The sequence below is a fragment of the Danio rerio genome, chromosome 7 (assembly GCF_049306965.1).
Source record: "Danio rerio strain Tuebingen ecotype United States chromosome 7, GRCz12tu, whole genome shotgun sequence".
NCBI classification, from domain to species: domain Eukaryota; kingdom Metazoa; phylum Chordata; class Actinopteri; order Cypriniformes; family Danionidae; genus Danio; species Danio rerio.
Genome location: NC_133182.1, coordinates 6,094,172 through 6,164,914, shown reverse-complemented (window position 1 = coordinate 6,164,914; position 70,743 = coordinate 6,094,172). Strand labels below are relative to the sequence as shown.

Below are 70,743 nucleotides of genomic sequence, written 5' to 3'. Positions count from 1 at the left end.
ACCGAGGGATCATCAGGATGAAAAGAGAGGTATAGCTGGGTATCATCAGCATAGCATTGGTAGGAGAATCCATGTTTCTGGATGACTGGTCCTAGAGATGACGTGTAGATGGAGAAGAGAAGTGGCCCAAGAACAGAGCCTTGAGGTACCCCAGTGTTTAAATTTTTTTTTCTTTTTGCCATCGCCACCCGAATGTTTGAATTTACGTGCGTGAGGTTACCATCGAAAATGTAAGAAATATAACTTACCCTTTATTGTTGTCGCTATTCAAGTGAAACCACAGCACAACGTATGCGCATTGGTTGAAACGTCCTTTTATTGTAAACTGAGTTCTTATTAATTTTGCTGTAGAAAATACAATATAAAGAAAACTGTAATTGTACTTGCAAACTCATAATTAAAAATGTTGAATTACTAATTGAAAAGAGACAGCAGGAGAACCACATATTTTTGATCAAAGAGCCTCATGTAGCTTCCAAGCCATAGGTTCCTTACCCCTGGTCTACATGGGTCTCAAACTCAATTTTTAGAGGGCCACAGCTCTGCACACTTTTGCTCCAACCTTAATCAAACACAGCTGATTCAAATAATCAATGTGTTTGAGACTCTTTTGAACAACTTTTGGATTAGCTGTGGTTGATTAGGGTTGGAGCAAAACTGTGAAGAGCTGTGGCCCTCCAGGAATTGAGTTCGAGAAGCATGGTCTAAATGTTTTTCACGACACAAGAATAATAGCATCTTTGGACAGAAGACATTATAGCAAGGCATCTTGTTTTTGTTAGGGTTATACTGCCACAACTATAATAAACTTCTGATGATTGCTTTGTTATTTACAGATTTTGCATTATGTAGGTTAATATGCTACTCACTGGTGCAGTATTTTAAAGTACTGAAACATCTTTAAAATACTTAAAAATACTTTAAAACATGCATTTGCTTCAAGGCAATTGATAAATAATGTAGAATTTTAATTTCATTTATACTGTGGATATTTCTTATTGCTTGAAATTAAGCTGTTCAGTATGGATGTTTTTTTATTGTTATTATTGTCTTATATATTATTTAGAATTTTTTATATTTTATTTATTTTATTGAGTGATGAACTCTGGTGTGACATGATTTTTTTTTTTCTTTTGGATTAATAAAGTTCAAACAAAGAAACAAACAAAGAAACAAAATATAAAATATACAATATAAAAAGGTCTTATTTTAAAAAATAAATAGATAAATATATATATATATATATATATATATATATATATATATATATATATATATATATATATATATATATAAACATTAACAATTCTTGCTGCATATCTTGTTTTATATTTTCACAGGTCCTATTGTGCATAGTAAAACAACTTCAGTGAAAGAACTGAGGATAAATGACTCCATAAATCTAAAACAAAATACAGGGCGTCTCCTGTTTGAATTCCATGACAAAGGCTTGACCCTCTTTATATCAAAAAGGTCTTTCTAGTCTGCTGTAAAATATTTTATTGCACTTTTTTTAGTCTTTGTTTAAACGGAGAAAGCACAAGTTTTGTGTCGAGGCGATTGTCTGAGGAGCGGCGATTGAGTCTACACGGTTCTCATGTGACAGTTAAGTTCACAGCGCCGCCCAGCAGAGCTTCATTTTTCACTGCTAGTTGTAGGTGAAGGTTACTCCTCTGAGAAATGGCTGAAACTGCTCCAGCTCCCGCTGCCACGCCGGCAAAAGCTCCCAAGAAGAAAGCGGCGTCCAAGCCCAAGAAAACGGGCCCAAATGTCCGCGACCTCATCGTCAAGACTGTGACTGCGTCCAAGGAGAGAAACGGCGTGTCTCTCGCAGCCCTGAAGAAGGCTCTCTCCGCCGGTGGATATGATGTGGAGAAGAACAACTCCCGCGTCAAAACCGCAGTCAAGGCATTGGTGACCAACGGCACTCTAGCCCAGACCAAAGGCACAGGCGCCTCCGGCTCATTCAAGCTCAATAAGAAACAAGCTGAGCCCAAGAAAGCAGCCAAGAAAACCGCCACGAAAGCCAAGAAGCCCGCCGCTAAGAAATCTCCCAAGAAGGCGAAGAAGCCGGCGGCCACATCTGTGAAGAAGGCAACAAAGAGCCCCAAGAAAGCTAAGAAGCCGGCGGCTGCCAAGAAGGCCACCAAGAGCCCCAAGAAGGCAAAGAAACCAGCAGCTGCAAAGAAAGCAGCCAAGAGCCCCAAGAAGGTGAAAGCAGTCAAGCCCAAAACGGCCAAACCCAAGGCGGCAAAGCCCAAAAAAGCGGCTCCCAAGAAGAAGTAATCTACTATTTCTGCTCGATTCTTCCATAAACTAAACGGCTCTTTTAAGAGCCACTCACATAACAGTGAAGAGCATTATTTTCAAACACTTTTAAACTACTAATCTTGAAACGGTAACTAAATATGCCACCAGAAAAATAGACCAGGGCAGGAAACGCAAACAGTTCATTTTGAAAGCAATCCCTTTCGTTCCCAAGTGAGGAAAACTTTTAAGTTTTTTTTCATCCAATTTATCTGTACTCACAATTGAATGCCTAAAATACTATACTGATGGATGCATAAATTCAGAACTAATGTAGGACGTTTTGCTTAAAGTTTACTTTAGGCATAAGTTCCCACTTGAAGCATTCGCTTCGATCTGAAAATCACATCGCTGTTAGCTTATTTTCAAAAGCTACATTAAAACATGATAAAGAAGTTATCTAAAAAACAAATAAATGTGCAAGTTTCGCCATTGTATGCAACAATAACTTATCCTGAATAAGTTTTTTTGAGCGGGAAAAGCAACTGTCTGTCAGTCGTCTGCTGGGAAAAAAAAAAAAAGTAATGCTCTGCCATTGGTCAGAATGTTCACGTCACACTGCGACATAAATGCAACAGCCAATCAAACGCCTCAACAACAACTGCCCTCCTATTAAAAAGCTGAGTATGCAGCCTGCGTACATCAGTCTACTAGAGCTCCGTCTAGCATCACATCTATAATGGCAAGAACCAAGCAGACCGCCCGTAAATCTACCGGAGGAAAGGCTCCGAGGAAGCAGCTCGCCACTAAAGCTGCTCGTAAGAGCGCTCCCGCTACCGGCGGCGTCAAGAAGCCTCACCGCTACAGGCCCGGAACCGTGGCTCTGAGAGAAATCCGCCGTTATCAGAAGTCCACCGAACTACTGATCCGCAAACTGCCCTTCCAGCGTCTGGTGAGAGAAATCGCTCAAGATTTCAAGACTGATCTGCGTTTTCAGAGCTCCGCTGTCATGGCCCTGCAGGAGGCTAGCGAGGCTTATCTGGTGGGTCTGTTTGAGGACACAAACCTGTGCGCCATTCACGCCAAGAGGGTCACCATCATGCCCAAAGACATCCAGCTGGCCCGCCGCATCCGCGGAGAGCGCGCTTAAAGCTACTGCTGACGCATTAAAACCCAAAGGCTCTTTTAAGAGCCACCTCAATGTGTCTAGAAAAGATGATTTTTCTTTGCGTTTAATCTCAATGGTACTGTGTACTAAAAATATGTAAAGGCAGTGGCTAAGTTGACTTTATTAATGCCAATAGGAGCTAGATTTGTAAGCAGCTCGACTTTATTTTGTTTAACAGGGACAATGCCCATTAATCAACAGTAAAACACTAAATAAGTCCGAGTTAGCCACAAGGGCTAATTTTCATCTGTTGCCCCTGCCAGATTTTAAAAGGCAACCTAAAATAAAAAATTAACATACAAAAACAGTAAAGTTACATATGACAAAAGGATAAAAAGCATGAAATAAAAATATCTTAAAATGTTAGACAAAAGAATTACACATGATTACTTGGGTAACGCTTTCTTTTACAACCCGCAAAGTACCGCGTAAGTACAGTGAAATTAAAGTGTACTTTTCTGTACGTACTAAGTAAGTATAATGAACGTATGTGTAGGTATAAGGGAACAAACCGTAATGCTTGGGTAAAAAGGGGGTAACAACCAGATGTTCATCACGAAAATTACCGCGTAAGTACAGTGAAATAACGGTGTACTTTTCTGTACCAATAGTGTTAAGTATAAATAACGTTTACGTAGGTATAAGGGAACAAACTGTAATGCTTGGGTAATAAGGGGGTAACAACCAGATATTCAGCATGAAAAGTACCGCGTAAGTACAGTGAAATAACGGTGTACTTTTCTTTAAATTGCAAAAGAACAAACCATTATGTTTGCGTAATAGGGGAGTAACAATAAGATATTCATCACGCAAAGAAGTATATTAAGTTTACGATGTACTTTTCTTCAAGTATTGTATACATATAAAGAATTATGCAAGGATGGTGACAACCTATTGCTATCTGCAAATGTACTGTATATGCACCTGCGTGAGTACATTAGTACTCTTATTCAGTGCTTGGGTTTTATATGGGGTGTTTAATGAATAAAAGGTTTACAACCTGTGAAATTATGAACCCTTATTGTATACTGTATGTTTTTTAAATCTGCAATTCAATATAAAATATATTTCCATACACTACTTACCTTATGTTTACTCGTCGATCTCACCAAAGCCATCAATGTCTCCATAACTCACTATCAACAAATAACTTTGCATGATATAGGCCTACCGTCAGGGTTCAATGCAGATGAAAACAGCCTCGCATCTTTACTGCTGTTGCACAGGGGGATAACTGTTGCATTTCAGTAAATGTATAGCTGATGCTTTATAAAAAAAATTAGTAATTTGGTCTTCAATCAATAAATACTGCTGCTGTAGTTTACTCTGTTCTTAGTGTTTAAGTATACACTAGTGTGTTAAAGTTCAGCTTCTTCCCTCTTTGTTCCCTGTAGTTAAAGGGTGAATACAATATTTGTTCCCCCCTTGTTCCATGTACTTACAGGATAAATACCACATTTGAGGGTTGTAAATTAAAGTGAAGCATTGTTCCTCCATTGTTACCCCCTTGTTCCCTGTACTTACAGGGTAAATACCACATTTGAGGGTTGTAAATTAAAGTGAAGCATTGTTCCTCCATTGTTACCCCCTTGTTCCCTGTACTTACAGGGTAAATACCACATTTGAGGGTTGTAAATTAAAGTGAAGCATTGTTCCTCCATTGTTACCCCCTTGTTCCCTGTACTTACAGGGTAAATACCACATTTGAGGGTTGTAAATTAAAGTGAAGCTTTGTTCCTCTCTTGTTACCTGTAGTTAAAGAGTAAATACAACATTTGTTCCCCCCTTGTTCCCTTTAGTTTACAATGTAAAATTTTGAAGGCAGTAAAATAAATATACAAACACACAATATATTTCTTCTTTACTTTGTAACCTTTATTTTAATAAATAAGCATTTTAAAACACTTCATCTTAATCAAACATTGTCTCGTCTATCATTGCCTATACTCATTCATTTTCTCTTCGGCTTTGTCCTTTTGTTAATCTGGGGTCACCACAGTGGAATGAACCACCAACTTATCCAGCATATGTTTTACGCAGTGGATGCCCTTCCAGCTGCAACCAATCTCTGGGAAACATCCATACACACCCATTCACTACGGACAATTTAGTCTACCCAATTCACCTGTACCGCATGTCTTTGGACTGTGAGGGAAACCGGAGCACCCGGAGGAAACCCACGCGAACGCAGGGAGAACTCCACGCAGAAACGCCAATTGACCCAGCCGAGGCTCGAACCAGCAACCTTCTTGATGTGAGGAAACAGCACTACCTACTGTGCAACTGTGTTGCCACCCAGCTGCAACCCATCACTGGGAAACATCCACACTCATACACTACGGACAATTTTAGCTTACCCAATGTCACCGCATATTTTTTGACTTGTGGGAGCACCCGGAGGAAACCCACACTAACATGGGGAGAACATTCAAACTCTACACAGAAATGCCAACTGACCCAGCCGAGGCTCGAACCAGTGACCTTCTTGCTGTGAGGCGATTGTGCTACCCACTGCGCCTGCCTATACTCAAACAGCAAAATAACACATTATTTCCTTCCCCCTATTTTTCTGGCATCTCTTGCTTGGCTTCCTCTTCTGCTCTTCTCAGCTTCCACTGAGGACTCTGATGGTGAGTGGCTGATGAAATCCCATGGGTCTTGCTGCTCTGCATTTATATAAAATTTATGAACAGACATTAAGGCTTTTAGTAAGCTATAGACATGTTTGTTTATTTTGCTGTTTAATGTGTGTGTAGTGGTTGTCCAACAATTTCACACTCTAAACATTTACAGATACCATACAGACACTATACATTACTATCAAACAAAAGTACTATCATCAGATCATATGGGAGATTGTGATCACACAGAAACGCCAACTGAGCCAAGGTTCGAACCAGCGATGGATTAAAACAGAAATTAATACATTGAAATTGTAGTTAGACGTAAACAAATTGTCAATAAATATAAGTAAAACAATTGTTACGCAATTACATTTGGGAAATTAAAAAGTAGTCACAATATTAATTTACACACTGATAATGAAGTTACAGAAAAAGTATATATAAAGATTCTTGGTATTATGTTTGATCTTAAAAATAGTTGGAAACCGCAAATGAATAATGTGATATCAAAATTAGTAAAAACTGTAGCAATAGTGAATAAACCAAGATTGATCTTGGACAGTATATCAATGTATTATATAACACACTTATGTTGCCATTGAAGGCTTCGGATTTCTGCTTTCCAGTCCATCTCATCATAGACCAACGTTTATCCTTTTCATCATCCTGTTTCTTAGTATTTAACTGTGAATTGATTTTAATTAATGAATAAGTTAACACATTGCTTAATATAAGAATGTTCAGTGCATTTGCCAGTCTCTTTATACCTATTTTCAGGAGCCAGCAAACTAGGTCAGAGGTCATGGAGATCTTGAGTGGAACTGAGGACTGGAAACAACTGTTTCTATTGTTATTTCTAGGAGTTAATACTGTCTAAAATGTCTAAAGTGATTTTGCTATAGTTTTACGGTTAAATCTTTTAAAGTGATTCTACTTTTTATTCAAGATAGACTTTGTGTAGTAAGAATATAACTGCCTGAATGTAGATTATACCAGTTTTTAACCAGTTTTGATAAAGACGGCTGACGGTACACTCAGCCTTGGATAAAAAACAGATTATACTCTATGTGTGTGTGTTCTATTTGATTGTTGATCCGTTTCACAGGTCTGGAGTCAGCTCTAATCAGTCTAAGGGATGTCTGACGTTTATGCTTAAGATATTGTTCAGAATTGTACGCACGAACCTCACGTGGAAATGTTCCTAGTCTATCTGTGTTTTAACCAATCAGGTTAGAACACCTTTATGTATGACGCAGTTAATGACGTTATGTGAGAGTATAATTGTTATTGATTGGTGATTGTAAGCAGAGCGGCCTAGGAACTCATTGCGAGTGTTGAAGCTAGCTTCTGCGGATAAAACTGCAAACTATCTTCAGTAAACTTGATTTATTTATTTAAATCTCTGACTCCGGCTCTTCTTCATCTACCAGACTGGTCATTCTTTGGGTTAAACTGTAAACTATCCCTACACCATATATGAGTTATTGTGTTGGAAATTGGGGGAATTCATATAATTCTAATTTACGATCCTCATGTACAATGCAGAAAAAAGTAATTAGACTGATATGAAGGATTCGGATTTCTGCTTTCCTATCCGCCTCATCATGGACCAGCGTTTATACTTTATCATCCTGTTTCTCAGCATTTAACTGTGAATTGATTTTAACTAATGAATAAGTTAATATAAGTTAACACCGCTTATTACAAGAATGTTCAGCGTCCTTGTTTCTTTTTTGCCTGTCTATTTTAACTTTGCTTTCAGGAAACACACAAAAAACAGGTCATAGGTCATGGAGATCGCTCTCTCTCTCTCTCTGAACAGGACTACTGATGCAGAGGAGAAGAAAAACACCTGTTCTAGTTGTCCTGATATTGTCTACAGTAATTTAGCTGTTCGATTGATCTGTTTTGATTGTAATTCTTATTAAGTAATTCCTTTTGTATGTAGATAGACACTGTGTAGTGAGGATTTTGTCTTGAACCAGTTTGATAACACAGCTGAACGTACAAGAAACATCCTTGAGTTTTTTTTAACACAGATGGTCTCTTGCGTCTATTGTGTTCCTGGTTTAGCTTTTCACAGGTCGGAGATCAGCTCCTAATAACTTAGGGTTGACCTAACCCCCAGGAACCATGTCGCCATCCATATCTGGAGTTTCTTTCTTGACGCACACATTAAGGCTATCCATATCTGGAGCTAGATACTTCATTGACACACACATTTAGATTTGTCTATTTTTGTTGTAACCAATGAGACCGTTTTTTTCCTGGATCCCACCTTTTCTGGACTTGTGTAAAGAGTATAATTGCTGTATTGATGTACTGTAAGGCAGAGCGGCCTGGGAACTCGTGTTGAAGCTGGCTTCTGCTGATTAAACTGCAAACTATCTTCAGTAAACTTGACTTATTTATTTAAATCTCTGACTCCGGCTCTTTTTCATCTACCTGACTGGTCATTCTTTGGGTTAAACTGTATACCATCCCTACAGATAGAAAACATGGGGTATTTGGAGCATACAAATCCTTTATTTTTTTAATTGAAGATACTCAAGTTCAGTGATTTGGTTAAATTTAAAACAGCACAATTTATGTTTAAAGCTATAGGAATAAATTACCTCTGAAATGTATACAAAAGTTTTTTTTGAAGAAAGACAAGGGGGACATAATCTGAGAGAAGAACAACATTTAAAATCAAATCAAGTTCAAGTATAATGATTTGTTCATTCAGTGAAGAGAAATAAATAATAATAATAATAATAAAAAAAACATGGCAGGGTGGGGGGTGGGGGGTTAGTAAAACAAAAAAAAGGGTAAGAGAAAAATGTACTTACAACCAACTGAATGCAGTCACTAAACAACAGTCAAACGTTGAGATACACTGTCAATGCTGAAAGAAAATAAACAAATTAAAACGAAGGAGAGTGCTTCTATTAAATGGATAGCAATTTGATAAGTAAATTTAAGTTGTAAAACATTGCTACTTTTTGTTTCCCCAGGGCATCAAACCTTTTCCAGTATCAGAAAATACATGTCCACAACCCACAGGGATGTAGTTGGAGGTTTATTTTATTTCCAGTGGAGTAGAGCTGTGGCGCCTACCTGTGAGGTAAATCAAGTCATTTAGTACTAAATTGGGACCAAATTTTCGGTACCCCAATAACGGCTACATCAGGGGGCGTATTCATTTTGAACAGCCTACATTACAGACATTATTACGTATTTAGACTTGAGCAGAGCACTTAACAAAAAGAAACAAGCATTATTTCAACTTTAGTCAGTAAACGTGACCTCACCTAACTGCTTTTCCTGTAGATTCTTCGAAAGACAAGTAACATTGTGAAGCACCGCCCACGCAGGTTTCAACTAGGTCCTATACATGATTGTAAAGGTCGCTTGTGTGCACTTGAGGCGGTAATTAAGCGTGTTGATTCTAAAATCATGTCTGGAGTAGGCAAAAGACAACGTTGCCGAATGGTATTGCGCGACAACCTCCATGGAATTACCAAAACCGCCATTCGTCGTCTCGCTCGTCGTGGTGGAGTCAAGCGTATCTCTGGTTTAATCTACGGGGAGACCCGCGATGTGCTCAAGGTGTTCCTTACGAACGTCATCCGTGACGCCGTTACCTACACCGAGCACGCCAAGAGGAAGACCGTGACCGCCATTGATGTAGTTTACGCGCTGAAACGACAGGGACGCACTCTGTACGGGTTCGGCGGTTAAACATCTACGACCAGTTTCATAACCCAAAGGCTCTTTTAAGAGCCACCCATGATATCATATAAAACGAGCTTTTACTGTTTATATCTTTGTAGAGTTTAAGTATTAATCAAATTAACAATTCCTTACGAATTTATTTGGCGCCGCGATAATTCTGCTGAGTCATGGCCGTTAGGCCAGAGCTATAAATAGCCGTTATGAACGACTGATCAGCGTGTTAGCCTATATGAATGGACATTTCTTAGACTGTTGTTGCTAATTTGACTGTCATGTTGCCAACAGACATTACTGTTAATATATTTGAGTTTAGTATGCACATTTGATGATGAATGTTATTGTTGCAGCTCGTTTCAGTCAATGTTAATGACAATTCATAGTCAATAATAGTTTGCAATTATTTCTTCATTTGTTTTTCCTTTGTAGACCATTACATCTGATTCATTACTCACTACCATTACCAATAATCGAGCAATCTGATGCATATGTTGGAGAAAATAAATGTTTCAAACGTCAACACTTCTCCTGCCCTCCTGATTCTCTGACCGGAATCCGGTCCATATTTGGCCACCTCAACCAGTGGAAAAATTTACATGTAGTAAGGTTTACTACATTATTATGACCCTTCGAGCCGGATTAAGAGCAATATAAACCCAGTATGGACCAAACAGGAAGTAACACTGAGAAAATGGACAGACCTCGCCGCAGGACAAATCTGCCACCTCACCTGGATGATTATGAAGTTGGTTACCAACCTATACAGGACCCTCCTCCAAAAGCTTCCACACCCTGTCCCAGTCATTCTAGAACCAGCTCAAGGAAAACATCCGGCAGTGGTATCAGCTCTCATTCCAGGAAGAGTAGACATTCTGTTACCTCCACTGGTGTTTATTTCCCACCAGAACTTTCTAGTGTCTAGACAGCTGTCTTGGAGGAGAAGATTAAGCAGAGACAGTTTGATAGTCTACTGCAGCAGATGCAGGAGGACTCACTAGCTGACGTGGAATATCAGCGCCTGCAGACACCAGCAAAGGAAGCACAGCGTATTATGGAGGAGGCTTTTGCAGCTAAGGAAGCTTTGTTTAAGCATCTAGAGAGACAGCAAAAGCTACAACAGGCAGAGACTGAGCTGGAAGTAGCCAAACTTGTATCTTCAATGCTCACTAAAGACTCTGGTTCAAACACTCCCAGGTCTTCAGGCTCACCAGACAGCCCATCGCCGCCACCTCAACCTGATCAGACTAATGCATCCAGGAGCACTCCTGTTCCCAGCTTCCACCTCAGATACCAACAGTCACATCATGTGATGACATCTCACAGCTGTCACTTAAGGCTGATTTATACTTTGTGTCAAACGCCGGCGTATGCTACGGTGCTGACGCATAGTCCTTCGCCGTGGCTGACGTGCACCTCTCAAAAAAATGTAACTACACGTCACAACGACGCGTAGCGCAAGCTCTGTGGTTGGTCGGCTTGGTAGCGCTGACGAGTCTGGGCGGGACCGAGAGCCGCGTGAATGGTGCAAGCCTGATGGAGCGATTGTTTACAAGTGTAGAGTCCCGCAAAGGAGCTCCTGATGGAAAGTTTTGTTTTGTGTTTACCTCATAGTTAAAGTTGTTGCATGTCCGCCAGTTCCTGCCTCAAAATGAGCGAGTTTGAGCCACTTTTACATCCCGGAAGTGTTCAAGATAAGCAAAACAGCAGCGAAGAAACTCGACACAGAAGAAAATTTACACCTCACTGCCCAGTAGCGTTTCGGAAGTGTTAATGCAGACCAACAGAGACAGCGCGCAGAAGTATAAATGCACAGCTACGCGCGTTGCATGCGCCGTGGGTCAAGCCGGTCACTTGACGCAAAAGTATAAACCAGACTTTACACCACTGGCACTAACATTACCTACCGCCACAGTGAGTGTTTCCTCTCCTTCAACATTCCTGTATTACAAGCAGTTTCATCACCAGTCTTTAGAGTATCTGCGACTGCTTCCAAAACTGTGCCATTAAGCACAGTGACATCAGTTCCACATGTGACTCATCAGCCTTTCTCTGTAGCGACAGTTATGTCCACTGTTGCCCAGTCTACGAGTAGGAGAGGGATATCTGTACCACAGCAGCCTAACTCTGCCCCACTGACAATGAATAGGAATCCATATGTGATGCAGCAGTCATTCATCCCTCCAGTTAGCACACATGCATATCAGCAGCAAACTCCAATCACCAGCCAGCAGGCCTCAGCTATGCCAACCACTGCCAGATCTGCTCAGCCACATTCATTCATGCCTCTACCCCTCACATACCCTGGTACAGAGCTGTTTGCCTCAGCTTATGGCATCCCACAACCAAAGCTACCAGCAGAGAGTGGTAATGAAGGTGACTTTGCCTTGTTAAAACTGGCCCTGGATAATTTGCCAAGTAATCACAACTATCTTAGTGAGGAGTATAAATATAATGTACTGTTAAGTCATTTGAAGCTACCCAGCTCACAGCAGCTAGCGAAAGCTTATAAGTATCATTCACATCCATACTCAGCTGCACTACAAGCACTTCAGGACAAGTACGGACAGCCATGACAACTCGTACAATCAGAGCTGGGTGCCATCATGAATAGCCCACCACTTAAGCAGGTCGCACATTAGAAGCGCCGCAACACGGCGCGCACATGACATTTTAAAGTATCAAACACCAGACTTGCACATTCGAATGATATTTAACATGAAACTAATCAGAAGGCGCTCTGTGGCGCGGCTGAAAAATGAACTGCGTCCTGAGCCGTGGACGGGCGCCGCCGACAGCTGCCGACTTGCGGCGCCAGTGTGTGTATCCTGATAGAAACCTATGTTTAGAATTCTAAAATGCATGGCGCTGCGCTGCGCCGAGCAGCGCTTCTGGTGTGCGACCTGCTTTAGACTGGGTGATGCTAATGCCTTTGACATTCGCCTTAAGGCAACGCAGTGGCGCAGTGGGTAGCACGTTCGCCTCACAGCAAGAAGGTCACTGGGTCGCTGGTTCGATCCTCGGCTCATTTGGCGTTTCTGTGTGGAGTTTGCATGTTCTCCCTGCATTCGCGTGGGTTTCCTCCGGGTGCTCCGGTTTCCCCCACAGTCCAAAGACATGCGGTACAGGCGAATTAGGTAGGCTAAATTGTCCGTAGTGTAGGAGTGTGTGTGTGTGTGTGTGTGTGTATGTGGATGTTTCCCAGAGATGGGTTGTGGCTGGAAGGGAATCCGCTGTGTAAAAACTTGCTAGATAAGTTGGCGGTTCATTCAACTGTGGCGTCCCCAGATTAATAAAGGGACTAAGCCGACAAGAAAATTAGTGAATGAATGAATTTTCGCCTTATCAGTCCAATTATTAGTAGGCATGTTAAGGACCCTTGAAGGTCAAAATGGGTACGAGTTTATGTGCGGCTCTCATGTGGATCGATGTAGGGTCCAGCCAGTTGGTCCAATGACTGTATCCACTGGTGGATGAAGGTTCACTGCATGTTTGGTCTTTCCAGTGCACAATGTTGATCTATATTAAACTTAACTCATATCTGACTCCAATTTTAGTATGAGGTGGTTTATTAGAATATTAATATGTTTATCCTCGTTTTATCTGACTCCAATTATAAAACATTGAGTAGGTTATTTTGTTTGCTTTCACATTAGTTTAGATTATGATTGAATATTCTTTTCGGTTCATCATTTTATGTTATTCTTGTTCATTGGGATTCCTTTAACATCCTGAATCTTGTACCAGCCGAGTATACAATTTCTTAAATACAAGCATGTCAGTCTTGGTCACTAAACAGTGGCGATTGACCGCTATCCTAAACCGGCAGAACCCTACTTACCTAGATTAAGATATTTTTTATGCAGTCCCCATAGATCTGCTACCTCCTAAATCAAACAGAGCTATTTAGTCATATAATGATCATTACTATAGAATTAAGCAGACCAATCGTACTTAAACTATTAGTAACTTTGAATAATCACTATACAATCTAAATAGTATGTTAAGTTTATCGGGAGAAGGACTATCCCCTTAGATATCTTTTTATAGTCTAAGTATACATGAATTAATGCCAATGTGTTAGTCGGAGCTCTAGAGACATCGTATAGCGTGCTGCAATGCTCCGTCTACAGTGTTCTAGTCCGCTACTAACCTGTACAGGGGCTTGTGGTGCTATGAAATTACCACAATCTACTAGAGATAATAACACGAACTCTGTTTGAATAATTCCAAACATAACAATTCATTTATCAGGTAAATGAGCCAATTCATTCAGTCAATTCATAAACGATCAACAAAGACATCAAGTTATCAAAGACAAATCCAAGATTAAGTGATGCATACCTGACTTTAAAATATACATAATGTGGAGCGTAAGCTCCACATTACGGGCTGATCTGGGTAAGCAGAATCGCCCTGAGCCTTTCTCAAACCTTACCTTATATAATCCAAGAATTCCCTCAAGGAAAGGGGTGTGTGCATAACAAAAGGCATTCACACTTAGTGCTGCCTGTGGAAAAGTCACACCCTTCACAGTGGTTCAAAAGATGCCTGAAGTTATACATTTATTGTTTTGATTATGTCTATTTCTGAGAGAATGAGACCATTGTACCAATCGCACTGAGACATTTGAAATGATATCAAACATGAAAGATAAAGTCACTTTGGTTATTCTAGAGCATTCAAACATTGAAATGACCATATGTGTGAGTTGGGGTGGTTGAAGCCGAGCTTCAGCAGACTCAGATGCAAATGCAGCAGGAACTGGTTTTTCCCGCATTCCCACCTGCTGGGTTGTGGAGTCAATTGGCCCTGTTTTCAGCTCATGTTTTGAATTGTCAAAGACATCAAAAATATTTGTAATATTTCAATTCTTACAATCGACTACTCAGCAAGTTACCACCTGCCTATCGTGACAGCTTCGTTGAGAACTGTCTAAGCCGGGGTATCCTCCAGACAGGCACAGACAGAACCTATAAACGCCCCGATCTGGCCACCTGGTTAGAGATTAAGTCCCAGGAGAAGCGAATTTCCAGCCGAGCTGCAGCTTTGTTCCCGAGTGACCTAGGTAAACCCACAACATATTCCCGTCCAAAGGAGCGATTCACACCTGTCCTGTTGACCAGCAAGAAAAACATAAAAAGTCCTGATACTGCAGCACAGAGATCTAGCCCAAAGTCAAAGCCCAGGCCATATTGTCCTCATTGTGGTAGCCAAGACTGTTATCTGAATGCATGGGAAGAGTTTAAGAAACTAACTACAGCTCAAGTTACCACTTGAACTAGAGAATGAAAGTGCTGCTGGAGGTGTGGTCAAACTCATGAAGTGGCGGTCTGCAAACTTAAGCGCCCATGCAGTGTCTGCAAAGGAGTTACATCTTACCGTTCTACATAATTCAGTTCAAGACACTTCTAGAGCTGTTCTCATGGTAAGTTACCAGAATTAATCTGGATCGACAAAACTGTTCCCCCTAAGGTCATGCTGAAAGTGATTAAAGTCCTGCAACACAGTGATCAAAAAACTATGGAAACCCATGCTGTTCTCGATGATGTATCAGAGAGAACATTAGTGCTCCAGCCAGTTGTGCAACAGCTTAAATCCTCTGGTTCCCCTGAACTGCTCTCGCTGCAGACCATTTACCAGTTTCACGCTGAACTTACAGGATCATCTGTATCATTTGAGGTGTCATCTGTATCCAATCCTACAAAGAAGTTTGCGATACACAACACATTCACTGTCACAGGTCTGTTTCTAGCTGAACGCCATTACCCAATGGCTGCTCTGCAAAGGGCTTATAGACACCTAAAAGATCTGCCACTGCCTCCCATGGATAAAGTGAGACCACTGCTCCTCATTGGGTCCGACATGCCGCCTCTCCTGACACCAGTTCAGCCTGGATGCAAGGGCCCACCAGGGGGACCCATTTCTGTTCGTACACAACTAGGATGGTCTCTCCAAGGCCCCATGAGCCCGATGCAGCCCTCAATATGAAGACACTGCTGACTTCCTCTTATGTCAGTTCCCACCTATGATAACCTGTTTCAACATGTGGGGAGACTGGCAGGTGGACACACTCCCATACAACACCAAGATGGTTACCAGGTCCAAACAGGACAAGGAGGCTTACACTTTGCTGCAGAATGCAACCGTCAAGAGTGACTGTGGATGGTGTACAACGATATGCTACACCATTACCGAGACGGACCCCTTGAACCTTACTCCACGCAGATAAAACAGCAATTCTCCCACGTTTACGCCATACTGAGCGTACCCTTGAAAGGAATCCTGAAAGGGCCAAAGTCTACTGCAGTGAGATTACTAAATTGGAGTCAGCTTGTTATGTAGCAAAAATAACAGCAGAGGAAGCAAACCATAGTGCAGAGTCCTGGTTCATTCCGCACCACATGGTGCACCATAATAGTAAAGACAGAATTATCTTCAACTGCTCCTTCCAGCACCATGGACAGTCTTTGAATGATCAGCTACTGCCGGGGCCAACGTTGGGACCATCCTTACTAGGCGTCCTCCTGAGATTCTGCCAGCACACAGTTGCTATCAGTTGGCACATCAAAGGTATGTTCCACCAGGTCCGTTTGTTGCCAGGAGACAAATCTGTGCTACGTTTCCTCTGATGAGGAATGTGCAGAGACGCAAAACCTGAAATATATGAATGGCAGGTGCTCCATTTGGCACATTGTGCAGTCCCTGTTGTGCCATTCATGCCCTCCAACACCACGTCCAAGAGCACAAAGAAGATAAAACTGTATTGGTTGATATTGTGGAACATTCGTTTTATGTTGACAACTGCCTTCATAGTGTACCAATGGTGAGTGAGGTTAAGGTGATAGTAGATGGGTTACACCAGCTCCTTTCTGAAGGTGGCTTTGAAATTAGACAGTGGGCATGCAATATACCATCCGTAACCGAACACCTACCTTCAGAGGCCAGGTTTGCAAGTAGAGAGCGCTGGTTAGCACAAAGCAGTACTGATCTTCAGGAGCCCACTCTTAGGTTACGGTGGGACTGCATCAATGACACCTTGGGATACAACTTGCACTCTGTAGAGGCTGTTGAACCTACCCTGAGGAACAAATATAAAACATTGGCGAGTCCGTACAACCCTTTAGGGTTCATTACACCATTCACTACTAGAGCCAAGGTTATCATCCAGGACCTCTGGAAGCACAACCTTGGTTGGGACGACCCCGTAGAGCCATCACATTTGAGAAATACTTGGCTTACCTGGGTAGAAGAACTCCCTACACTTACCAAGATGCAATTCCCTCGGGCATATACCCCAGCCTCTGCTGACAACCCATCGGCTATACGAGAGCTTCATGTCTTCAGTGATGCGTTGGAGAGAGCCTATGGTTCAGTGGCCTATCTACGCACCACCGATGAGCAAGGACAAGTCCATATTACCTCTGTCTCGGCCAGGTCTAGAGTCACGCCTCGCAAATGCCTATCTGTGCCATTTTTGGAGTTATGTGCTGCCCTTACTGGGGCCCAACTGGGGAGAATAATCCAAGCTGAGTTGACCGTACCAATCTACAAGGTCACTTTCTGGTCTGATTCTACAACAGTGTTGTATTGGTAAACATCTGAATCGTGCCACTACAAAATTACAGCCATATCATTGGAGTCATTGGATTTTAGATGGTGGAACGTCTGAAGCAGTTAACTTTTCCTAGTTGTGTGTAAAATTTACATAAGACTAATCCAGAGTAATTTTTTAGCTGGAATAGCATTTGTAGAGTGATGCTGTCTTTGTTTACAAAAACAACTGTAATTAAATTGTGAATAAATATGGTGCTTGTTAGCGATTAGTAAATTGCATTAGTTATTTGGTTTGTTTTTCCAAGTATAATTCGTAGTGGGAACAAAAACTGTAATCGTCCGTTATCTATGAGAAAGTGATGCATGAGCGGGACCTACAGTTTCAAAGCATATAATTGGTATATTTGTTTGCAGGCGTTTCTACTTTATGACCAATAAAATCAGCATCAAACATTTATTGCACCAATCAAAAAATGTTGGTTATTCCTTATAAAATTTGCATAAGAGATTAATTAATAGCCAGTATTTTTAATCAGTCTGTCATAAAGCGAACATGATTAAACAACTGAAGACAGCACCTGAGAAGGGTTTCAAAAAGGAGCTGACAAAAACTGCCAGCAAAGGAGGAAAGAAGCGCAAGTGGACCTGTAGCAGCCCTTCAGCTTTCAATAAATAGACAGTTATTGACGGGTGCATTTAAAATGGTTTACTTGGATGCAATTAAGTTTATCACATAAATCATCACTGTCTCAGTTCTTTGTTGTATACACCAAAGCATCAAAAGACCAAAGGCACCAAAAACACCGTAAAACTAGAGAAAACAAACAACATAGAAAAATAAACAAACATTTACAAAACATCTAACATTTTGCAAATAAATCAAACAATAAACAAAACACACCTCGCTCTGCTTGCTGAAGGGACACTAAAAGCTCAAGGCATTCTTCCGAGCTGTACATGTTAGCTCGTAGACAAACGTGAATTGCTCTTACTCTGCTTTGTCTCACTTAAATCCTATCAGTCAAGAGCGCCCTCCTATGGTGAATCCAATTATGGCAAGCAAGGCGAGTGCATTAAATTATGGGCAGTTACAGGACCAGGAAGAAGAGTTATGCTATCTACGTGTACAAAGTGTTGAAGCAGGTTCACCCTGACACTGGAATCTCCTCTAAGGCGTCTCGTCTCGCTCACTATAACAAGCGCTCCACCATCACATCGAGAGAGATCCAGACCGCCGTGCGTCTGCTGCTGCCCGGGGAGCTGGCCAAACACGCCGTGTCTGAGGGCACAAAAAGTACACCAAGTACACCAGCTCCAAGTAAACCACTGTCATCTTCTGCAAACCAAATGCTCTTCCAAGAGCCACCCATACTGTCTTTAAATGAGCTTATACTTGTATTTTTAACCTAAACGCAGTGTTATTTGTTTACTCGATAAAACGCTCATCGAAGCATAAAAGAAAATCTGGTTTGAGTGCTAGAACAGTAAACGTTGAAATGAACATACGGATATTTCGAGTATTTCTAACATAATTTGGAAAGTATGTAATGTAAATGTTTTCTGTGTTTTGCTGTATGTATTGTGAGAGATCTGCAATAGGCTCTGCTTTGTCTAACAAATTTAATTATTGGCCGTTTTGAATTAAAATGAGTTTATGCAGTGTGAATTCCTATGAAGCAGTTTTTTTTAAATAAGACATTCTTCGCACATAGTAGAAAGTAGCATTTTGCTTATAATGGTCTTCACTTTTAGAGTCAAAGTCACTTTTTTTCTCTGATTGATTTTGTACCAAAGGAAATAATGTTTATTCGTTATTAAAACTGCTTTCAAATGTGTTATATAGTGTTACATGGCAGCACCTATTGGTTATTTATGTTTGTATTATGTGTCTCATTGTGGTTTTCTTTTTATTACTCCAGTTCACTTCCTTGTTTTTGCCAACTGCTGTTCCTGATTGGCTGGTTCACATCTACTTGATGCAACCAATCCTGACACTGCTTTATGCTGATTGGTTCCTCTGTGACAACTCGGTTCCAGTTTCAGCCAATCAGATTACTTCAGCTCACTATATATGTTTTTGTCTGCCAACAGATTGGCATTCATTTGTGAGCGCGACTAGTAAATGTTTTCTATACCTGCTTGTTCGCTTGATTGAACCTGTGTTTATATCCCCATTTTGTTCAGTTTTGTTGTAATATAATGTCCGACTTATCTATTATTTACACTGTGTTGTCATTTTGGTATAGTTACTGTTCTTACCTGTGTAATCATTCATTCCCTTTCCTCATGTTTCCTTAAAGAGGTTTGGTAGAAAGACTGGTAGGTAAATAGGTCACGTGACATACATTTCAACACATAGGAGTTCAACTGTCTAGAGCAGTAGTTCTCAAAATTTTTACATCAAAGACCACCTCAGAAAAAGTTTATCTCTCCAAGTACCACCAAAATGAGCAGCATTGAAATACAGTAGCGTAGTAGGCCCAGTAAAGCAACTACAACGAAAAGAAAAAAATGTGGCAGATTACCTCAGAAATATAGGCTATATATCACATATGGCGCATTATATAAATAATTTTTGATACATTTTAAAATATATATAGCTTGTGCATGACATATTTCATTCCTTCGCTTACCACTAAAAGGAAGCCCACGTACCACAGTTTGCGAACCACTGGTCTAGAGATACACTATAGGAAGGGGGTCAGCGCCAACCCGTGCATTTTTGGTTAAGTGGATAGTGTAGTTTAGGTAAGACGTCTTGGGCGTTGAAGATTTTTTTTTTTTTTACATTGTTGTTTATTATACTAGATTAGCGGGGATTTGATATTAGTAAGACTGTTTGTTTTTGATTGTTTCTTTGCTTTCTAATTTATGTTTTGTTTTGGTTGTGAATTGTAAATAGCTCACTCACTGCTTCACTTATCACCACTTGTAAAAAAATCACATTATTTGCACAGCAATTCTTGTATGTGGTCATTACTTTGAGTAACATTTACTTTGAGAGTTTGTTTGAACCAAATCCTTGATCAATTGTGCAACCCCACTTCCCTAGACTGCCCAGGGGTTGTAACATACATGCTAGTTTAACAGTCTTGTGAAAAACCTTCAGTAGCTTGAAATGGATTCGCATGAAGTTCTCTAAAACATTACAGAAAGTTGAAATATATCAGTTCATTAGCTGAAGCTTTCTTACACTCTTCTTGCATTAGATGATGGTTAACAAATGATAACACAGACATGAAGCAAATCAATAATATATTTATTACACACTTATGTTCATTTCAACAAAAATAAAAACCTTTGATTAGTAATTACTCAAGTAAACAATAGAAAAAGAAACGGGTGTCCAAAAAAAAAAAAAAATCAGAAATATACAAAGATAAATAAAATAATTCACTACTGGATAAAAACAGACATAACATAACACTTGGGCTGACCCCGAATAGTTAAAGATTTAATGCATTGTTAGGAAGAGCCTGATTTGACTGCCAATCTCTGGCATATTCACAGAAGAAAATTATGAAACGAGGATCATGCCATCTAGATTACATAAGTGCTCCTCAATGTCTGATTTCGTTGAACTTTTATCCTATTTCCTTAATATATAGCCTGTTGGCATAATGCTCTAAATAAAACAATGACCTGGAAATAAAGCTTTTATTAAGAATTTTTCATGCATGTGAATAAACCTGTAAGAGATTTGTTTTACTTTCTGTGATGTATGATCGACGGGAGTATTTAAAGGCAACAGGGTTTTAGATCATTTACAATATATAGATAATAGATTTGATAAATTAATTCTGAATTATTACAAGTGTCATTATTGCTTTTGTAAAATATGATGGAAGATGCGGTTAAGTCAACAGCTCATGTCATATCTCACAACAACTCGCACTGAAAATGGGTGTTTTAACCAGCCGGATCTCACAAGAAATCGTAAGTATTTTACGTTTTGGCAGTTTAGTGGCTAATTCGTATGGGCTCAGTCATCTGAAAATGTATGAATTTAAAAAGGAGGCGTGGCACCTAACCCCACCCCTAAACCCAACCGTCATTAGGGGATGAGCAAATCGTACAAAATTGTACGAATTCAAACGAATTAGCCACTAAATCAAAAAGTTACGAATTGCTGTGAGATTGTGTTGGTTTTAACCAATAAGATTCTCAGAAGACTTTTCTTTCTTTTACTTACACAGTACAATAGTTCTATTATCAATATTAATGTAATCGAAAATAAACAGCTTGAGAGGTAAGCTATGCAAATAGTAACGCTTCAATCTGCTTATCTGTTGAATAAAGCACTTAATGCAGCAGTTTAACAAAAGCTATGTTGGATAGCTTTTATATTTTGGCTACATTTTAGTTTCATAACTTTCTGTCAACAATAATCTGGTGTTCATATATTAGATGGGGATCAAAGTGCACATAGTTTTCAGTCACATTAAGTGAAGTCTATTTATTTCGAGAGGATCACATGCTTATGATGGAACACAGCTGGTCATGCGTTAGCCAATTCATGATTCACCAATCAGACGATTCCTAAGCCACTATAAATACCCTAAGTTTCATATAACAGCCATCTTTGTTTTGAAGAATCCCCCCTTTTACCCATACTTCTTTCCTAGATGGGTGGCACTGCTACCCAGTGGTTAGCACTGTTGCCTCACAGCAAGAACGTCACAGGTTCTGGTAATTATCAAGCCAGCCAACATTTCTGTGCAGATCTTACACGTTCTCCCCGTGCTCACGTGGGTTTCCCCCGAGTTCCTCTCACCGTCTAAAAACATGCAACTTAAGTTTATTGACTATCCAAATCGGCACCTTAGACATGCTAATAGTAAGTATTTTTCTTTTAAGAGCAACCACTTTCTGTTCATTAGCTTCTACAGCAGAGAAGTTTTGAGATCTACCTTAGCTCAAACTCCTCTCTCGCCTTGCACACTGGAGGGAGCCCCGGGTTCGAGCATCTTATGAGCTCAGGGCTCTCTCCTGAGACAGCATGCCAAACAAGCTTTATAAGCAATCATCAGTTAAGTGTGAACTCTTGAAAGAACAGATGACCTGTCAAGCTATAGGCAATGAACATTTTCACCCATATTTCATCGACTAAATTAGCACTGCTATTATTTCATTTAATTTTCTTGTCGGCTTAGTCCCTTTATTAATCCGGGGTCGCCACAGCGGAATGAAACACCAACTTATTCAGCAAGATTTATTGCAGCAGATGCCTTTCCAGCTGCAACCCATCTCTGGGAAACATCCACACACACACTATGGACAATTTAGCCTTCCCAATTCATCTGTACCACATATCTTTGGACTGTAGGGGAAACTGGAGCACCCGGAGGAAACCCACGCGAAGGCAGGGAGAACATGCAAACTCCACACAGAAACGCTAACTGATCCGAGGTTCGAACCAGTGACCTTCTTGCTGTGAGGTGACAGCATTACCTACTGCGCCACTGTCTCACCCCACTGCTATTATTTACAAATAAAATACAATGTTAGGACTTATAGCTATATTCCTCTTTAATACACTTTTTGATATCTTACCTAACAATGATACTTAATACTTCATCCAGTAGAAAACTAGATTTAAGCCCTTCCAGCTGCAACCCAGTACTGAAAAACACCTGTACGCTCCTGCATTCACACACATACACATTTATTGATCGCTCAGTGTCATCTACCAAACTATTTTTGATTCATGTTTTAAATACACCTTGATACCTGCTCTTTGGGCCTTTTGCTCATTTGCTCTGCACTTTATGGCTTTATTCTGTCTAAAACGATTTATTTTTGTTTAATAAATAAATATTTTAATAAGTATGATATATAAAAATGTATTTTCTGTTCAAATAAAATCCTTGTTTTCGTGTGCATCAATGCTACGTTCCATGTGTGAATTTTTTTTTTACGTAGGCAGACATATGATTTGAGTATAAGTCAAATACTGACAAGATTTGTACATTTAAATTCGACTGAATCAAATCCAGCCCTGCAAAATACACACAGCCTTTAAAAAGAGGAAAACACTATTAAAATATACTCAATGAAATGCAATACCTAAAGGTCCTGTGCAATTAAAATAATGTATTTTAGATGTTCTACTGTAATAGAAAACTAGGACACAATTCACAATTAGAAAATGTAAACCTGAAATCAACGTACAAAGCTTGCACTTAGTCGCTTTTGCCTTAACAGATCAACTAATTTTTTGACGTCACCTCATACTTCAGTTTCTCATCAAATCTTCAGACCAATCAAATGCTCTAGTGTCTGACATGCCCCGCCCCTCTTAAGACGCTTCACATTTGTTTTTAATTTGACACACTTGAGCTCAACCGCTCTCACTGGAAGAGCTGTGAGAATGTAGTTGATTTTTGAAAGAGCGATGAGAAAAAGTGGAGTTTAAGAGTGAGGAACTACTTTTTCAGTTGAGATTACACCTAACATTGAATAAAAATACACATTTTAAAACACTTTACAGAACATTATTAACAAATAAATGATACATAAGGTAATTAAAGTGTTGCAGGAATAACAATATTAAAGATCGATGTTCAAAATCTTTAGATGTTAAACATGTTATGAAGACTGAAGTTTAATCCTCTACTCTGACTTTCCTCTTCAGAAGATTGAACTGTAAAATAAACAAAACACTTATGTTCTGTTTGGAGAAATCAGAGTTTGAGAGACGGATCAGACAGAAGTTTTACCTCTCGCTTTGTAGATTTTGTAGAGCAGCACGACTGTCGCTGACAGATACGGACAAACAGCCAGAAGAAAAACGACAATCTTACAGGCAGAAATCTGAGCAGGTGAATCTGATGCTGAAAATAGAAACACAAACACATCCCTGAACAATATAGCTCTATATTAAAGACACGTAGGAGATTAAAATAATACACTGACAACAAAGAGCCAATAATCAAGTGTCTTATACAATAAACAGATGAGGAAAATTCAGTGAGAGTTTCAGAACTGCAGTGAGTCTCACCTCTGACTGAGATCCAGCTGTGCGGCGACTCTCCTCTCTCTGTTTTACAGTAGTAGAAACCCTCATCAGACTTTGAGACAGTAGGGATCCTCATCTCTCCTGTCTGATTCTGGATCAGTGATCCGTCTTTATAGAAATCAGCTGTGAGGATGGAGGAGTTTGTAGATCGATGTAAACAGTGTAGAGTCAGAGTTTCTCCCTCAATCACAGGATCAGCAGAACTCTCCAGAATCACAGCACCATCTACACAACACAACACAACACAACACAACACAGCACAACACAACACAGCACAGCACAGCACAGCACAACACAACACAACACAACACAACACAACACAACACACATCTGTTTAGTCTCAAAATATGAGTAAACTATTCATATCAACAGTATCATGAATGTATAACCTTCTTGAGCCTCACATACAACAGTTATAAATTCATTTTAGTTGTAGTCAGATTTTTAACCAATGACAAAATAATAATCAGGTTAATACGTCAGCCTGTGATTGGCTGTACAGAAGACAATGGTATAGGAATGTTAATGTGTGTGTATGCTGTGATCTCAGTAACAGGACTCACCATGTACAGTGATGTTCAGAGGATGGCGTTTCTCTCCAGATTCAGACTCACACCAGTAAACTCCAGTGTCAGATGTGCTGAGAGACTGGATTCCACATGTAGATCCTGTTTGTGCTGAACAATCTTGTGTGTTTGTGTGTGTGTATCTTCTCACTGTCCATCCAGCAGAGTCACAGCTCAGAGAGAGAGAGTCAGAGGAGAAGTGTTGACTTCTGCTGGGCCTGAGCACCAGACGCACTGAAGCAGAAACACCTGAGACAGAGAGCAAACGCAGACAAATATACTGCTGCTGTCACTGACATAAACCTACTGGCACATTCGAGATCAACAACAGCTCTGACAGCTGCTGAAAGCTGATTTCCCTCACCAGTGACCCACAGTGGCTGTGCGCTGCTGTTCTGTGAGGAATAGGCTGGTTCTCCTCTCTCTGCTCTGCAGGTATAAACTCCTGTGTGCTGTAGAGCAGCAGGACTGAGAGTGTAAGAGCCTCCAGCTCCTCTGCTGCTGTCTGACAGATGATCAGCATCTCTGAACCAGCTGAACGTCCAGCCTGTAGAGGAGCCTGGAACCTCACAGATCAGAGTCACCGAGTGTCCTTCAGTGAGCCACGGCTGTGGAGACACTCGCACTGCTGCCTGAGCTTCATCTGAACCAAACATGAGGAGTTACAGAGCCATAGAGGAGCAGATACAGACTCTGATAATACTGAACACACACACACACACACACTCACCTGAAGACACAGTCAGAGCAACAGCATCACTGCGCTGAGAGATCTGAGTGTTCATCTGTCCTGTACAGCTGTATTTACCACTTTGAAAGACCTCAACACGGCTGATCTTCAACTCTTGTGCTGAGCACCGGCTCACAGTGTTTTTATGTTGGTTATACTGGTTGTAGTGGTTATCTTGGTCTGTTTGCTCTATTTGCCATCTGTATGTCCACTCTGTGTGTCCTCTCCACTTTATATCACATCTGAGAGTGACTGTTTCCCCTTTGAACACATGTTCATCTGGCCATGCCGTCACCACAGCTTTAGGACTTTCTGTACAAACAGTTTAGTGTTTAGTTTTAATTCAGAATTTTAGGTACAGGCTCATTAGGAAAATGTGCCTAGGGCTACAGTTTTGAGAACCAAGAAATATGTGTTGTGGGTACATATGGCTGCAGTTTATTGTGTTTAGTCTTGATTGAGAGTTGTAGAAGTGCTGTAGATGTACAGATATACTGAATCACACTGTGTTTTCTCTCACCTGTAACATTGAGTGTCAGTTCATCACTGTATTGTGTGTAATAGACTGGTTCTCCTCTTCCAGCTCTACACCAGTACTGGCCTCCATCAGACACTGAATCAATCTTCATGCTGTAGGAGTGTGTTCTTGTCATCTTTATCTCAGAGTCGAGTGTGTTTTTGTACCAGTAGAAGTCCCATCCGGTAGACGAAGTGTTACAGGTCAAAGTCACTGTGTTTCCAGTCAGTGCAGCTCCTGCAGGATCTGATCTGAGTTTAGCCTTTGGTTTTAAGTCTGCATAAAAACAAGAATAGATTCAATCCTGACATATTAAAAAAGGATTGCTCTTCAGAGGATAAAAACACAGGTAGCTGGTGCTAAATCTGTTGGAAGACTATCCATGTGAGAAGTGAAATAAAGCTTTCTGCCACTGTTGGCTCTTTTGAAAAAAAAAAAAAAAAAAAAAAAACATGTGAATGGCTTGCGATTGGATGTGTGATTATACATAGAGTACATGTAGTAGATTGAGTTTAGGAGGAAAATATATATTAAACTCACCTTTCACTAAGAAAGAAGCAGCAGATGATTGAGTTGAGACTGATCTTCCATCTATGAGTCCTCTACACCAGTACTGACCCTGATCAGACTCAGCAGCTCCTCTGATAGTGAGAGTGTCTCTGTTTACAGTGTAATGACCATCAGACTGTAACTTTACACTGTTCCTATCTTTATACCACTCATATGTCCAGTCGCTATGATCAGACTCAATCACACACTTCAGATTGACTGTCTCTCCAGTGAATACAGCACTGTCTGGTGTCACAGTCACTGTAGGTATGGGTATAGCTGAGAAGGAAGACAGAAACAAAGTGACTCAAATGGCTCCCATACATACACAAAGGCCCTCTGCTGTGAGTAAAGGACTCTGTTATCATAAGGTTAATTTAATGTTTACATCTATCACATTTAGCCATAAATACAATTTGTCCACAAAGCAACCATTGGATCATCAACCCAATACCTTTTAGACTTTCACCTTTACTGTTTCCTGCTGGAATAACTTGCCTAAATCAATAAAAGTTGATGAATCTGTTGCCACAGTACCGATATGGCCAACCCAGGCTCATTCTGAAAACATACCTCTACAGACATTTCTGGAGACCGCGAAATACGTCCCGGCAACATGTTTTTCTGCAGTTTTTGTTTTAACAAATCCAGGAGAGGCCGTTGTGTACGCTTTTCGAGATCTCAAATGTGCCTGCTGTTCTTGTGTAAACCCACTAGAGGCCGCTGTTGACTGACTTTTTGACTGACTGAGTGAACGATCGACTGACCCACCCTCCCACTTCCCTAAACTCAACCAACACGTTTCAAAAGCCATCCAGAAAAAGAAAAGCCCTCGTCTGATTTTTTACCACGTTTTCAGATACATTGTCACCCTGTTATTTACTTGTTTATTTTATTTTTTAGATTCTGTTTTTGTTTTATTTTCTTCCTGGATTCGTTCTTCACCAGACTCAAACCCCATTGTCGTGGTCAACTCCTCTCTCTGCGTCACAAGTCCGCAGATGTACATGTCGAGCTAACGGACAAACTGGTTGCAGCCGGAATGCCGTCCACATGGAGGTAAGCGGTCAGCTGGTTAGCGCGAAAAGGAATGGCGTCAAACCGCCCCTTAGTGTTCATTTAAAAAAAATTAAATGCAGCCATACGTGCCTCTGGCTACATAATTCGCGGTCTCCAGAAACGTCTGTATGGCTACGTTTTTAGACTGAGTCTATGTTGCATATGGCCTATACGCAGATTGCACAAGATGCGTGAAGCACAGCAAGGTGCAACATTTCTTTTGTCTTTGCCATGATGACAGTACATAATATTCATTTATTCCTTTTCTAACGCTTAGTCTCTCATTTATTAGGGGTCGCCACAGCAGATTGAACTGCCAGTACATACTATTTTACAAGCTATTTCGCAAGAAACTAGTATTCAAATGCACTTGAAAGGCTTAACTAGGTGAACTAGGAAAGTTAGCTTAATTTATATTTAGGCTAGTCATTGGACAACAGTGGTTTGTTTTGTAGCCAATCGAAAAAAAAAAAGTCATTCTAAAGGGGGCTAATAATATTGACCACAGTCGTTTTTGACCAAGTACAAGAGAGCTGTGTAATGACATTAAATGTAAAGCAGATTTCTCTTATAGGAATTTATTTTTCCAGCTAGTAACTGGACTCTAATCACCAAATGATTTAATGGCTTCTTACAAAATGATTTACAAACACAAATATGGAAACAGCCAGAACACATTAAATACAGTGACATAATGAGTAAGCAGTGTGACAGCACCTAATTTTGAACAAAAACAAACTGCTGGATGTGTGATTTTTGAGTTCGGGAAGACAATAACATTCAACTTACCCCTTACTGAGAGAGAAACAGCAGATGATTGTGTTAAGAATGATCTGATGAGTCCTTTACACCTGTACTGACCCTGATCAGACTCAGCAGCTTTAGTGATAGTGAGTGTGTCTCTGTTTACAGTGTAATGATCATCAGACTGTAACTTTACATTGATTGAGTCATTATACCACTCATATGTCCAGTCACTGTGATCAGACTCAATCACACACTTCAGCTTGACTGTCTCGCCAGTGAATACAGGACTATCTGGTGTCACAGTCACTGAAGATCTGGGTAAAGCTGAGGAGAAAGACAGAAACATTAAGTGACTCAAACAGCTCTTTATTAAAGTAAAATACTATGTTTTGTAAAGTTTGTACATCTATACAGAACTTCAACAGGCTGTCTGAAGACCTAACTCATTCACTATTATCTGTAAGTCACAGTATTCTCTTTGACGTTTTCAATGAAACATCCCTCAAGGTTATTTTTATTTTAGTTCTGAACTCTTCACAACTAAATATAAATCACTTCACACCTAATAATGCACAGCACTATCAGATTCAACATGCACAGACAAACAGATATTACATGATTGTAGTTATTTAAATGTGAAGCCTCACCTGATGCGCTCAGTGTAACAGCATCACTGATGTCTGATCTCTGTGAGTCTGATCTCTCTCCTCTACAGCTGTATTGACCACTGACAGACACAGAATCAGCTCTGAAACTCAACCCTGCTGCTGATGTTGTTCTGTGTGGATTGTGAGTGTCTCCATTTTTAAACCAGCAGTATTTGACCCACTGAATGTGTCCTCCTGTCTGTATGTCACATGTGAGAGTGACTCTCTCTCCAATGAACACTTGCTCATCTGGACTCACCTTCACTACAGGCTTTGGTCTCTCTGCATTAATACACACGAGGACATATTGATGAAAACAACTCAAAATGTCATTGTAAGTAAAATATCTCGAGAATTTCTAAAAACCAACATTGGTTGCAAAAAGTGATACATTCACACCATCAAAAACAAACAAACAAACAAACAAACAAACAAACAAACAAACAAACAAACAAACACAATTATATGTGGTGTAAGTGTGTTTAGATTCTTGGTGGAAATATTGCCACACATTAGCATTTCAGTATTGAGGCCACATTAAAGTATGCTATAATTACATACTGAGTGTAAATGAGAGTATTTATCACATAAATGCTGCCTTATTGGCACAATAAATGCTTTCCTACACCTAACCATAACCAGAAACCTTCCTATTTATTTTTTACCCAACAAGTTTAGCATTGTTGTATAATTCACACCAAACATGGCTTGGACAAATAAATCATGCTATTTTCGCAAGATTAGATGATTGAACATTTTTAGTTTACTCCATGTGTAAAATTCACTTCCCAATAGTTGCGGATTCACGTCATAGGCAGGGCTTCTTTATGCCTGGTGACTTTAGTTTCATTGCTAAATGGCTAACATGGATTTTATTGAGAGAGTAGCTTGGCTTTATGTGCTTTAAGCATAATTTAAGCATCAGATCCTTCAGAGGTGCACCCAGCTTTGCGAGTTTATCAGCTCCACTAGAAGCCGTTCCTGGATGACGAGCACTTTCAGCTGTACTTTCAGTGGGGCTGAGCCCAGTTTGAACAGCTGTTTCTCCTCAGGAGATCAACAACAGGTGCTACATCATAATCACTCCCCCTACTAGAGGATGCTCCTGATTGGTTAACGCAGCGCAAATGTCCGCCAAAGTTTAGATTTTCAACTCAAGCAATTCACACAATCACACCTTAAATGTGTCAAATACCTGAAACTCTTAATGTATGCCATGCTGTTTGCTCAACTCGCTTTATTGCATCACTCGCGCATCCTCATTTACACAAATAATGCCAAAGGATATCTAATTGTGTCTTTGCATTGACATAACATCACTCACACTTGATGCTTCATCAAAACAGCTGAATGGAGCGTACACTAACCTAAGTAATATTCAGTCACAAGAGGATGCCAAAACTTCAAAAACAGCAGGATAGCAGACAAGAATATAAAAATTCTCGTTGATGTATGTATAGAAACGTGAATGTATTCACCAATGGTTAAGACGATTCATAGTACACAGAAGAGCCTTTGTTATTAGCTCCAGCAGCTGATATCTTGAAATAACATACATACCTTGGAATAAAACCAATCGGAACAGAGTATTCTAGAGAAACGTGTAATGCCATTGAATAAAAAGCTAAATTCTCTAATTGACATTTGTTTTTCAAGCAAATATCTGAAGTCTAATCACCAAATTATTATACAGGCTGTGTGACAACAATGCTAAATCTTGTTTATTATTACTAAAAGGTATTAAAACAATATTAAAACAGCCAGAGCACATTAAATACTGTGGTGCATTCACTAAGCAGTAAGACATCACTTAATTCTGAAAAAACTACATTCTGTCTGCTGGATGTGTGATATTTGAGTGTGGGAAAAATAATAATATTCAACTCACCCATCACTGAGAGAGAAACAGCAGAGCTTGATTGTGATGAGTTTGGTCTTCCAGATCTCTGTCCTTTACACTGGTACTGACCCTGATCAGACTCAGCAGCTCCTCTGATAGTGAGAGTGTCTCTGTTTACAGTGTAACGACCATCAGACTGTAACTTTACACTGTTTCTGTCTTTATACCACTCATATGTCCAGTCACTGTAAGACTCAATCACACACTTCAGATTGACTGTCTCTCCAGTGAATACAGCACTGGCTGGTGTCACAGTCACTGTAGATCTGGGTAAAGCTGAGGAGGAAGACAGAAACAAAGTAAATAATACAAACAAACAAATAAATAAATAAATAAATAAATAAATAAATAATATCTGTATGCCCCTAAAAACTAAAATGATGTGCATTGCAGTTGATAATTAAGGTGCAGATCAGCATCTGTGAATGATTCCTTTAGGAAGGCTCTTGTAGGCTGAGTCAAACATGATAACTGAGACATTTTTTAAATAAGTGACCAATGTTTTTGTCCTTTAGTACCCAAGTTTGCTGTTAATATAAATGTGGATGTAAAAACAGTTATAATTGGTCATCTTTATAATAAGTGTGGAATAGTTATGCTGACTCATTTGGTACTGGTTAAACCGTAGCATCTGCACTGCACAAAAATCTAAAATAAATAATTTAGAGCATTCACACTTAGCTGATGATTAATTATAAAGCATGTTTGGCATGCTGTCCTGGGAGAGAGCCTTGAGTTTAGATGATCATCGAGCCCGGGGCTCCTTGTGTTTGCAGGGAGTGGAGTTTGAGCTTAGATCTTGAGAATTCCCTGGCTTATTTATGGCTAATGACAAATTAGGGATTGCTTTGAAGAGATACACTGCTGACTAAGAGCTCATCTATGATGCCAATTTGGTTTAGTCAATTTACTTATGTCGCATTTCTTTGTACAGTGGGAGGAAACCAAGGAACCCGGAGGAAACCCAAGCGAGCACAGGGAGAACATGTAACCTCGGCACATAAATTTCGTACTATATGTTAGTACTATACTAACCACTAGGAAAAGAGGAAGGAATTGGGGTGGAAGAGGGTATTCTTCAAGACGAAGATAATCAAGGCAAGAAATCCTGTGATCCTCTCAAAATTAGTTGATAAACTTCACTTTATGTTAATGAACAATTATTGTTAATGTTAATAAACCATTTCACAATTAACAATTGATTTCAGGTTATTTATGATTATGAATCGCATTATAGGACCTTGATCTCTGCTCTGTCAACTTACAATGTTGGAAAATTTAAGTTTTGGGTTTACAAAACCAAACAAATCCAATCAGATTGGTTATGATCAGATTAAAGTGTCCACTTCCAGCGGAGCATCTGAATGGGTTCACATGGGATGCCCTAAACCAGGGGTGACCAACCCTGATCCTGGAGATCTACCTTCCAGCAGATTTCAGTTTCAATACATATCAAACACAGCTGCCTTTAATTCTCAAGTGACACGTCACTTTTTATTTAATTGGTTCAGGTGTGTTTGATCAGGGCTGGAGCTGAACTCTACAGGAAAGTAACACCCAAGGTTGAGCACCCCTGCCCTGAACCCTTGAGCACTTGGGAACTAAACTGTTGTGACGTCACAGTAGCGTTGAATTTTGGGACATATAGCTGCTGTAGTGGACATATGAAGCCAACTTCCTACCTCTGTCAAAATGGTATGCCCATGTAAGCTTCCCTTGTTCACTTAAATAAGTGGAACAAACTTCAAAATGGCATGGGGATTCCCCAGAGGGAACAAAGAAAGAAAAGTTTGCAAGTGCATTAGAGCTGAAGATCTTTGGCCACTCATACACTGCATATTACGGTAGAGCCAAGTGACAGGGAAGATATTGCTACATTGAAACGCTGTCAAGGAAAATGAAGTGGATGTTCCTGGCTGGTAGAAAATAAACAAATAATCGCACCCAAAAATTAGCCTGATCAGATCTATAATAATGATGAGATAATCATTTTTAACTCACCTTTCACGGTGAGATTAACAAAGCTTGAATTTGATGAGACTGATCTTCCATAAATGAGTCCTCTACACCAGTACTGACCCTGATAATACTCAGTAGCCCATCTGATAGTGAGAATGTCTCCGTGTTCACCGGGTAACATCACTTCGTAACCATATCCCCTGATTGTATACCACTCATATGTCCAGTCACGGTGATCAGACTCAATCACACACTTCAGATTGACTGTCTCTCCAGTGAATACAGCATCGGCTGGTGTCACAGTCATTGTAGCTCTGAGAGGGTCTGTGAATAAAAACAAACGTCATTATTGTCTTACACGTTGTAAACAGAACCAATTAATAAATAAGTTAAATGGTGTATGCTGCACACTGGTGGAGGTGTGGAGAGACCAAGCACATGATTGTAAAGTGCTTTGGGTGTATGGTCATCCATGATGAAAGCACTTTATAAATACACATTACATATATATATATATATATATATATACATATATATACATATATATATATATATATACATATATATACATATATATATATATATATATATACATATATATACATATATATATATATATATATACATATATATACATATATATATATATATATATACATATATATATATACATATATATACATATATATATATACATATATATACATATATATACATATATATACATATATATACATATATATACATATATATATATATATATATATACATATATATACATATATATATATATATATATATACATATATATATATATATATATATATATATATATATATATATATATATATATATATATATATATATATATATATATATATATATATATATATATATATATATATATATATATATATATATTAGTTGATTATTGCTATTTATTATTTAACTGCTATTAAAATGTATTATTAAGTAGCCTAATCCTCTCTTCTTACAACTTATTAAGTTAAAATAAATAGTCATGCGCGTAGCCAAAGGGGGTCAGGTGGTTGAAAGAACAAAAGATGGATTATTATTATAATGTTTGAATTTATCTTATTATTCAAATTGCCAAATTGTCACTGAGGAAGGTTGAATGCGCTGGCCAGTTTGTTATTTGCCTAAAGGCTTCAGTTTTTAATTTAAATCAAGTTGAAACAGATTTAACAGATGATAAAAAAATGTATTTTAAAAATAAGTATATTTTCATATTTGAAGTGTTTAGATGCAAAAACCTTTAAATGCTATTTAATATTTTCTTCTAAAAATTGCATTTTTCTCCAACTCCTGTGTGTGGACTCAGTGATTTAACTTTTATAGTGACAAATACATTAATTTTTATTGTCTTTAATGTGAAATAACTGAACATAAATATATAAGAGGCTGAGAAAAATCTGAACTCTTCATTTCTTTATTCTAAGAATTTAAATTTCTAATTTCTAATTCAAAGTATTTTTATTATTTATAAAACTGTAATAAAACTTAGTTTAAATGTGTAAATAAAGCAATTTGACAAAATGGTAGGACATATTTTTGGTACATCAAAAAGTGTAGTTATAATAACCATCCAACAAGATTATCCAGCAAAAAATAGTTCTTAATATGTCACTAAAAATGTAATATTTATACCTCAATTAAACAGAATGAACAATTAATCAGGTGAATAACTGCAAAAAAGTTCAGTTTTTTTCAGAAATCAAATCCCTCCTTTCAATAAGCTGGCTACAGGCCTGAAAGTGTCATTTTAAAATAATGTTTATTAACTGATAAAGAGAGAGTTTCATGAAGACTTTTGTTTATTTTTCGTACAAATTAAACATGTCTCATAGTATTATTAAAAGATGGAGCACAGGCTGTAGTTTTTCTGACAAATTGTTTTAATTAAATTAAATAATTAAATTGAATTAAATTATTGGTGGGGACATTTCAGTAGTTGGTGAATATTGGAGGGGACACGTCCCCACCGTCCACCCTAAATCTACACCCCTGTAATGAACCTTATAAAGTTGAAAAAAAGTCACATCAACCTTTCTCCAGGAGTTTATCGGAGGCTTAAAAAACACTATGCATAAAGCTCATTCTGAACAAAACCACTGGAATATGTGATTACACACTGTATATGAAGACAATATTATTGAACTCACCTTTCACTGTGAGATTAACAGAGCTTGAATTTGATGAGACCGATCTTCCATATACGAGTCCTCTACACCAGTACTGACTCTGATCAGACCAGTCAGCTCCTCTGATAGTGAGAGTGTCTCCGGTTACATTGTGATGATATGATGTGTTTAACATTACTCTGCTGTTTGGGCTGTCTTTATACCACTCATATATCCAGTTACTGTGATCAGACTCAATCACACACCTCAGCTTGACTGTCTCTCCAAGGAACACAGCACTGTCTGGTGTCACAGTCACTGTTGGTGTAGGTAGAGCTGTGGAAAAACCCAACCATCACAGTAAGCATGAATTACAAGACATTATAACAGATGTATGTGGTTACAATGGCTGTTTCTCAATATGCGATCTTAAGTGATCTTGTGTCCCCTTGTGTTCTCATTCTCATGTTTTCCCCCATTTATTTATGCTTTTGAATAGCATAAAAAACCTTGATTGTTCTTTCAACAACTTTAAAAATAACATTGAAAAGTTGACTTATTAACATTTTTAATAGTTTAAAGTGTTATATCTGGGTTGGTGTTGTATATTACGCTACAAAAAGCCTTGTAATATTTTAATAATAATATTTTACAGACTTATTTCTCACTTTATTATTTTGTATACATTATATTCATTTAAATTATTCTAATGTCAATTAAAGTCTCTTTGTTAAACTGTTGAGTTGTATTTTTAACACCAAAAGATGACAGAGCAGAGATCAACATCCCATAATGCAATTCACAACCAGAAATAAACACAAAAACACTTGTGAAATCACAAAATACGGATACGTTCATTAACAGATTTTTTTACAGAGCAGCACCTCTGCAAAAAGATCCATCTGTGTATTCTCACTTATGCCTCCTCTCTCCTCAATCTTAGCGATGCAATTAGAGGACTGAGATGTCCTTCAAGATGGCTGAGTTCAATAGGGTATATGCGGAAGTATGTGGAAGGATTTTTAGTAATTCAGTAACCTGCAGTAATCAAGCGCTTCCGGTGTACTGTATGCCGTTACAAAATTTTGTTTTGCGTTTAAGGTCTGTTTTCTTTAAAAATGAATAATCTTTACTGCCTGATAGATATACGATATAAAATAGGTCTCACACTAGACAAGAAGCACTGCATTAAATTACATTTTCCCCCATCATGCGCTTAAAATATAGTTTATTTGTATTTTCAATGGAGTTTCTGCGCTCCCCTGCTGATCCTGATGGGCACATACGTGTAAACGGCTTTTAATCTTGTTTTACAGTTAAACAACTAAATGAATGCTGAAGTCGATTTAACTCGTTGTATTTTAATTACATTACAACATCGATGAGGAACCTTTTAAAATTGAAAATAGTCAGATTAATTGTGTTTACCAGTACGGGAAGAAACATTTTTGACAGTCCATGCGCAGAGCGTAAAACGCAGGGCGCAAACGCTTTCAGGGCGTGTCAGGACGCGTTTTTGCTAATTTAAGGATGGGAAATCTGCCTTGCGCCAAGGCGCATGGTCTAAAAGGGTTGAGTTTATTTTCTTAATGAGTTATAGGTGTGTTTTGAGAATAAACCAATTAGAGTCTCATCTCCCATTACCTTTAAGACCCAGCTGCGTCGCGCCAAGAGCGCATTCACTATTTACAGGACGCAAAGTAAGTCTAAGTGGAAAAACTGAGCATTTCACAAGCAAACAGTTAACAGTTTTTTTTAACAGAAAACTGTTAAACAGAGCAACTACTGCGTGTCACGTTAGCGTGATCAAAACAGGAACAAAAAAGGTGTGGATCCAAGTGCAGATTTAATATTAAATAACAGTGGTAACAGTAAACAAAATCCAAAGTAACAAAATAACATACAAACAACAAAACAAGAAACTAAAACCGATTAAACACGAACTAGACTTAAGCAAGATACAAGAGCGAGATCAATAACAACATACAAGAGCGAGATCAATAACAACATACCAGAGCTGACAAGATAGGCAAACAACACAGTAACAAACAGAGGTGGAATGGTGGAATATATAGTCCAGGTAATCAACGGAGATAGGAGACAGCTGTGGTTGAAATCAGTGTAAATGACAGACCGGGTGTGTGCACGAAAGAATGTATGGAAATGTAGTCTTTTTGGGCGCTGTAGTTTCACTCAATGTCCATTGAACTACAGCGCCCTCAGGTGGTCACTGACAGATGTGACACTGCGTGAGAATGAGAGATAAATGATCTACTATCACTTTCGCTCTTGGATAGGGAAACCTTTACGCACAGACATCAATTAGCCTATAAATAATTAATTTAGTTTGTTAAGCGCAAAGATTTGTTTCAAAACTATTTCTAAATTCAGTTCTAATTTCTAGCAAACGAATAAATGAACAATAATAACCAAGTGTGGTCAAAATACTGAGTTATTTCCAAAAACACCCGCCATGCCACATATGGTCTTAAACCTGACAGGTGTGCAAATCTAAGCTTGTTTTTAACAAAACAAATATAAATATGGATATAATAAATAATACAGCTAATAATAATAACATTAAACAAAAGCAAATTGTTATGAATGAACTGAAAAAGCCTCCCGAGATGAAGAAGACATAAAAGCAGTTGTTTTTCATATTTATGTAGGCTAGAAAATAATATGTTTTGTAATATTTTAATCCTTTATATTTATATTCTATATCTATTCTTATTATATCCTATATATATCCTTAATATTAAATTTTTTCATATGTAAAGATATTTGCCTATTGCTCTCTTGTGCGTATTAAGCAGTGTGTAAGCGAGGCGCAACTCTGCGCCGGAGTTTAGACCGAGTTAGTTTTGGTCTAATGAAAAATCTATTATAGTTTCTCAAAATAGCGACGCGCTAGCGGTCCGCTTCAGAACGCCTTCCTGTTTAGATCAGAACGCCTTTGGGCGCACATATGAGCGCTAATGCATTTGCTATTTAAACAGCGTAGCGCAACGCCTCAAAATGACTCTTGCGCCAAGCTGAAACTACCAAAAGACTATTGCGCCGCGTCTTGCGCCCCACTGCGTCGGGTGTATGATAGGGCCCTAGGTGTGCATATACCCTATTGGTTTCTGGTTCATATAGGACGGTGGACAGAGGAGCAAGGAAGGATATTGAGAAGCACCCTATGTAAGGTTCCCTTCTTCACTTGAGCAATGCACTTTAAAACATCGTCCGGTACTCCTGAGTGGAAGTGCCTTTAGAAAAGTTTGTGAGTACATGAGTCAATATGCCTCTTTGCCTACACAGGCTGCATTCCAGTCCAATTTGTTATGCCCTTCACTCGCTAACTTCCTTCCATCTTGTTCCCTCAGATGTACATCATTGAATAAGCTACAAAAGTGTCCACTACTTGCTAAGCATCTGAATGGGTTCAAAAGCAAACCCTAATTCCTTGAGCACTTGCAAACTACACTGTTGTGATGACATGATCGCATTGTATTCTGGGCCATATAGACATACCTGCTAGAATAACGGAGGCCAGCTAGTAAGTGCTGTGCAGGTAAATCTCACTCCTCTGACCTTTAAGGTGCTCTAGCGACAGTCACCAGATGCCATGGTCTTTGGCCTCCTTGTTAGAGCAATAGACTCCCATGCGGAAAGTCGCCGGTTCGATACCAGCTCAGAGTGGGTTAAATGGGGTAGGACCAGTGGGGTTACATTGGTACCGTGACCTGGATGGGAGTGAGGTTTAGGGGGGTGAGCGTAATGGAGGCTAGCTAGTATGTGCTGTGCAGGCAATCCTTACTGCTCTGACCTCTAAAGGTGTTCTAGCTACAGTTATTATGCTGCGTTCACACGAGACGCGGAACGTGCGTCAAGCGCGAGTGATTTACATGTTAAGTCAATGCAAATGCGCGAATAGACATCCTGCGGCGTGATACGCGCGAATGACACGCATTGTGTGAATGGTGCGATATGCGCGAATGGCACAGCGCGAATTGAGCAATTTGCGAATTTGATGCGCTTAACACGCATTTCGCGTGTTAACCAAACAAGAGCTTGCTCTTGTGGGGGTGAGATTGTGACGTATCGCCTGTTGTGGGTGTCCCAGGGGAAGTCCTCCAGGCGACACCGACAAGAAGTTCATCAAACTGGGCTGGGCTCAGTCAGAAGCACCGCTGAAAGCCTCCATCAGCCAGGTTCAGTTTCTGGAGGAGTTTATGAGCTCACAGAGCTGGATGCACCTCTGAAAGGATGTAGTGGACTCAGACACGGCCCTAAACGTATCATCGCTGTTTTACAGCCTTCATAGAGCACATAAACACTGTTATTTTCTTCATAAAATCCATGTTAGCCATTTAGCAATGAAGCTAGAGTCACGGGGCAGACAGAAGCCCTGCCCATCACGCGACTCCGCGTCTGTTCTGAAGTGAATTTGACACGCGAATGAAGCGGATTTGAAGCTTGAATGAAGCGAGTAAGCTCAAATGCTCACGTGGCTATTTATGCACAAATAGCGCAATTTATCCACGTGTTCCGGGTCTGGTGTGAACGCAGCATTAGAGGCCATGGTCTTTAGCCTCCTTGTTAGAGCAATAGACTCCCATGCGGAAGGTCGCCGGTTCGATCCCAGCTTGAAGCGGGTTTGGTGGTGTAAGGCTGGCGAGGTTACACAATCACACACATTTTTCCTGGGAGTCTCTCATATTTCAGATCCACCCCCCACCCCCTCCTCTTTTATTTCTCACAGAAAACTCCTGTCATTTCACCACGCCCCCGGTCCTCAGCTTTTTTGGTACAGTCTGTAACAACCCCGGGTTGCCAACTTTGGTATTGTATACGATGACTGCATCGGCAACCCGAAACACGGACCTTACAGTTACTAACACCACAGTACAGTTACAAAATGGTTCTCAACTATGTTATTCAGACTAACACATACTGGATACATATCAAGGTTTTAGTATTATATAACATGCATAGATTTACCTAAAATATCAAGTAAAATCCAGATTTCTCTTATAGAAGTTTATTTTTGAGCTAATAAAAGGAAACTATCACCAATTTAACATGCAGGTCATGTGCCAATGTTAGTTCTTACAGTTTTAATTGCTTATTATTACAAAAATAGATTTTAATTAAAACATAAAACAACCATAAATCAACTTATTCAGTAATCAGTGACACATCACATAATTCTGAACAAACCACATTCAGCTGAAATGTGTGATCACAAGGAGAGATTATGAAGATTATAATATTCAATTTACCTTTCACTGTGAGATTAACAGAGCTTGAATTTGATGATCTTCCATATTTGAATCCTTTACACCCGTACTGACCCTGATCAGACTCAGCAGCTCCTCTGATAGTGAGAGTGTCTGTTTACAGTGTGATGTTCTGATGACTGTAACTTCACTTTGTGACTATATCCCCTGTATTTATACCACTCATATGTCCAGTGACTGTGATCAGACTCAATCACACACTTCAGATTGACTGTCTCTCCAGTAAATACAGCACTGTCTGGTGACACAGTCATTAAAGGCACGGGAAAACCTACGAAAAAAAAAAACAAATTCAAACCGCTGTTAAAAGATATATTTTGTAAAGTTTACAGAGCATTATAGTTAACATTTTCTGTCATAAACTGTAAAAAACATGAGAATTGATGGAATCTGAATTAATTTCAGCAAACCTGGATATGTCTTTGAGTAGTTTAACATTGTTGTGGACTCATGTAACATTGTTGTGGAGTTGGGTAACTTTGTTGTGGGCTCGTTTAACATTCTTTTGGTGCTGTGCAACATTATTGTGGGTTCTTGTAACATTGTTGTGGGTTCATGCAACATTCTTGTGGAGTCCTGCAACGTTGTAGGTTCATGCAACATTCTGTGCAACATTATTGTGGAGTCCTGCAACATTGTGGGTTCGTCTAACATTCTTGTGGAGTCCTGCAACATTGTGGGTTCATGCAACATTCTGTGCATTGTTGTGGGTTCGTCTAACATTCTTGTGGAGTTGTGTAACATTGTTGTAGACTCGTATAACATTGATAGTGGAGTCGGTGACATGGGTATATCTGAAAAGACAGCTCAGATCAAATGGTGCAAATGGAAAACAAATGTAACAAGTGTTTTCTGTAACATGATAGACAGATTATTGAGATTTCATCTACTTTGAATCGATTTTACTTTTGCTATATTGTGACTTCTGGCCATTACAGAATTCAGCAGGCTGACACCTTATTAAAAAAGACCTTCTACATAATTAAACCTTCATAAGACTTTTGGTTCACATCACATTGGAGATCATTACGGCGCTGTGGACTATGAATCTGTTTGCCAGAATTTTAGGAGTAATAAGCTACATGAAGTGCTGTTATGACTTTGCTATGCTGATTAATTCACCAGTATTTGTGATTACCGATAGCCAATATACAGATATGGATTAATCTATTTGTTAATTTGCATGTTTGGGCCGGCCCAGATGATATCAGAGTCCAGGGGTGTCTTTACCTAAAATTTAAAACGTTCATGTTAATTGAAATAAAGCTCAAAACTAAAGCACACACAAAAACAAAAATCAACAAGAATAAAATATAATTGAAATCACTTATTTTGTGCTAAAGTGATCCGTTGGAGATTGGGTAAACGATAGCGTTGCATAACTTGCATTCATTGGACAAAATCAGTACATCTTAGCCAAACTGCTATATCTAAATTCATTAATTTTATTTCAGCTAAATCTCTACTTGAGATGTTGCCACAGCGGAATGAACCACCAACTATTTTGGGATATGTTTTATGCAGCGGATGCCCTTCCAGCCACAACAAAGTACTGAGCAACACTCTCATTCATATTCACACTCATACACTGCTGTCAATTTAGTTCATTCAATTCACCTATGCCGCATGTCTTTGGACTGTAGCATAGTCTGTAGCACAGTTTTGTGACTATGTTTGGACATAGGTGAAAATGTCAAACCAACGCCATGTTGAAGTCAAATACTGACATTTACTCATCAGGTATGGCAATCAAAATCCAACGTTTGGCAGATGTCATAGTGTTAACGTCCACACAACTTCAAGCTGTAACATCATAAGACGTTGATATTTGGTTGATTTTAGGTTGGACGTTGGACATTGACATCACCCTGATGTTGACTTCTGAAGTCAACCCGATTTTCATTTCCAAACGAATTGCAACGTCCCCACGGCGTTGGGGTACAACATCAATCTGACGTCATGTTGACGTCTTGTGCCTGCTGGGTGTTTAAGGCCATCATACAGTAAACATCCGTGATCTCATCAGTGACATGCCTTTAAACAGTCTCTGGGCCAATGCGTGTAAAGATTTTAGACATCTACTTGGACTTTTAATGATTCCAAACAGTTTAAATTGCTCATGTCTTTTTTAATGCACTCTCGTTCACACACATACACTACGGACAATTTAGCTTACCCAATTCACCCATAGCGCATATAGCGACTTGTGGGGGGAACCGAAGCACCTAGAGGAAACCCATGCAAACACAGGGAGGACATGCATACTCCACACAGAGATGCCAACTGACTCAGCCCGTACTCGAGACAGTGACCTGTTTGCTGTGAGGTGGCAGTGCTAAGCACTGAGACACCATGTCGCCTAATTCAAATTAACACAATTCAAATTCAGATTGTTTTGGCATATTTTAAGCTCCATATATCAGCTGTATGTCCACTGAATATTTCCTCCTGTCTGTATGTCACATGTGAGAGTGACTGTCTCTTACACACTCTGATCTGGACTTACCTTTACCACTACTTTTTCTGAACACATACATAAATATGATTGATTAACAATCATGTGTGGTTGTTGAGTGTGTTGTCATTATTCACACTGCATTTACAGACAGAAACCAAAGCCAGCAGACACATTCAGTACATGTTTCCTCAGTGTCTGTAGGCTTGTTGCTCAGTGTTTGTGAGATATGAAGGCATCACTTACCTTGAGTGCATCCAGACTGGCTGAAACACAGGATAAAGACTAAACATAAAAAGAAGAAGAAAAAAAAAACAGAAATTATGCATTTATAACAGTATGTGAATGCAATAATCAAACACATTATATAAACTGTTACTAACTAATTGGGCAATTTGGGTTTAGGTTTGTTTTATTTAACGATTCATTTTAAATGCATCTTCAGAAGGGAATCTGTACCTGCAAGAGCAGCTGAATCGTTAGATGTTTAGCATCAGTGTTGTCAGATATAGCTGACTTTTTCCAGCTCAAAAGCTGTCCAAAATCCACCCAAATGCACACACGTAAAAAAAAAAAGTGTTATCTAAATGTGTTAGTTACTTTAAGGACGCAATGTGAATATATATATATATATATATATATATATATATATATATATATATATATATATATATATATATATATATATATATATATATATATATATATATAAAATTTTATAAAATATACATTTAACATTTTGGGTGTTTTTTTTGTTTGTTTTTGTTGTATATGTATGTGTATATGTATTTAAATATATATATATATATATATATATATATATATATATATATATATATATATATATATATATATATATATATTTAAATACATATACACATACATATATATATATATATATATATATATATATATATATATATATATATATATATATATATATATATATATATATATATATATTTCTTTGTGTACAGAAGAAGAGTCTCATAAAGGTTTAAAACCACATGACAGAGAATAAATCATGTCATTTCCATTTTTAGGTCAACTATCTCTTTGGGAATTACCTTTGGAAAGAAATTAAAACTCAAGTTGCACTAATATTTAAGAAACAAAGTTGATTTTATTTGATAATAATTTCAAACAAGTCCACAGTAGCATTGTTTTCTCTATTCAGATACACATTCGGAGAGTTCAGTCAGAGTCATTTCTCTTTTACCGTGTGGGCTTACACTTACAAACAATACCTTTCAACCAGATCAGCTTAAGATCAGCTGTTTCCAACACTGTTTCTGCTCAAGCAACAAAATGTAAAGAAAGCAGAGTCGTGCAGTATTGTATTGCATTGCACAACATCAGGAAGCAAAGCTTCTTCCTTTAACTGCACATCTCACTCATCAGGCCCTTGTATAATCTCTAGATGGCAGTATTGTAAAGCTATTCTGAATAGACTTTGTGCAGTCAAATTTATTAAAAATACAGTAAACCGCAGCTTCAGACTTTAGTGTCCAAGAAAGCTCATGCTACACCTTCCGGTATTTCTTTTCATCAGTGAAAGTATACTTGTCATATCAAGGTCCACATATTTTTCTTACTTTCAGCATCTTTAAACTGTCTGTAACGTCACATGACCCTTCGGAAATAATTTCCAATAAGATAATCTGCTGCACAAGCATTTCATCAGTGTTAAAAACTGCTGGGCTGCTTAACATTTTAAAGTAAGAGAATTCAAAACTAATGATCTTTTGTTTCTTAAGTATTCATGATTTGTTTTTCTTAAGGAGTGGAAATAAGATAAAATATATTTATACTATAAATATAATGCTTTGAACTTTCTTTTTGAGCTTTTAAAAGTGAAAAGTATCCTGGTTTGCACAAAATGTGAAGCAGGAAAAAAAAAAATTGTGTACCGATAATGATTGACAGAGCAGCAACTTGGCATTATGTTGATTTCTGAATGATCATTAGACATTGACACTGTTTGCTTTATGCATCATCTGTATTTTATAGCCATACTTTGTTTTATATAACAGCGAAAACCGCAATGTAAACAAGCCCAGGGCTTTATTGTGTTTTATTCTCAACAGTGTTTATTTCAAAATGTATGGGATACTTGTATTTTTGTACAGATTGTCTAAAATATGTCAAATAAAATTCAATTCAGTTCAATTGAGGACTTGAGTTATGATGATCATGAACGATATTAAGTTATGTACATTTTTATATAATCTTTCACAAAGTTTTAACTGATTGTTTGATTTTAAATAAATAAATAAATAAGTAAATAAATAAATAAATAAAACAATGATCCCAAACTTTTGGTAGTGCACATCTTGCTGATGCTTACATTTTTCATTACAAAAATATATGTTTTTAGCCAAAAATTTAAATAAAATAACTATGTATTTGTTTTATTTCCTGTACTGTCTAGACTCTGGAGAACAGATAGATGGCAGTTTACATGTTTGCCCTCTTTAGATTTATGGTTTTGTTGTCATTTCTGTATAAATAGCTTTTAAACATTTGGACAAAACATAAATGGTGGTAATTTAAATGATAATCAGATACTCACAGAGAATGAGGGATGCCACACACCGCCCCATACTGCCTCAAAGAAATGTCCAAAAGCAGATACTTCCTTGATTGAGCAGTCATTTATACTTTAAGAAAAAGGGAGGGTCTAATAAAAAAAATGTTGTTTAATTTCTTTTTTAGCATTATTATTATTATTATTAATAAAAGTTATGTCCTGTGCTCTGCTAAACAGCATTATAACAACTACGATTAACTAATAAATATGTGGATGCACTCCATAAATGCCCTTTAGCTTCTGAATAGATGGTGCTTGCTATACATTCACTGGCCACTTTATTAGGTACACCTGTCCAACTGCTCGTTAACGCACATTTCTAATCAGTCAATTACATTGCAGCAACTCAATGCATTAAGGCATGTAGAAATGGTCAAGGTGATTTTCTGCAGTTTAAACCGAGCATCAGAATGGGGAAGGAAGGTGATTTAAGTGACCTTGAACATGGCATGGTTGTTGGTGCCAGACGGGCTGAGTATTTCAGAAACTGCTGATCAACTGGGATTTTCATGCACAACCATCTCTAGGGTTTACAGAGAATGGTCCGACAAAGAGATAATATCCAGTGAGCGGCAGTTCTGTGGGCTGAAATGCCTTGTTGATGCTAGAGGTCAGAGGAGAATGGCCAGACTGGTTCTAGCTGACAGAAAGGCAACAGTAACTCAAATAAGCACTCGCTACAACTGAGGTCTGCAGAAGAGCAAATCTGAACACACAACACGTCCAACCCTGAGGTGGATGGGCTACAGAAGCAGTCCTGTCAGCTAAGAACAGGAAACTAAAATCCGCACAGGCTCATCTATGTCACTATGTCACTAGATTATCTATGTCAGGATTAAGGCAGTTCTGAAGGCAAAAGGGGGTCCAACCCAGTACTGAGGTGTACCTAATAAAGTGGCCGGTGAGTGTATAGTGCTTACTGTATACCTGGTATTCAGAAAAGGTTAGTTAGTTTCATCTCTGTTATGCTAATCTCAGCATATAAAGTACTTCTTAAAGTCACTAAAGTGCTTCAAATACTCTTTAGAGTTTGGCCAGACAGGGCTGATTCTAGTGAACAGACCAGAACATGTTTAAAAAGGGCACCTGCAAAATCAGCTTCTGGAAGCTGTGTGTGGATATAGTGTGTGTGCAGTCATATTGGGGTTATAAAAGCAGAGCAAGTCTCTTTTAAAATTTCCTGATGTTAAAATAGGATCTTTATTCCAGTGATTTTGAGTCCCACCGCAATGTACCACAGGAGTGTGGTTTTCCTTGCGCAGTAAATTGATTGACCGTAGTATGCCATAGTAACGTGTATAAACATGTCCACACAACAGGATTTGCAAAGAAACTAGGATTAAAAGATCTGTTCAGCTCTCTGTGATCAGCTGTAGCTCAAGAATGAGATGTACAAGTTTAATATGTCTTTAAAACAGTGCATGTTTGTAATAAAGGCAGTTAAATACTTAGGAGTTCATAACCGCTGGAATCACCACAGCCGATGTCAGTACAACTATACGAGGACGCTTAAGTACAAACACACAACAAGGAGTGCCGGTTTATGGGCGTTAAATCTTGCTTCTGAAAATTCTCATATTCAGCAGGGTGTAATAAATAATCTAATGGGTATTTTGAGTGGAAACTTTACAGACACATTCTTGAGACACTAAAGACTTTTTATACATATTGTAAAAGGGGTAAAATAGGAACACTTTAAAGAGGCAGCCTAAAACAACAAAATACCACACTGAACTACAGACATGCTGAAGTAAACTTTTTAACTTATCTGTCGCAAAAATCCCACTGCTAAAAAAAGGAAAATTCTGCAAGATTTTTTTTTTTTTTGGTATTTTCACAGCAAAACACAATGATCGAAGCAAATAAATAACTTTGAATAAGGCTGTACGCTTTCATTTTTTTGCCACAAATTAAACAAAATGTCCCTGCCTAGTCCTGAAGGATGGCTCGTTTTTCATTGGGAGAACAGCAAAGCGCTTTGCAAATACCTGTATACTGTATGTAAACTCAGAGAAATACATATAGTTTAAATGTCTAATTGCAGAAGAATACCTCATGTCTATGCAAAACAGAAAACTGTATTTCGGTAATAGTGGTACAGTACAACAATGCAAAAAAAAAAAAAAAAACAACAATTCAATAATAATGATTATTGTAATTATTGTAATGATTAAATCACACTGAACTGAGCTAAACTGAACTGAACTTATACACTAAAACTGAACTACACTGTTCCAGTTACTATGACCATTTATGTGAAGCTGCTTTGACACAATCTACATTGTGAAAGCGCTATACAAATAAAGCTGAATTGAATTGAATAATAACGAACAGAAGACAATAATATTTATGAATTTGTTGAATAATTACAATGTGCAAATGAATACAGACAATATCACGCACCAGTTATTGTGTATATTTTAAAGCGCTACTGAACTGAGGACATATGGTTCTGCTTCATGGTGTGGGAAACAGGCCTGACACTTTCGCAGATAGTAGCCCTCACTGCTTTTCTCGCCTTAGAAAATAAGTGTCTGCTAAATACATAAACGCTGTGAGAGCATGTTTTAATGAGGAGATTAAGGCAGTGATGCCTTAACATTCTCAGAATAACACTATTCTGACTATATCTCAGAATAACACAATGAGCAAGTGAGTGCAAAAATGCTATCTATTAACCTGATCAGTAAATAAAACCACCAAAAAAAGGCGTAACAACAGGCTGAGAATGTGTGAAACGCCCTGTCCTAATTAAAAAAACAGCTAAAAGCAGCCTAAACTGGTTGATTGGTGCATCAGTGTGGTTATTATGGTAAACACAATATTATGGTGGTAAATTATTTCTAAGTTACTAAGTTTACAGTACGTTAATATCACTACAATATTATGGACTGAAAGATCTGCTGTAAATGCTGCTCTCCGAGTGTAAACATGTAACGTTAAACACTGCAATCAAACTATTATTGTTGATTTTCGTTGCATTTTGTGATAGGAATAACACACAGCTTTCTGACGCTACTGAATGTTACAGAGGTTTTTTTCTCTCATTTGTTGTGCGATATCAAACATTGCATGAAAAAATACATGCTTCCAGCAGCTCCTCGAATCAAATATCTCGTTTGTCACGAGGGGCATGAATGATATTCCTGAATGAAAGAGCCAAACTGCAGTTAAAGTCCACCATTTAATAATTTGTCAAATAATTCAATTACTGATGTCCATGTAAACACACCCACATAGCAAAATTTCTCTGGCCCAGCTCTGGCCCACACAATCAGGTTTTGCTTGGCCCACATGCCGCAGTAAATTACGGTACATGACTGGACCAAATCTGGCTTCCAGACAAGGGCCAAACATGGACCATATCTGGGCCAAGTCTCAGCCAAGTTAATAACTCATAACTGGGCCTGAACTGGGCCAGATAGGTTGGTGTGTCACGATTGCAATGAAATTGATAAACCCATGGAGTGATGCGCTTTAGGCACACTATGGGCACGCTTTTTCTCAAAGTGACCTGATTGGTAGATTTTTTTTTTCTTTACTCAAAAAGGATTTTAGTGTATTTTAAATGTGGGTCAAAACTGGCCAAACTCAAATGGCCCACTTATCAAATTTTAAAATCTGGGCCAAATACTACGTTTTTCATCTGGCCCAAATCTTGTGTGCCGCCTTAAAGACGGTGCCACCTCTGCCAAACCCGGGCCATGTTTGGCCCACATGCTGTATGCCAATGCCGGATGAATGCCTGCTGTGCCAGCTTTATGCCAAATCTGGGCCAGAATTTTTTGCTACTAGGGCAGTCACTGTCTTTCTGCCTTGCATCTGTGTGTTTGTTTTGCCTCTGTGAAAATCAGCGCGTGCCCAAACCGACACTCCCATTTTTATGGACCTTCCCTCTTCTGACACCCCCCAAAACATAGCTGGACACAACCACTTTCCTGACTTTTTCCAAAGTAGAGGTGTGAAAACAACATGCTGAAAGGGAGAGTTTCATGGCCCTTTAAGCAGGGTTGGAACTAAACTGTGCAGGGCTGCGGCCCTCCAGGAAGTTTGACATTCGGGAGTTCGACATTCCTGATGTGATTATTTTACTTTAAAACACCTTTACATCAAATAATACAAAAGCATGGTTTGAACAAAATGTATTGCATTCAATGTTACTTCTTACGCTCCATGGCTGTGTGGAGTTTCACAAAAGCTTCAAAAACTATAATCATTTTGTGAAGTAGTTTATTTAAAACAACCTGAAGTAGTGATGGGTCGTTCATGAATGATCCGTTCATTTTGAGTCCTCAATCGAGTCCTCTGATTCGTTCATCCGCGCGTGAGCACATTTGTGCAGGTAGTATCGTTAATTTCAAGTCATCACAATGGCAGAAGCCAATCATATGCGTTTAAAGCCGGAAAAAGAATTGATCCGCTCACCTCTCGAGTCCTCTATCGGGTCTAAGTCACTCGTTCATCACAGGCCAATCATATGCGTTTAGAGCCGGAAAAAGAATTGAACCGTTCATCTCTCGAGTCCTCGGGTTTGAGTCATTCTGTCACGTGATGAACGAACGATCAAGGCTCCTATCGGCTTAGACTGCATTGATTAAGATTATATGTGACTGTCAGTGTAACGTGAATGAACCCCTGACATTTGAAGACATGAAGAGGTGAGCTGAGCAAAGAGACAACAATACCTTCATAGACAAAAGAGCAGGTGAACATTGAATTATCATTTTCTCCTTCTTATATTCTATTTATGACTTATATGTCGTGCAATCAACCTTTTGGGCTAGTTGTAGATGTGTTTGGAAGCAATTCGTAACATTTTAATAATATTTTGGCAAATTGAACCAAATGAACGAAATCACTCGAAAAAAGATTCGTTCATCTTAATGAACGAGACTCAAAGATCCGAGTCAGTAAAATGATCCGAACTTCCATCACTAACCTGAAGTTGGGAAAACCTTTTTCACCCAATACTGTATTTAAATGTGATAAAAAATAGGCTTAATATTGCATCTATTAGCACTATATTACATGTTATAAAACAATATTTTTTGCGTGTTCAACAGAAAAAAGAATCGCAAACAAATTTAAAACAACCGAGTTAAATAATGACAGAATTTACATTTGTGTGTGAACTGTCCCTTTAACGGCCGTCTACAACGGAAAGAGGTGTGGCTTACAGTTCGAAGCGAACGTCGCTGATTGGTTTGTAACATATTCAGCCTCCAGCCAATAGAACCCTCGCATGCTTTCTTTTAAAAGGCACATCACCAAGACTCGAGCCACTGTTAGTGTGCGTTGCAGAGAGACTGTATATCAAACAAAATGAGCGGAAGAGGTAAAACCGGAGGAAAAGCCCGCGCTAAGGCCAAGACTCGCTCCTCCAGGGCTGGTCTGCAATTCCCAGTCGGCCGTGTTCACAGACTTCTTCGCAAAGGCAACTATGCAGAACGCGTCGGTGCTGGAGCTCCAGTGTATCTGGCCGCTGTGCTCGAGTATTTGACCGCTGAGATCCTGGAGTTGGCTGGAAACGCCGCTCGTGACAACAAGAAGACCCGTATCATCCCCAGACACCTTCAGCTGGCAGTGCGCAATGATGAGGAGCTGAACAAGCTTCTCGGTGGAGTGACCATCGCTCAGGGCGGTGTACTGCCCAACATCCAGGCTGTGTTGTTGCCCAAGAAAACCGAGAAAGCAGCCAAGAAGTAAACGGTGAAAATCGTTTCAAAACCAAAGGCTCTTTTAAGAGCCACCCATTTCCCCCTTAAAAGAGTGATCTACTTCTGTTAGGTTGAGCTTGTAATTTAATAAACCCAACTAAAGTTTTGTACAAATAAACTTGTAAGACGTTTAATACCACACATATTAAAAACAACTCTTTTGTAATATAAGCGTATTTTAATAAAGCTCTGAATATCCCTGTCCAAGATAGTTTTAAAGCACATTTACAACCGCATTTACAAACTGCTTCACATGTTGAATGGATTTAAAACATCCAAAACAATATTAAATAATAAAGCTAATAAGTTTAAAAGTAATGCTTTAATTCAGTCGCCCTGTACATAGTTTGAAAAGAAGCCCAACGCAATCTAATGATGAGTGAGAAAGATCATATGGCAAATATTTAGGGCGTTTATGATAAATAGGCTAAAATATTGTATGTTTATTTAGGCCGGAGCTTTCAAACGGGCTCCCGGGTTCAAAAAGCAAAGGCGTACAGTCATTGGTCAACTGTCGTAGAGCTAAAGCAGACAATAACCAATCAAATCGTTTGAATTCACGCAGTCCAATGAGCTCGTGGCAGCCCTGCTTTAAATACGTGGCAACGTTTACAAAACGTTACATTCGTTCACAGAATTGGAACTGTCTACAAGTAGCAGCGATGGCAAGAACCAAACAAACCGCCCGTAAATCTACCGGAGGAAAGGCTCCGAGGAAGCAGCTCGCCACTAAAGCTGCACGTAAAAGCGCACCGGCCACCGGCGGCGTCAAGAAGCCTCACCGTTACAGACCTGGAACTGTGGCTCTGAGAGAGATCCGTCGTTATCAGAAGTCCACTGAGCTGCTGATCCGCAAACTACCTTTCCAGCGTCTGGTGAGAGAAATCGCTCAAGATTTCAAGACTGATCTACGTTTCCAGAGCTCCGCTGTCATGGCCCTGCAGGAGGCCAGCGAGGCTTATCTGGTGGGTCTGTTTGAGGACACAAATCTGTGCGCCATCCACGCCAAGAGAGTCACCATCATGCCCAAAGACATCCAGCTGGCCCGCCGCATCCGCGGAGAGCGCGCTTAAACTGCTGCACCACTAAACTCAAAGGCTCTTTTAAGAGCCACCCATATCTCTCTTTAAAAGATGATTTCTAAAAAAACGTTGGCCTAGCTATTTAACTAGGAGAAAGTCTAAATGAAGACGTTAGATTAATTCACCATAATTTGTATAGCATTAATGAATTTGTAAAATTTAAGCAGCCTCACATGAAATATACTGCATTGAAACCGTGTCAATTGAGTTTTCGGTTTAGCTCAGTTTTGTGTGGTTTAAACACTACTGAGAATAAGAACACTGAAAAGCAATTTATCGATGCGCAGTTCTACAAAACTCATACCATACAAGCCAGTGGCGACAACGGCGAGGAAGCTAGTTCGAATACAAACTAAATTCGGTTTCAACCAGGGGCGTTGCTAGGGTCGAAAGGAATAAGGGGCTTAGCCCCAAAGACCCCCCCCCCCCCCCAAACCAAAAAGTCACTTTCATAAGTTGATCTACTCATCTTAATAATAGGATTAAAGATGGTTTAATGATAAATAAAGGGTTTTTGAGTTGACAGTCTATAACAATAAATTGTGAAGCTTTGTGACTTGTAACACTAAAAAAGAAAAAAATTGATAAATTACCCACTTCTTATTTACTATTCTGTTATGAGCCATATTATTCCCCTTGAGCCTCCTATCTCCTCTCCTGATTTGTAGTTTCTGTTTGTTTTTTGAAAATTAAAATTTCTGCATGTCTTCGAATCTGAAAATATGATTTATTTTATAGACCAAGTTGTTATCCAATGTGATACAAAGCAACACACATGTTTATTTGGACAGAGTGATTAACTGAGGTGTAGTGTTGTCAAGATACTGGAATTTCTAAATTCAATACCTCGCAAAATATTGATATTCAATGGGCTTTTTTAAAAAAACAATTGTATCAAAAATAGTACAAAAAATAAAGATTTAAATGCTAGAAATGTGTTTACTTCAAATTTCTTTAGAGGGAGGTTTTTAGTTTTCCTCAAAATAGGTCGATGTGGGCATTGTAGCACTTTAAATGCATGTATTGCCTGTTTCATTCACACTTGAGCAGAAATTCCATATATGCCTCACAAAAGTTGTTTTCCTATTTTAAATATTTTCAAAATGATGTTTAACAGAGCAAGGACATTTTCACAGTATGTCTGATAATACTTTTTCTTCTGGAGAAAGTCTTATTTGATTTATTTAGGCTAGAATAAAAGCAGTTTGATATTTCTTTTAAAAAACCATTTAAGGGTCAAAAAAATTAGCCCCTTTAAGCTATTTTTTTCCGATAGTCAGCATAAAAACTATCGTTATACAATGACTTGCCAAATTACCCTAACCGCCTTTAAATGTCACTTTAAGCTGTATAGAAGTTTCTTTAAAAATGTCTAGTCAAGTATTACTTACTGTCATCATGGCAAAGAGAAAATAAATCAGTTATTAGAGATGAGTTATTAAAACTATTATGTTTAGAAATGTGTTAAAAAAATAAACGGGGGCCCAGGGGCATTAGGTATTTTCATAAGAAAGTCGATTTATAATCCGCTGCTAACTGACATAGCATGTTACTGTAGAATATAGCCATAAAATAATATGCTAGATACATGAACTCACTGTCATTTAACTATTACAGAAACAGATGTGACTGGCTATATCATATCTAGATAAATATGTGTATATATATATATATATATATATATATATATATATATATATATATATATATATATATATATATATATATATATATATACATATTTATATATATCATGTCTAGAAAGCAAGTACAGTTTACATTTTTCTGACTAATTCATTTACATTAATGTGCAGCACATTTTATTGATTACCTACAGTTATGTTATTTCACCAAAACTACACACATTTTCTGCTGTAAAAACAAATATTAAGCTTCATCTGTAACTTAGCTAGAACTATTCAGTTTCGCGAAACAGTTGTATTATTACCTCATCAGCTTCAGCTGCTCAAAATAATGATGTGCAGTGGCGGAATATTTTTAAACCATGTGACAACAGAGCCACTCCCACCTGCCGGTAGAAACAGGTACTGCTGACACAAACGCTGCTTTAGGTAGAATACGCGTGATATACACGTGTTAATTGTCAGAACTTTGATAACAAAATAAATGTTATACAACCTATTTTTATTTAAGTGCAACATATTATAAAAAATCAGGGGCTTTTGACAATCCATTAGGGGCTTAAGCCCCCAAAGGCCCCCTCGCAACGCCCCTGGTTTCAACTGTCCTTAACAGTATAGCTTCAATAATAAACTTACATCGGGGAAAAATATTACCAAAAGTAAAACAATGAAGTGACTGGCGCTTGAAATCACGGACTATTTAGCAAAGAAGTGGTTCAGATTATTATAAACTCTGAGTTTGGTTTCTTAGATTATAGAACAAACGTTATCAAAATGTATAAATATGCACTACAGAAAGTTTTGTTGAGAATCGTTGTCGCTGCTGTTGGTAAAAGTAAACCAAGAAACTGTTGTGGGGTTATGGTAAATGACCTCAAACACAAGCGCGTGGGCGGAGTCAACGTTTTAAAGCCTCTGATTTGCTCTCCTACATGTCATCGATTGCTTGACCTGACCAACCAAGTCATTCCATGGGTAGAGCGGTGAATAAACCAATCACGGACCGCAGTTTTAGTTATTTTAAATTAGCATACCTGGTGCATAAAATTCCGAGCATTTCATTCATTGAGTACAATAAGCATCATGCCTGAACCAGCAAAGACTGCACCCAAGAAAGGCTCTAAGAAGGCGGTGACCAAAACCGCCGGCAAAGGAGGAAAGAAACGCAAGAGGACCAGGAAGGAGAGCTATGCAATCTACGTGTACAAAGTGTTGAAGCAGGTCCATCCTGACACTGGAATCTCCTCAAAAGCGATGGGAATCATGAACTCGTTTGTTAACGATATCTTCGAACGTATCGCCGGTGAAGCTTCCCGTCTCGCTCACTACAACAAGCGCTCCACCATTACATCGAGAGAGATCCAGACCGCCGTCCGTCTGCTGCTGCCCGGGGAACTGGCTAAACACGCCGTGTCTGAGGGCACAAAGGCCGTGACTAAGTACACCAGCTCCAAGTAAAGCGCGGAGTCAACTATGATCCAAAGGCTCTTTTAAGAGCCACCCACATATTCATATACAGAGAGCTTTCATTTTTCAAGATTTTGATTTAGTTTGTTGCAATGTTAGTTTCTATACATCTCACCATAATGATTTATTCAAAGGAAACGATGGACTGCCAAGGCTGGTTAAAGTACATTTTTAACGTTAGAATATCTACATATGTTACTAGCCAAACTAAAATTTGTTTATAAGACAGTTGACAAAAAAAAAAAAAAAAAGAAATAAGAAGAAAATAATAAAAAGAAATAAAAAGCAATGATTACAAGTCTTCAGCGTTCATCAAAATCACAACTTTTACTGCTTTTTTTAATTGCTCTACATAATTATTTGTACTATCAAGACTTATATAGTGTTTGTTTTTTACATTGATTGTTAAATTTATGTAGCCCAATACGGTCAGACTCAACCAAAAAGCGTAAAACGCCGTTAATTTGATTTATTTTTGTTATATTGTTTTCGTCAGCTTAAATTTATTTTATTTATGATATTTTTAGGTAATTTTGTTTTTCGCAGATACACTTTCCCAAAATATTATCCCAATCAATAGTAGAAAGCAGGGTTCCACACAATTCATTCACATTGTCCCAACGCAAATCAGTAAAGTTAAAATTTATACATATTTAAAAAAAAATCATATCCTGTATTCCTCAAATTCAAACGAAAATGTCACACCTTTGACTGTTTCTCTGTATTCTGAAATACATCTTTGACAGATCTCTTCTAGTTTTCCAACAAGCTGATTTCTCTCTTCCACATGCTTCAGTGTATTAGAACATGCTTAATGGTTTCTGTTCTTTCACAAAATGACTCTATCAATCTGGTTCACATTTTATTTTAATGTCCGGGGAACAATTAGGACTGGAGTATACAGAGCCAATAGTTATATCAATAATGATGATGTTGAATAAACGTCCTCCTTTTGACTCTATTCCAGTCCTCTTGCCATAGGCTTATAGCTGCAGCTTTAAGAATAATTTTATTTATATTTTGCATAATGAGTAAAGCCTATACATTTATTCTAACCTATATATTTTTAAACATCTAGATATTACAAAACAACGCCAAAAAAATAAATAGCATCTGGATGCAGCCTTTATGATGCTAAGAGATGAGTCCATATGTCTATATAAATGTCTATATATTACAAAACAAAAGCAGAAAAAAAATTCCAAAAAGGGCGCGAGATTTGGAGGGAAGTGCAGTGATTGGTTTTCAACTGAGACAGATTTTGACCAATAGGCGAGAGGTACGTTAGCTTTAAAAGCTGATTGTCGCGTCTGATAGAAATATTCGTCGATTCTTGAGAACCAACTGAACAAACATGAGTGGAAGAGGCAAGACCGGAGGAAAAGCCCGTGCTAAGGCTAAGACTCGCTCCTCAAGGGCTGGTCTGCAATTCCCAGTCGGCCGTGTTCACAGACTTCTTCGCAAAGGCAACTACGCTCAACGCGTCGGTGCTGGAGCTCCAGTGTATCTGGCCGCTGTGCTCGAGTATCTGACCGCTGAGATCCTGGAGTTGGCTGGAAACGCCGCTCGGGACAACAAGAAGACCCGTATTATCCCCCGACACCTTCAGCTGGCGGTGCGCAATGACGAGGAGCTGAACAAGCTTTTGGGCGGAGTAACCATCGCTCAGGGCGGCGTGCTGCCCAACATCCAGGCCGTGCTGCTGCCCAAGAAGACCGAGAAGGCCGCCAAAGGCAAATAATTAAGTTCGGATTTTTCAATAACTCAAAAGGTTCTTTTAAGAGCCACCCACTTACTCTTTAAAAAGCAATTTAATCAACATTATTAACATAAGTTTAATGCGTTCCTACATTGATAAACTTCCGGTGACCTGTTATTGTCATTTAATTTCTCCAATTTATACGGTTCCTTTCATAACATCGATGTGTATTTGAAACTACAGGGTGGCTGCGGGGTCGTAAATTGACATGTCCAGAACTATTCCACTTCTCTTAATTCTGGTAAAAGTTGAGACTAGTGTTTTAAAATACAATTAGAATACCAATTAAGTTCAGTTTCAACTGATACAATGTTTACAACTTCAGAATTAGTAAACATACAAACGTAATCGAACATTTCAGATGAAACGACAAACAAAAGCAAAACTATTCACCAGCATGTGAAATTCCTGGGTTTTAAAGACTTTGAAACAATGTATTGTGCAATAAATGTTCAAAACATTGGAGTCTTAAAGTCTTATTTCAAAATTAAGATTTAGGCCTCAAAGTATCAGATTAACTGAAATCTTGTCTTGTAGTTGAAGGATTCGGATTTCTGCTTTCCAATCCGTCTCATCATGGACCAACGTTTATCCTTTTCATCATCCTGTTTCTCAGTATTTAACTGTGAATTGATTTTAACTAATGAATAAGTTATAACTGCTTACTGCAAGAATGTTCTGTGTCCTTGTTTCTCTTTTTGCCTGTCTATTTTAACTTTGTTTTCAGGAGACACACAAACCAGGTCATAGGTCATGGAGATTGCTCTCTCACTCTCCCCATCTTTTCCTATGACTGGAGGTCCAATACAGAGGAAAAGAAGGGCATCAGGTCGCCATCCATATCTGGGGACAGATACAAGGCTTTCTTTGACGCACACATTAAGGCCATCCATATCTGGACGTAGATACTATGTTTCTTTGACGCATGTATTTAGAATTGTCTATTTCTGTTGTAACCAATGAGAACTGTTTACCTGGATCCCACCCTTTCTGGACTTGTGTAAAGAGTATAATTGTTTGATTGTTGAAACTGTAAGCAGAGTGGCCTAGGAACTCATTGCGAGTGTTGAAGCTGGCTTCTGCGAATGAAACTGCAAACTATCTTCAGTAAACTTGATTTATTTTTTTTTTTATCTCTGACTCCGGCTCTTCTTCATCTACCAGACTGGTCATTCATTGGGTTAAACTGTAAACTATCTCTACATAGTTCTTAAATGATAGTAAACCCGTTTAAATTTTCCTATGTAAACCCATTTGGGCTGACACTCATCCAATCACAAACAATCCACATGCTGGATATAAAACATGCAGGATAAATTGGCAGTGCATTGCGCTGTGGTGACCCCTGATTAATAAAGGGACTAAGCTGAAAAGAAAATGAATGAAGATGCTGATGATTGTTAAACACGTCAGTATTTAGAAAAGGGTCCATTGCCAATAACTGGGTCATTCAATGAAACGGGTGCCATTTGTGTCCCTAACATTTAATGAGCTGCATGAAGCAAAAAAAATGTTCTAAAATGTGTTTCCGAAGCGTGAAGTAATTAATTCAAGAGTTTTTGCAAGCAGGATATATTAAAAATTATTATTATTAAATAGTAATATTCTTTTTTTAATACTTTATAATTACACAACAAACTTCACATGTCCACGCTGACTAAAATATCAACAAATAAAACTTTCTTTTCCTCCCAAATTGTTATTGTTTTGATGTTTATAGGTTTGTTTCTATTTCCATAAGATATATTTATTTTATAAAATTTATATTTTTTGTGAATATTTCATGATTTTTGTGCGTCCCTCAGTTTGACTTGGCACCCCGTCACACTAACTTGTTTCATCTATAAATAATGTACTTTTGCTTTAAATGGCATCTTGTTAGACAGGGTCAGTCAAGCTCAACCCAACCACTCTGTCATGCAAAATAGATAGGGTAAACTTAGTATTATTATTTTTACATATATAAAGCAAAGAAGAGTAAATTTGAGATTCAATGAATGTATGCTAGGTGAAGAACCTGAAGATTTCCGGCAATTTTGGATGCACTTTACCACCCTGTCACATACCACCATGTCACATTTTTTATTAAGACAGGGTGGTAAGGGATGTGATTTAATGGTTCTGCATCACATTTGAATGTGAAGATGTATGAAATCAAAGATTCTAATATAGGGCTAATCAATAATTCAGTAATTTTCTTTTCAATTTAACTGTTTGGTCTCTCACACACTTCCTTATTTTCTTCACACCTTGATTTTTAGTCATACACTCATTACCCTTCACTCAAACTCAAAGAGTAGCACACAGTTCAGATTAAACATTATTGGACATACAGTGCTCAGCATTCATTAATTTTTATTTTTTTTCCGGCTTAGTCCTTTTATTAATCTGGGGTTACCACAGCAGAATAAACCGCCATATGTTGTACATACGCTGCGGATGCCCTTCCGTCTTGGGAAACATCTATACTCATTCACACACATACACTACGCACAATTTAGCTTACCCAATTCACATAAACCAGGTCTTTGGACTTTTGGGGAAAACCTGAGCACCCGGAGGAAACCTACGCCAACACGGGGAGTACATGCAAACTCTACACAGAAATGCCAGCTGATCCAGCCAAGGTTAGAACCAGCGACCTTCTTGCTGTGAGGCGACCATGCTACCCACTGCACCACAGTACCGCCCCTAGTGCTCAGCAAAAATAATATTTAAAAAATCTCTAAAGATCTCTTTTGAATGACGTTTCTACAGGATGCTTTACAGTCAACACCAGAATCATACAGTAGCAAATACCAAAGCCAAAACTGGAACTGATCTAACAAAAAAAGTAGGTCGCAATCCAGAAAGGAGTACACCCACTTTGTATATGTTTGGGGGAAACATTTAACAAAATTTTAATAAAGAGGAAAAATATTAAATATTTGTTAATTTTGCACTTTTTTAATTAAAAATTTTCTATTCCTAAAGTTGTTTAAAATGTTGTTGAGATCGGAATGTGCAGGAGGGTTTTCTTTGTTATGGCACAAAAAGCAAATATAAATAAATAAATAAATAAATAAATAAATAAATAAATAAATAAAAAATATATGTGTAAGAATGTTACAAACAATATCCCATTTGGTTTTGGCAGTCCATCTTACCTCGATGGTCTAATTTTACATACTCCAAAATAAAAACTATGTATTTTTAACTTTACAAACTACCCTGTTTAAAGGTTTTTTTACAGTCATTGGTTTACACTGGTTAAAATACACATTGTCCATACCACAGTCACAGTGAACAACCCTGTCACAGCAGATACCACCCCATTACACTGTCATTTTCTTTAAGGTTTATGGAAATTAAATGTAATGTTACATAAATTGATGTTGAATGGTGTTCTTGCTGTGTGAACTAAATTAAAAATGTAGGTTGATTTGTGTTGTAAGTGAATTTGTTTTTTTTTTAATAAAAACGACGAGGCAACCGAGATGTCAAATTTATTTTTCAAAGTTAAAATGTAATAATCAAAAACATTTATTAAACTACAGACTTTCTATTTATAGCTGCATAAATGAAGACATTTTTTTACTTGGAAAACATTTAAAATTAAAAAGCAATTTGTTATTTTACTACTGTAATAACAAACATATTGTCCGTGAATGGGTGGTACAAGAGAGACTCTCTTACCTAAAGAAAAGCAATACAATTATTAAGGATTTTGAGCCTGAGTTGGGCAAACAGCTGTTTTGGAGGGTAAAGAAAACTTTTAAGTTATAGTTTTTTTTATGTTTTAAGTTTGTACTTAATGACAATTTTGAAAATTGCAAAATGGAAATGGCACCCGTTTCATAAAATGACTCAACTCTGTTGTATAATATTATTTTTAAGGCTTTTGGGTGAACTGTCCCTTTAAATGTAGAATCTAAAGCAAACTACACTGAGTTACGAGGCCTGTAGATCGACGCGCCTATTGTGGCGTTGTAGCTCCGCCTTGCGTGTTTCAACTAGGTCGTCTAAGCGACTGTAAAGCTTCTTCAGTGTCGCAAAGCTGAACATTCAGAAACTTGACTGTAGAAGATCATCATGTCTGGAAGAGGCAAAGGCGGCAAAGGACTGGGAAAAGGAGGCGCTAAGCGTCACCGTAAAGTTCTACGTGATAACATTCAGGGAATCACCAAACCCGCCATCCGTCGTCTCGCTCGACGTGGTGGAGTCAAGCGTATCTCCGGTCTGATCTACGAGGAGACCCGTGGAGTATTGAAGGTGTTCCTTGAGAACGTGATCCGTGACGCTGTTACGTACACCGAGCACGCCAAGAGGAAGACCGTGACCGCCATGGATGTGGTGTACGCGCTGAAACGACAGGGACGCACTCTGTATGGATTCGGCGGTTAAACGTCCACAACCGATTCTAAAACCAAAGGCTCTTTTAAGAGCCACCCACACTGTCATAAAAGAGGCTTTTTGTATTGTTTGCCCATAGTTATACTATCGCCAGATATAATAAAAATATTACCATTTTATTTAATTCTTTAGTTTAAGTGGATTATTGTACATGTAGAACATTTGCAGTAATTGTTTACATTAACATTACCAGAAATTAGTTACCAAATACCAATGTATAGTTTTTAAATTATTAAAAATCTCTAGCCGTGTAACCTAGTGTTCTAGTGTGTTTGTGTAAAATCTACACAAAAGACTAGTCGCATCACTAATTTATGGAATAAAACTTACTTTAAACATTAGTGAGGCTATTCTTTTTTTACAGAAGTCTGTATGATATAATTTAATTGAATGAGCTGCTTGTAACAATTTGTTATTAGCACCAGTTATTTATTTTTCAATACATATCAATAACTTAATTATATATATATATATATATATATATATATATATATATATATATTTCTGAGCGGGAAAAATAAAACGACCAACCACTGTATCTATGCGAAAGTGACGCATGGGTGGGGCTTACGGTTTCAAAGCATACAATTGGTAGATTTGCTTGCATACTGGTCTCCCTTTTGACCAATGAAATCATCGTCAAACATTCATTACGTCAATGCACAAATCAGAAAAGGCTGGTTCCTCCTTTTAAAATGTACATAAGAGTCCAATAAATACACAGTGTTTCTGCGTTTAGCTTATTTAGAACTATTTCAAAATGCCTGAACCAGCGAAGACTGCACCCAAGAAGGGCTCCAAAAAGGCGGTGACTAAAACCGCCGGCAAAGGAGGAAAGAAGCGTAAGAGGACCAGGAAGGAGAGCTATGCTATCTACGTGTACAAAGTGTTGAAGCAGGTCCATCCTGACACTGGAATATCCTCGAAGGCGATGGGCATCATGAACTCATTTGTTAATGACATCTTCGAGCGCATCGCCGGTGAAGCTTCCCGTCTCGCTCACTACAACAAGCGCTCCACCATCACATCGAGAGAGATCCAGACCGCCGTCCGTCTGCTGCTGCCCGGTGAGCTGGCTAAACACGCCGTGTCTGAGGGCACAAAGGCCGTCACCAAGTACACCAGCTCCAAGTAAAGCGCAGAGACGACTTCTGCAACCCCAAAGGCTCTTTTAAGAGCCACCCATACGTTCTTTAAATGAGCTTATCTTAAAAGCAGTGTTATTTGTGTACTTGAAAGAACACTCATCGATTTATTTATGCTTGTAAACATTGACTTGCATGGTCTTTCGGCGTTAATATAAATATAATTTTTATGTTAAAATAAACAAACTCAATGGTTTGTAATCACTTTAGTGTCAGTAAATAGTGAGTATTTTTCATTGGAACTAGCAGATCAACTAAAGGTGCAATAACTGGCAGATTCAGGTGAGATGGAGAACAGGAGAAAGAGAAAAGGCTCAGATCTTTCGCATTTTCTCCAGTAAATTTTATAATTGTTCTGAATACCTTATTGTTCTGAATTTTCATTGAAGATGAGCTGAATGTTTTGTTTCCTTGTTGAGCAGGACCACAATGATTAAACTATATGTTTCCTAATGTTCACCGACCACTGTCAATATTGTGTTATATATTTTTTATTTTTGGACTTTAGGTTTTTTAATAAAGTAACCAGAACATAACTTACTTTTACTACTCTGGGTTTTTGATGGAAGCTGGATTTCTTACACTGATTATTGAATTCATGTAGCTCCACCGAAAACCATAAAACGCCGTTTATTTCAGATTTATATTTTTTCTGTTGTTTTTGTCAGCTTTAATTCATTTTATTTTGTATATTTTTGCATAATTTAGTGTTTTTCATGTAGATACACTTTCCCACTCATTTTGACTATTTATCCAAGTCTTCTTGCCAGAGGCTTATAACTGCAACTTTAATGAAACTTTTTATATATAGTTTTGCATAATGGAAGTTTAGCTTAAAATATTTATTCTACCCCATAAACTTAAACGTCTATATATTACAAAACAAAGGCAGAAAAAATGCTAAAAAGGGCGCGGGTTTGCGATTTGGAGGGAAGTGCAGTGATTGGTTTTCAACTGAAACATTCTGACCAATAGGCGAGAGGTACGTTAGCTTTAAAAGCGGATTGTCGCGCCTTAGAGAGGTATTCGTTGATCCTTGAGAACCAACTGAGCAACATGAGCGGAAGAGGCAAGACCGGAGGAAAAGCCCGCGCTAAGGCCAAGACTCGCTCTTCCAGGGCAGGCTTGCAGTTTCCAGTCGGTCGCGTTCACAGGCTTCTTCGCAAGGGGAACTATGCTCAGCGCGTCGGTGCTGGAGCTCCAGTGTATCTGGCCGCTGTACTCGAGTATCTGACCGCTGAGATCCTGGAGTTGGCTGGAAACGCCGCTCGGGACAACAAGAAGACCCGTATTATCCCCCGACATCTGCAGCTGGCGGTGCGTAATGATGAGGAGCTGAACAAGCTTCTGGGTGGAGTGACCATTGCTCAAGGCGGTGTGCTGCCCAACATCCAGGCCGTGTTGCTGCCTAAGAAGACCGAGAAGGCCGCCAAAAAGTAAACTGCGAAGATAGTTTTTAAACCAAAGGCTCTTTTAAGAGCCACCCATTTCCCCCTTAAAAGAGCGATTTTATTTTCAATGTCAAGCTAGCATTTGAATAAATAAATGCCCAAATACAGTTTTGCTCAAAGTTATAAGATGTTAAATACTAAACCGTACTGCTTTTTTTTTTAGTTTGAGGGTTATAATTAAGCTTTCTGAATATCCCATTCCCTCCCTAAAGTTAGTTTACATGACGTTTACAACAGCCATCAGCTGATCAAACTTTAAATGTTAAATGAATTTAAAAGATCACAAAACCAAATTAAAATGTTAAATAATGAACATCTGATCGAGAAGGCCACCAAAAGCAAAATAAATTGGTTCGGTTTTATAATTATCCAAAAAGTGTAACCACCCACTTACACTTTAAAAGGCCATTTTTACACAAATTAGTGTTCGCTGGGTCTTAAAACGTCTGTAACATGTTTATAAGCCACCCGTGTGTTAATTTAAAATATGTAAATATAGTTTTTTGGGAGAACTAGTTCACTTTCCTTAAGTCAATTTTAAATTGTAGACTGGCGTTTTAATGCATTTTGAACACCAAAATAAGATTAGTTTCAACTGATACAATGTTTACAGCTTCAGAATAAACCTATAAACATGCTTTAACATTTCAGATGAAATTGTTACCAGAAGGGAAAATATTTTCACAAAAATCTAAAGAAAGAAAATTCCTGGGTTTCAAATGCTTTAGGACTATTTTTTTTGCAACAAATCTTCAAATTATTGAAGTCTTAAAGCCTTACTTCAAAAACTTAGATTTAGGCCTCAAAGTATTAAATTAACAGACATTTTGTCTTGTAGGTCTTGAATTATAATAAACCAGTTTTAATTTTCCTTTCAATGTAAAGTTAACCATTCGGTCCAACACTCATCCAATCACCAACAATCCATCTCAGTAAAACTTTTAACAAAACGGTTTATAACTCTGTTTACCCATATGGTTTATTTATCATCCTCACAATAATGTTTAAAAGTTCTCTGTATATTTATAGTCCATGTATGGTGAGGACACCCACCTGGGCAGGCTGTTGTGCATACATACATTTAGTTTATTATATTTTAAATTATTATTATTATTATTATTTATTATTATTATTTTTTTTGCTATGCTGAAAAATGTGTCTACATACAACTTCTTTTGACATTTTATTTAAAATATGTGGCATTTAAATAAATAATAGCAATATAATCTAAAAAAAAAGTTCTGTGTAAGTCTGAAACTTTGTCCATGGTCTTTAAAAGGTTTTAATTGGACTTTGTGAAACCCCTAAATTAGGTGAATCAGAAAGCAGCATTAAGCTGAACTGCAATTATATATTTTTAATAAAATGCGTAACGTTAAATATTTTATGAACTCTGCTCTTTCAGTGTAATTGTTCCTCTTGGTTTACTTGTTTATTATGTTAGAGTCTGCACGTGGATTTGAAAATTGGACTTGTGGTTGTAATGGGAAAAGAATATGGACAAGTTCTGTACATCTTCAATGGATTGAGTAAACAAAAGCATCCTCTATTGCTTTTCCTGATGAAATTTAGAGACCAATAATGCAAAAATGGATGCCTCCTTGTGCTGAAGACCTAAATGATCTATCATATGGTGTTATCAAGACTTTCAGAAAAGGGGAAAAATAGTGAGACTGATATCGGCTAACAGAGGACACAACAATGTCAAATGTACTCTCTTGCCCCCACTGCATTTCAAACACCTCATATAAACAGTATTTTATGTTTCGTAATACGTTACATATAAATAAATGCATATATAAATGTGTATTTTTAAAATCTTTAAATCAAAATATTAAAAGCTTTCAAGGATTTTGGATGCTGATGGTGAAGGGGTGTCACGGGCGGTGACGCAGTGGGGAGCACAATCGCCTAACAGAAAAAAGGTCGCTGTTTAGAGCGCCAGCTGGGTCAGTTGGCATCTCAGTGTAGAGTTTGCATGTTCTCCCCGTTTTGGCGTGGGTTTCCTCCTGGTGCTCTGGTTTCCCCCACATTCCAAACACATGTGGTATAGAAGACTTGTTTGAGCTAAAGAGTATGTGTGTTAATGCAAGAATATATGAGTGTTACCAAGTGTTTGGTTGTGGCTGGAAAGGCATCGGCTGGATAAGTTGCCGGTTCATTCCGCTGTGGTGAACCCTGACAAAGCCGAAAAGAAAATGAGTGAAGATGCTGATGATTAAAAAGGGTCCATTGCCAATAACTTGTATAATATTATTTTCTAAGACATTTTGAGTGAACTGCCCCTTTAAATGTTATTATTTAAAAAGCAAACTACAATCTGAGTTAAGAGACCTGAAGATTGACACGCCTATTGTGGCGTTTTAGCTCCGCCTTGCGTGTTTCAACTAGGTCGTCGAAGCGACTGTAAAGCTTCTTCAGTGTCGCTTGACTGTACATTCTGAAGCTTGACTGCAGAAAAACATCATGTCTGGAAGAGGCAAAGGCGGTAAAGGATTGGGGAAAGGAGGCGCTAAGCGTCACCGAAAAGTTCTGCGTGATAACATCCAGGGAATCACCAAACCCGCCATCCGTCGTCTCGCTCGCCGTGGTGGAGTCAAGCGTATCTCCGGTCTGATTTACGAGGAGACTCGCGGTGTGTTGAAGGTGTTCCTGGAGAACGTGATCCGCGACGCTGTAACCTACACCGAGCACGCTAAGAGGAAGACCGTGACCGCCATGGATGTGGTGTACGCGCTGAAACGGCAGGGACGCACTCTGTACGGATTCGGCGGTTAAACGTCTACATTCAGACCTAAAACAAAAGGCTCTTTTAAGAGCCACCCACATTGTCATAAAAGAGACTTTTGTGTCGTTTAAAGTTAGATTTCAGTTTTATATTTAAACTGAGGCCTACTTGTCAAGTGAAAATTATGTTTGAATGAATATTAACTATTGTTATAATCTGTAATAAACCGTTTTTTTTTTATATATTTTGTAAGGGAACATAACAGGTTAGAATGGAGCTCGAGTGTATAACTGTGTATTTTGTTTTAAAGTGTATGCTTCATACTGACAAACTTTTTATGAAACTTCTCCTGAGTTAGTTCCGGTGAGAAATTTCACGCAAAAAGTGCGAAAAAGAGCGGAGATCGCTACTTTGCTGAAGAAAAAGTCTCATTACATGAGAAAATTGTCAATATACTTCAGCACTCTCTGAAGAGGACAAGCTTAGTGTTTGCAGAAAGCTGTGTACATTGTGGTTTTAGCCTTGTGTGGAAGCATTTAGGATATAATAGTAAGCTGCTAAGTTTGCATTAAGCTAATTCATGCACTATTGTATTTATGTATTCTTGTTGTTTTATTCTGTTCAGCTTTTACGTTAGTGTTTGATTAAAAAAATAAAATAAAACCATTAGTTAAAGTCTTGACCATCTATCAGGAAGGACACTACATTAGCCGTGAATGTTTAACCATATCTTACCTACCATAAATATTAGATTTTTAGACTGCTTAAAATATCCAGCCGTATAATTCTGTTTTCTAATTGTGTGTGTGTGTGTGTGTGTGTGTGTGTGTGTGTAAAACTACACAAAAAGACTAGTCCAGTAAGTGTCATTTTTGGAATAACGCGTACTGTATAAATGAGGCATGTCCTTTTGTTTGCAGAAGCATCTATGGAATTATAATTGATTTAATAAGAAGCTTGAAAGTAGAAATTTCCTGTTAGCATCAGTTATTTGGTTTGTTTTTCATTCCATAAGAATGTTGTGTTTTAAAAAATATATAATTCTGAGCGGGAAAATAAAACGACGAACGGCCGTTCTCTATGCGGAAGCGAATCATGGGCGGGGCCTACAGTTTCAAAGCATACAATTGGAAGATTTACTTGCCTACTGGTCTCCTTTATGACCAATGAAATCAGCTTCACACATTCATTTCGCCAATGCACAAATCAGAAAAGGCTGATTGCTCCTTCTAAAATTTGCATAAGGGCCTAATAAATAGCCAGCGTTTCTGCGTAAAGGAATCAGTTCTGCTTCGAGCAAACATGCCTGAACCAGCGAAGACCGCACCCAAGAAGGGCTCTAAGAAGGCGGTAACTAAAACCGCCGGCAAGGGAGGAAAGAAGCGCAAGAGGACCAGGAAGGAGAGCTATGCCATCTACGTGTATAAAGTCTTGAAGCAGGTCCATCCTGATACTGGAATCTCCTCAAAAGCGATGGGCATCATGAACTCCTTCGTCAATGACATCTTCGAGCGCATCGCCGGTGAGGCGTCTCGTCTCGCCCATTATAACAAGCGCTCCACCATCACATCGAGAGAGATCCAGACCGCCGTCCGTCTGCTGCTGCCCGGGGAACTGGCTAAACACGCAGTGTCTGAGGGCACAAAGGCCGTCACCAAGTACACTAGCTCAAAGTAAAGCACAGTCAACTTCAACCCAAAGGCTCTTCTAAGAGCCACCCATATTTTCATCTATAGAGCTTTTTCTGTGTGATCAGTGATTCAGTAACCGTTCTTTTCAAATAGCTCCGCTCAGTGTATGGCTAACGGAAGTTTTGTTTGAAGGCTTTACACTTAAAGTGTATCTTTTACTATTAAATTTTAATAACTCCTTGCGTACAGACTCTAAAATATATACATTTTAATTACAAATGTCTACAATAGGGATAATACAGTTCTGATAATATGTGTCAGTATTCAGTCTTGGGTCACATGGTCAATACAAAATCGGTTGAACACGGGCGGCCCTTTTCCTGCTCTGGAGTTTATTCTCTGGCTCAATTGCTGTAAGACTCTGGGGCCTACTCTCAGTTCTTTGTCTCTTCCTCTCTTAGCTAACTTTATTTACATTTAAGCTGGTGCAATTAAAGTGTTTTTAACATTTCATACACTTATTTTCTAACTGATTCAGTTGTAGCCATTGCAAATTATTGTCTTTAAATTATTTCATTTTCAAGTATTCTGTGAATTATTTTTGCTCTATATTGCAATAGAGTGGAGGAACTATGACGTCAATTTGTATGCAAAAACCCGGAAGCGAGTTAGCATTTTAGCAGTTCCGGTTCCCTCATCCCTAAGTCAATTGGGTTTTTGAATGGGGTTTCAGTAAAATTGCTTAAATAAGGTTCGTGGCAAACACAAACTCAAGATACTTCCATGTTTTGTTCTACGACATAAAACACATCAGTTAAAGCACAAGCTTGAATTTTTAATTTGTCCATGCTTCTTTAAAAAGATGGTTGCTATCAAGTTGCTAAATGGGACTACAGGCAGTGTTATTATTTATAATACACATTATACGTCATCGAGCTAATCTGGTCTAGAGCGCAGCCCGCTTGTGTTTGGCATTTGGATTTGTCTGTTATTTAGGTATTTTCATGAGTAGTGTTTTATAGTTTGTAGTATTTTTCTAATTGGGAGTTAATACTGTGTGTAAATAATGCCTTCACTTGTAAAAACTGTCGAGACAGATTCATTTGTTAATCATTTATTTTAATTAAATGATATTATGAAGATACTGCTTACCAGTGTAGCCGGTCTCTTTCCTGCTCTCAGTAATGCAAACGTGTGAATAAATGTGTAAAAATACAGACATATTAACTCTCATTTTAACATGACCAAGTGATTTTTTGTCGTTTTTTTTCTTCATCTGAACGCAATATTTACACTCCTCCATTAAATGTATAAGATATGTGACTGTATGGGCTGCTTTTCCTTGTATTTTGTGACATGAAAAAAATATTGAATGTTGTTCTTGATCTATGATGGACTTGCAGGTTCATACAGTTCATAAGTTACATTTAAGATCTAAAAGTGCTAAAAGTTGTATTGTCATGTGAGGATTATCCAGCTGGACAAAACATGTAAGTGTAATAAACAGTGTTTGAACAGAGCTTATTATTTGCAATATACGAAAAGCCTATGGGAAAAATCTATAGGGATTTTGTCGAGGAAACTAGTTTTATGCTAGCAGCCGATTAGCCTACAAAGTGACGTCATATTTCCTCCACACTATACCACCACATAGTAGCAGATTTTTGCTATCATTTCTGTTTCTGGTATAAGATTGCAGATGTATGGTTTGAACAGTTTTTAACAGTCACGTTGATTTTTTTTTTTAGTAATTAGGCAGAAATACAATTAGAACCATTGTAGTTAAGACCAATTCCTAGTTGTAACTCCTCTCTTTTTGATGTTACTTTGAGGGGGATTACATTTACATTTCAATAATACTGAAAATAGACCTTATAATTTTTGCACGTTTAAGTTTACACCACAAAAATAAAGACAATCAATATATACAATTAAGCAGTTTTTCAACAAACAGTTTTAAACTCTAAATTATTTCAATGATGAGGTGAAAATAGATCATTTAGGCGGTTTGACTATAATATCTGAATATCCTCTCAAATATAATAGAGACATAGTAAAAAGAGTCACTGACCGTATTAATCCAAGTCTCAGAATAATGTGGTAGTTCACCTGTCGGTGTCTCTGGCTCCAGAAAACACTACTGATGTTCATCTATAATGTTCAATGAAAACCCATCACAGAGTAGTCCAATGAAAGTATGAAGCACAAAATAAACAGACAGAAACATTCAGGAAAACAGGTCCTGTACGACATAA

General features: G+C 38.3%; 11 protein-coding genes across 12 annotated transcripts; 10 read left to right on the top strand and 1 right to left on the bottom strand.

Annotated features, from left to right (window-relative positions):
• Window positions 1-1,638: 1,638 nt before the first annotated feature.
• si:ch73-368j24.12 lies at window positions 1,639-2,377 on the top strand. The gene has a single exon (NM_001386750.1). The coding sequence runs from the start codon at window positions 1,681-1,683 to the stop codon at window positions 2,284-2,286; it is 606 nt and encodes a 201-aa protein (NP_001373679.1). The 5' UTR covers window positions 1,639-1,680; the 3' UTR covers window positions 2,287-2,377.
• A 571-nt stretch (window positions 2,378-2,948) lies between these two features.
• Window positions 2,949-9,280, top strand: LOC137496127 (histone H3). Its single transcript, XM_073908001.1, has 3 exons — window positions 2,949-5,024; window positions 5,106-6,045; window positions 9,036-9,280. The coding sequence occupies exon 1, from the start codon at window positions 2,987-2,989 to the stop codon at window positions 3,395-3,397; it is 411 nt and encodes a 136-aa protein (XP_073764102.1). The 5' UTR covers window positions 2,949-2,986; the 3' UTR covers window positions 3,398-5,024; window positions 5,106-6,045; window positions 9,036-9,280.
• Window positions 9,281-20,546: 11,266 nt separating this feature from the next.
• LOC570739 (Fc receptor-like protein 5) lies at window positions 20,547-33,317 on the bottom strand. Of its 2 annotated transcripts, XM_073907957.1 has the most exons (12): window positions 33,042-33,317; window positions 31,029-31,316; window positions 29,141-29,422; window positions 28,536-28,817; window positions 26,679-26,966; window positions 26,142-26,414; window positions 25,622-25,933; window positions 25,256-25,534; window positions 24,889-25,140; window positions 24,308-24,550; window positions 24,027-24,140; window positions 20,547-23,950 (listed from the first exon to the last, which is right to left on the bottom strand). In XM_073907957.1, exons 1-12 carry the CDS (start codon window positions 33,304-33,306, stop codon window positions 23,880-23,882), a joined length of 2,949 nt encoding a protein of 982 aa, XP_073764058.1. In that variant the 5' UTR covers window positions 33,307-33,317; the 3' UTR covers window positions 20,547-23,879. The 2 variants fall into 2 exon arrangements, with proteins under 2 accessions (XP_073764058.1, XP_073764059.1); XM_073907958.1 differs by lacking the exons at window positions 26,679-26,966; window positions 28,536-28,817; window positions 29,141-29,422; window positions 33,042-33,317 and having other exon boundaries at window positions 23,133-23,950; window positions 31,029-31,201.
• Window positions 33,318-50,728: 17,411 nt separating this feature from the next.
• Window positions 50,729-51,315, top strand: h2ax2 (H2A.X variant histone family member 2). Its single transcript, NM_001386371.1, has one exon. The coding sequence runs from the start codon at window positions 50,796-50,798 to the stop codon at window positions 51,177-51,179; it is 384 nt and encodes a 127-aa protein (NP_001373300.1). The 5' UTR covers window positions 50,729-50,795; the 3' UTR covers window positions 51,180-51,315.
• A 498-nt stretch (window positions 51,316-51,813) lies between these two features.
• LOC137496133 (histone H3) lies at window positions 51,814-52,332 on the top strand. Its single transcript, XM_068222525.2, has one exon. The coding sequence runs from the start codon at window positions 51,853-51,855 to the stop codon at window positions 52,261-52,263; it is 411 nt and encodes a 136-aa protein (XP_068078626.1). The 5' UTR covers window positions 51,814-51,852; the 3' UTR covers window positions 52,264-52,332.
• A 2,654-nt stretch (window positions 52,333-54,986) lies between these two features.
• Window positions 54,987-58,272, top strand: si:ch73-368j24.10. The gene has a single exon (XM_001335178.7). The coding sequence runs from the start codon at window positions 54,999-55,001 to the stop codon at window positions 55,371-55,373; it is 375 nt and encodes a 124-aa protein (XP_001335214.1). The 5' UTR covers window positions 54,987-54,998; the 3' UTR covers window positions 55,374-58,272.
• si:ch73-368j24.13 lies at window positions 56,702-64,156 on the top strand. The gene is made up of 3 exons (XM_001334835.9): window positions 56,702-57,122; window positions 60,542-60,553; window positions 63,731-64,156. The coding sequence occupies exons 1-3, from the start codon at window positions 56,737-56,739 to the stop codon at window positions 64,116-64,118; spliced, it is 786 nt and encodes a 261-aa protein (XP_001334871.2). The 5' UTR covers window positions 56,702-56,736; the 3' UTR covers window positions 64,119-64,156.
• On the top strand, window positions 61,182-61,869 carry si:ch73-368j24.3. The gene has a single exon (XM_009302906.5). The coding sequence runs from the start codon at window positions 61,213-61,215 to the stop codon at window positions 61,522-61,524; it is 312 nt and encodes a 103-aa protein (XP_009301181.3). The 5' UTR covers window positions 61,182-61,212; the 3' UTR covers window positions 61,525-61,869.
• Window positions 62,276-63,739, top strand: si:ch73-368j24.9. Its single transcript, XM_009302907.5, has one exon. The coding sequence runs from the start codon at window positions 62,294-62,296 to the stop codon at window positions 62,666-62,668; it is 375 nt and encodes a 124-aa protein (XP_009301182.1). The 5' UTR covers window positions 62,276-62,293; the 3' UTR covers window positions 62,669-63,739.
• A 2,408-nt stretch (window positions 64,157-66,564) lies between the features above and the next one.
• Window positions 66,565-67,101, top strand: LOC564610 (histone H4). The gene has a single exon (XM_068222533.1). It carries the CDS (start codon window positions 66,596-66,598, stop codon window positions 66,905-66,907), a length of 312 nt encoding a protein of 103 aa, XP_068078634.1. The 5' UTR covers window positions 66,565-66,595; the 3' UTR covers window positions 66,908-67,101.
• A 1,036-nt stretch (window positions 67,102-68,137) lies between these two features.
• si:ch73-368j24.8 lies at window positions 68,138-69,632 on the top strand. Its single transcript, NM_001386568.1, has one exon. It carries the CDS (start codon window positions 68,160-68,162, stop codon window positions 68,532-68,534), a length of 375 nt encoding a protein of 124 aa, NP_001373497.1. The 5' UTR covers window positions 68,138-68,159; the 3' UTR covers window positions 68,535-69,632.
• The last annotated feature ends 1,111 nt before the right edge of the window (window positions 69,633-70,743 follow it).

What these genes read in the sequence shown, in the direction of transcription:
- si:ch73-368j24.12 (NM_001386750.1), top strand. Translation starts at nt 1,681, where the DNA reads ATGGCTGAAACTGCTCCAGCTCCCGCTGCCACGCCGGCAAAAGCTCCC.
- LOC137496127 (XM_073908001.1), top strand. Translation starts at nt 2,987, where the DNA reads ATGGCAAGAACCAAGCAGACCGCCCGTAAATCTACCGGAGGAAAGGCT.
- si:ch73-368j24.9 (XM_009302907.5), top strand. Translation starts at nt 62,294, where the DNA reads ATGCCTGAACCAGCGAAGACTGCACCCAAGAAGGGCTCCAAAAAGGCG.
- si:ch73-368j24.8 (NM_001386568.1), top strand. Translation starts at nt 68,160, where the DNA reads ATGCCTGAACCAGCGAAGACCGCACCCAAGAAGGGCTCTAAGAAGGCG.
- h2ax2 (NM_001386371.1), top strand. Translation starts at nt 50,796, where the DNA reads ATGAGCGGAAGAGGTAAAACCGGAGGAAAAGCCCGCGCTAAGGCCAAG.
- LOC137496133 (XM_068222525.2), top strand. Translation starts at nt 51,853, where the DNA reads ATGGCAAGAACCAAACAAACCGCCCGTAAATCTACCGGAGGAAAGGCT.
- si:ch73-368j24.10 (XM_001335178.7), top strand. Translation starts at nt 54,999, where the DNA reads ATGCCTGAACCAGCAAAGACTGCACCCAAGAAAGGCTCTAAGAAGGCG.
- si:ch73-368j24.3 (XM_009302906.5), top strand. Translation starts at nt 61,213, where the DNA reads ATGTCTGGAAGAGGCAAAGGCGGCAAAGGACTGGGAAAAGGAGGCGCT.
- LOC570739 (XM_073907957.1), bottom strand. Translation starts at nt 33,306, where the DNA reads ATGACTGTGACACCAGCCGATGCTGTATTCACTGGAGAGACAGTCAAT. An exon ending in TGCTCTGACTGTGTCTTCAG is followed by an intron (nt 25,535 to 25,621) that starts GTGAGTGTGTGT and finishes TGTTTGGTTCAG; the next exon opens with ATGAAGCTCAGGCAGCAGTG. An exon ending in CAGCTGGATCTCAGTCAGAG is followed by an intron (nt 24,141 to 24,307) that starts GTGAGACTCACT and finishes TTCTATTTTCAG; the next exon opens with CATCAGATTCACCTGCTCAG.
- LOC564610 (XM_068222533.1), top strand. Translation starts at nt 66,596, where the DNA reads ATGTCTGGAAGAGGCAAAGGCGGTAAAGGATTGGGGAAAGGAGGCGCT.
- si:ch73-368j24.13 (XM_001334835.9), top strand. Translation starts at nt 56,737, where the DNA reads ATGAGTGGAAGAGGCAAGACCGGAGGAAAAGCCCGTGCTAAGGCTAAG.